Below are 72,089 nucleotides of genomic sequence, written 5' to 3'. Positions count from 1 at the left end.
TGCGCTACAACATCAGAAGTCGCAAAAAGGAAGTTGTCAAGGAGGAGTCTTCAACATCAGAGAGTTCGAGCTCTGACTTAACCGATGAAGAAGAAGAGACAAGGTGTAGCTCCGAGGAGTCCAGCTCAGAGGGTGAGGTGGAAGGAGTGGCCTTTGGTCTTTGTCTTGGTGCTGATCGGGATGAGTCAAGAGGAAACAAGGTGGTGGTACAAGAAGATCCTGTAGAGACACTTCATGTGGAGGATGTGGAGCACACTAAACGATGCCAACACAATGAAGAGCTTCTTGGTGATTCTCTATCAGGTAGTAAGAAGCTCCAGTACTTGGATATGTTAGATGATTTTCCATGTCTCTTTGTCCAGTCTCTCTTGTGGAGCACAAGATTGAGTTGAAGCCAGAAAGCAAGCCAGTTGTGCAACGCTTAAGGTGATTGGGGGTGATCCAAGCTGAGGCACTAAAGAAAGAGGTAACACAACTACTTGAGGTGGGATTCATCTTTCCTATTGATGATTCAAAATGGATATCTCCTGTAGTTGTCACACCAAAGAAAGGAAATAAGTGGCGGGTTTGTGCGGACTAAGGGATCATTTTCCTTTGCCATTCCAAGATGAAATACTAGAACCAAGTAGCAGGGCATGAGATGTATTCTATATGTGATGGGTATTTTGGGTACTTTCAAATTCGTATTCAGGAGGAAGATCAAAAGAAAACATCATTTGTCACACCTTGGGGAGTTTTTGCTTTTACAGAGTGATGCCTTTTGGGTTGACCAATGCACCAGGTACATTTCAAAGGTTCATGAGTCAAGTGCTTGAGCCTTACTTGGAAAAGCTCATAAGGGTATTTTTGGATGATTTTTGCATTTATTCTCGGTGCATGGATCACATTGCATGGATCACATGGAGAAGTTAAAGATGGCCTTAGCTAGGATTGATGAAGCAAAAGGGTGTCTAAATCCTAGCAAGTGTCATTTGGCTCAAACAAAAGTAGTCTTGTTGGGGCATATTGTGTCTAAAGAAGGCTTGCAAATGGATCCTGACAAGGTTCAAGCAATCATGGCATTGCCAAGTCCTGAGAGTTCACTAGTGTTCACAAAATTTTAGGAAAGAGCAAGTATTATCAATGCTTTTGAGATGATTTCATAGAGATAGTGCATCCCATGAAGTCGTTGACAAGAAAAGGAGTTTCTTTTCAATGGGGTGTGGAGCAACGTGAGTCTTTTCAACAACTTAAGGAGGCCATGAGTAAGGGCCCAATATTGAAGCCCCCTGATTGGTCTCAAGACTTTTCTGTAAATCCAAATGTATCTTTGCATTCAGTTGTGCTGTATTGCTACAAAAAGGAGAGGCAGGTAGAATGCAACCCATCTATTATGCCAGCTGACAGCTTACAGAGGTGGAAACAAGGTATGAAGAAATAGAGCAGCAAGCTCTCTCTTTAGTGTTTTTAGTTAGAAAGTTTCACTCCTATTTATTACCTCTACCATTTTTCTTCTGTACCTCTCAGTCTGTATTAGCATATCTAGTTCGCAAGCCTAATCCTGGGGGGAGATTTGCAAAATGGTTGTCAGAGCTTCAAGAGTTCTCTTTCTCTTTTGTCATTGAAAATACCACTAGGTCCACTATGGCAGATTTGATCACAGGACAGGAGGATCTAGGAGAAGAAAAGAAATGTAAGGAGAACATTAAAGATGAAAGGGACACACCACCAACAGCTCTTGTTTTGTATTTTGATGGGGCTTTTAGTCCTTTATGCCAACAAGGAGCCAAGGGGATAGTCTTGATGAATTCTGAAGGTCAAGAGGTGTGGGCAAGAGGACAAGAGCTTCGAGGCATCACAACTAACAATGCCATTAAGTATAATGCTTTGATTCTTAGTTTGGAGGATTGTCTTCAAAGTCAAGTTAAAGAATTGGAAGTAAGAGGAGATCTTAGCTTATTATAAAGCAAATGCAAGGGCATTACAAGACAAGAAGTCCTCATTTGAAGGAGCTTAATCAAAAGGCTATGGCACTATGTAGTCAGTTTAATTTTTGCAAGTTTGTTCATATAAATAGAAAAGAAAATCAAAGGGCAGATGAGTTAGCTACTCAAGCCATTGTAGTACAAGACCGGGGGGTGGTTTCTTTGATAGACACTGTGGATGGCTAGAACTACAAGATGTTCAGTAATATGTAGAAGAAGGCATGTTTCCTCGAGGGTTAACTCCACAACAGAAGCAGAGATTGGTAAGGAAGGCTTGTTCCTATACTATTGTTGATGACATTCTTTATAAATTGGGAAAAGATAAGGTGCTCCATCCCATGGAGACTAGGAGAATCCTAGAAATGTGTCATGAATGCTTTGGTCATTTTGCTTCAGCAAGCACAGCTAGGAGAATTCTTAATGCAAGTTACTTTTGGCCACGCCTCCATAAGGATGTATATAAATGGTGTCGAAGTTGTAAAGTATGCCAAAAGTTTGGAAGGCAACAGTTGATTCTTGGGCCCTTGAAGCCTATTCTAGCATATGGACCATTTGAAAGGTGGGGTTTGGAATTTGTGGGACCACTCCCTCGCTCATCTCAGGGCAAGCATTATTTACTGGTGGCCACAGATTATGTGACTCGGTGGGTAGAGGCTAAGGCCACACTCAACCCACAATCAATAGCAAGGCAAGCACAGTTGCAAAATTTCTCTTTGATCAAAATTTGTTCACGCTTTGGTTGTCCTTTGGAAATTCTCACTGATGGAGGAACCTCTTTTAGAAATGAACTAATTGAAGATGTGGTGCATATAAGCTAAAGATAAATCATAGCAATGTACTAATTGAAGATGTGGTGCATAAGCTATATTATCCCCAATGTAATGGCTTGGTTGAGAAAACAAATGGATTGTTGTGCAATTCAATGAGAAAGCTTGTAGACACCAAGAAAATGCATTAGGATAGGCACTTGGCAGAAGTTTTATGGGCTTACAGAATGACACACGCTAGCTACTGGGTTTACATCATTCCAACTAGTGTATGGAGTAGAAGCCATTTTGCTCATTGAATTAGAGATACATAGTCTTCGCACTACTGTTGCAAGAAAAGGAGGACAGGAGGATGCCTATGCTCAATGCTTGGTATAGCTAGAAGCCTTGGATGAATGCAGATTACAGGCCTTATAAAACTTGGAAGCTTCTCAAAAAAGGCGCAAGGCCTGTTTTGACACCAAATTACGCAAGAAGAAAGATATTGTAGAAGGAGATTTGGTCATGAGATTTGATAGCCATTTGGACAAGCAGCTAGACAAAAATTTTATCGACCGATGGGAGGGACCATATCGAGTCAAAAAGAAGTTCACGAATGGAACATATCAGCTTGAGGATGTTGATGGCATGGTGATAATCGGATGCAGCAATGAGTATCTCCTTAAATTCTTCTATGCTCAACCACCTTGAGGGCCAACTGACCCTCTCTGTCTCACCAAAGAGGATCTGCTGGGGGGGGGAAGATGTGACACCAAAAATTTATATTTTTAATTTGGCATTGGTATTGTTTTCTTCTATGTTTGATAAGAGTTTGAGTATCAAGTGATAGCCTAGCGGCTCTCACTTATTTCTATTTTCTAAGATATTGTATGTGATTGAGAGGATGAGTGGAATGGATCATTGTAAATACCATAGGCATGAATTATAAATACCTTGGTATTGGGTGAGAGTTATTTGTGTATGGGATATTATAAGGTTTTTAGAAAATACAAAGAGAGTCATATAAAGAGCTGGGATCATGTCCATGTGTTCCAATAATATAAGAGAGGCCACATGCCAACCGTGTGGAAGACATCTGGAGGAGTGTAGAGTCAAGAGGAATCCTTCTAGAATTCCCATGTGGAATAAGGAGGATGTGGACTTATGGAAAAGAGAGGGTCCCTATGGGCTCCATGTGGGGAGACTCTTGACTTTCTCAATATTTTAAGAGTCTTGAGCATCTTTTGATGGGACACATGGCAAGAGTAGCCAAAATGGACATGGATGGTGACATACGGGCTTATGTGATTGGCAGCAATTGTAAATGGGTAAAGGAGGGTGACAAAATCTCTATAAAAGGAGCCCTTCTCTCCCTTGTTCATCATCTCTTCCACCATTAGGCCTCATGTAGATGTAGCTCTAGTCTCCTTAAGCCTCTTCCATGAGCCTTCTCTCCCTCTTGTAGATATTCTCTTATGTAGACTCTTGAGTCCATCTCTCTCTAGTTCATTCTCTCTCTATGAGTAGTCTTGGAGCTTTCGCTTCCTCATGTACGCATGAAACCTCTTCTTATTTATTGTGTTTATAGTATTTTTAGTCGCATTGGAGTAGAGTCTCACTCTATTGAGAATGAAGATCACTTCGTATTCCCTCTCTTGAATCTCTCTTCCCTTTTCTTCCTTTCAAAGCCTTAAAAGTTCTTTCTATTCGGTTGCTCATTGCACACACATGGTCCATCCGTTTCCTGAGCCATCAAGGGAGTTACTTACCCTATTCTAGGAGAAATTTATGAGTGGTGGATCGTTAATGAAGGTGTAGTCTTGAGGGAGCATCCTGCTCACGCAAAATTAGTATGGGTGGAGGGCAGTTTTCATGACAGTTTGACCTCATGTTGGTGTTTTGCTCATAGCTTTTCGCTCGTTAATTCGATTTTGATGAAACTTATGTCAGCACAAAGCTCTCTTCAATGCATGTCTTTGTGTTATTGGACCTTGCATTAAATATTACAGGAAAAAGTTATGAGTCTCTGTGTTTGACAGTCAGTTTTCATGATAGTTTGACCCTTTGTTAGTGTTTTGCTCATAACTTTCTGCTCGTTAGTCCTATTTTGATGAAACTTATATTAGCACAAATCTCTCTTCACGGCACATATCTTTGTGTTATTAGACCTTGAATTAGATACTACAGCAAAAAGTTATGAGTCTTTGTGTTTGATAGTCTGTTTTCATGACAGTTTTTACCCCAGTCTAATAAACCGCCCATAACTTTCTTGCCGCTTCTTTGTTTATTATGAAATGTATATCAGTGCGAAGCCCATCTCAAGGTGCATCTCTATATATGTTGAATATTTGGTATCATGTATTTGCTGAGATTATGGCCTCTACTGATCCTTTCCTTCTCCCTATGCAAGTACAACATCACTTGGGATGTTACCATCTTCATTCTCATCTAAGGGAAGAAAGCATGGTGTGGTATCTTGGCATGAGATCTTCTTTTTAATGTCCCTTTCTCAATGATGAATATCTTTGTCACTCACTTTGAAAGTAGTAGGAAGTGAAGAGGTGCGTGAATTTTATTACACCCAACTTCATGTCACACCACCTATCATTGCATAGCCTTTTGCCGTAGCTTTGCCACCTGTCACTGGGCAGTGCACCCACTTAGATCATAAAAATTCAAGGTTGGCTTGGAGAGACCACCGCACTGGTTCTTGGCATAATAACAAGACACAATATATCATTTTGAACACTATCACAATGCAATCTCTAGCCTAACCACTTATCATCTTGTAGCCTTTTGGCGTAGCTTTGCTATCTATCATTGGGCAGTGCACCCATGTAGATTAAAAAAAATCAAAGTTGGCTTGGATAAACCACTGTGCTGGTTTTTGGTATAATAATGAGATGCAATCTATCATTTTGAATATTGCTACCACAACATAGTCTCTGGCCTGACCACCTGTCATTGCCCACAATTCAAGGTTGGCTTGGAGTGACCACCGTGCTAGTTCTTGGAGTTATGGCTCCGTTACCTGTTTTTATGTATTACAGTAGGAGATCTATGATGGCCACCACGCTGGCAAATAGAAGGAGATCTATGACAATCACCGTGCTAGTTTTTGGAGTTATATTTTTGTGTACCAAGAAAAATGTATTTCCTTGTGCAACCAGAAAGGAAAATGCAAGTGACAATATGGCCCTTGAGGGGGCCCTTTTAGGGGGAAGGGCCATATTGACATGTCATAATTGTCGAGTGGCATCCTAGATATTGTATAATGCATGTCGATATGGCCCTTGTCCCTAGAGGGGACCCCTCAAGGGCCATATCATCAATTGCATTTTCTAAACATTTAATTCTAGATGTATCTCCATGCAACCACAACAGTGGATTATTGGAGCTATTTTAGCACTACTTTGGTCCCAAACCACAGAATTTGTAGTCCTACTTTACTAGTATTTTAATCCTAGTTGTTGCATTAAATCCTAAATTAGGGCAAAAGTATTCTGAGCCACCGCGGTGACTAGAGGCTTAGTGGTGCCATCTAGATAATCAACTATAATTCATCAAGTGAAAATTGAGCAAAAGAGATTACATCTACATCCAATAACAGGTTATATAAAAATAAACTACAAGTTATACTGAGCAAAAATTGAATAGAGGATCTTACATTCATAAAAACTCAGCATTGCTGAGAGACTTAAAGGCCAAAAGATCATATCTAGTGACCATAACCGCTCAAATATAAAACTTAACAATATTGCATACTGAGAGCCTCAAATTAAACAAAAGAGATTACATAAATGTAAAAACTCAACAATTGATGAGAGCCTTAGAGACCAAAATATTACATCTAGTGAGCCAAAATATCGCTGAGAGCCTGAGGCCAAAAGATTACATCCAGCCATTATTGCTGAGTGGTTATGAACCTCATTGAGAGAGAAGAAATTTGTACAACTCAGTATTGCCACTAGCCCAACTTGTTGCATTCAAATTTTTTAGGGAGCCAATGGAGGAGATGATGGAGAGGCCGAAGACCATGTAAATTGCTAGGACTCAGATTACAGCCCCCCCAACAAGATGAGAGTACTTTGTTCTAAAAATCCTATAGCCTTCATTGACGTCTAGGGGGAACCCATACAACACAACGATATAGAGGCCCTTTGTGACCATGTCATCCAAGGCGATGACATGCAGATATGGGGGGAATCGATCATGGGAACGAAGGGTGTCCACTAGAGCTAGCATTTCTAGTCCAGGTGAGTGCAACACAATCACCTTATATGAGAAGGCAAATAATATTGGGATCACATTGCATCGAGGGGTGGTAGTAGTTACAATAATAGGAACGGTGAAGATGAGTGGGTTAGCAGGGGAGTGGATGATCAGGGGAGCAGATGAGTGATGAGAGTTGAAGGAGGGAGTGCGGAGCAAAGTAGAGTAGGGGTGGAAGAGAGCTGGAGGAGGGTGTGTGCAGCAAAGCATTTCTTTGTCTTTTACACTAGAACTACAAACTTAAGTCTCCATAATTCCATTTCCTTTAGTGTTTCATCTTCTATCCCTCTCGATCGTTTCTTTCTCCCTTGCACTCTTCTTGCAACTTCTATCCCCTCTCATAATGGATCCCCTTGGATACAATGAGCTCCAAAACGTGTATGCATAGTTTGAAATCTCCTCACATGATCTTTCCTCTCCCCTTGCGCAATCTGAGAGCTCCTGACACAATCTTTCCTCCCCCTCTGCAGCACAGTGCGAGAGCTTCTCCCTTGATCTTGAAATCATAACATCTGGGAGCTCACTCACTCTTCAAAATCCCAATTTGGATCATCTTAGCAACTTCATCAGGTTGCTACAGGAGGTGAAATTTAAGGAGGGACAAATAGTCTCTCAAGGTCAGAAGATTGCCATCACTGAAAGCATGTTTGAAAATGCACTATACATTCCTAGAGAAAATTTCCAAGCACACTTCTTTGAGAAGCAGTGGAAGAGATAGGATATTCTAGATGTATACCCCAATGCTCAGATTAGTAAATATGGTTGAGTCAAGCTTTCTAGCTTGCCAACAGACCTCCAATATGGGTTGGAGAAGATAATGCACTTATTTTCTAATACGAGAGGAACCGTGAAGTTCTAGAAGGTTCAAGCAGTAGTAGAGCAACTGAAAGGATGTGATGTCTCTTTCTCAAGTGTGATCTCCAAGAGCATGATAACCAACTTGAAGAATTGTGTGGATGGCAAATCCAAATTGTAATCTTAGTCTGCTGGAGTTACAAAACACATGATGACATCTACTATCAAACGGATTTTTGAGAAATATGACAAGAAGATGTCTCAGAAGTTGAATTTTCTACAAGAGAAAGCCACCGATGTAGCAAAGGCAATGCAACTTGAGAAAATTCTCAAGGAGGGTGCAGAAGCCAAAGTAGAGGAGGCAAAAGCAAGGGCCTTGTAGCATGAGAGCAAGTTGAGACCGCCATAAAAATGCTCGACATGAAAAGGCACAGAAGAGAAGAAGTAGAGAAGCTCATCAAGGAGCTCCAAGATAGGCTTGAAGAAGTTAGGAGTGATGGGAATATCGCGGACAAGAAGCTAGCAATGATGCAAAAGGAGCTTGAAGATCAGAGAGGCAAAAAGGAGGCTCTTTACAAATGGCTCTGCAACATGCAAAATGCATTGAACATTGAAAAAGACCAGATGATCAAGGAACAGAAAAGGGAGAATGTAGAAACCAGCGCGGTGATGCAGGAGCTTCAAGAGAGCTTCAAGGCAGGAAGGATGGGGCAGAGAGCAACCACGGTGGAGAAGGCAATGAGGTAGCTCTCCAAGCCAAGAAGGATGCATAGAGTAGCCACGGTGGAGCAAGTTGCAGCAGCCACAGTGGGGGTTGTTATTCAAAAAGTAAGCTACAAGACCTTGCAATAAGATTACAATAGGGTTGCACACAAGCTTGCAGTGGCTTTCGAAAGCTTTGAAAAGCAATCCGTTGTCATGAGAGATTTCCAAACTAGAGTGGAAGTCTTGAAAACGGCCTATGTTGATGTTTTTTAGCAATTTAGGAAGCTTTAAGAGATGCTGAGAGAATCAGATGAAGCTGTTGCACGTAATGAGCTAAGAGTGGAGGAGATGAAGGGGAACATCCACAACCTTAGTATGAGGGAGGAAGCAATCAAGAAGAAACTTCATCATGTGCAGAGAAAGATTGTTGTATTGATGACCACAATAGTTAAATCAGATGCCTATCCTATTATGCAGCAGGGTTCGAAATGCATGGTCTGCCATACCCCCATCATAGATGGCTGCATGATACGATGTCCTGTGTGCTACCACCCTGTGCATGTTTTTTTCTTTGGGATGTTTGTGCATGCAACATCTCTATGTAGAGAATGTCATTTGCCATTGCCCAGGTCATGGACAGATCAAATGTGCCTACCTGCTATAGCTATCTATGATGAAAAAGGAGATGCTACATCTCAATTTGCCATTTGGGAAAAAAATTCAAAAGTCAGGGAGCTTGAATTGAAGGCCAATCGATTGTGAGAAAAAGGAGGTTGAAACGAGGAACCATCCCCCTTTAGGAAAGGAGCAAGAAGGGCTAAGCCTGTAACCAGTAAGCTCAAAGCAAGGCCCAGAGAAAGCAACATGAAGGGAGGGGCTGGACCCCTGAAGGAAGGAACCAACCCCCTTCAAGAAAGGAGCAAGGAGGGCCGAGTCTGCAATCAGGGAGCTCAAAAATGCGACCTGCTCAAAGCAATGTGGAACCAACCCCTTGAAGGAAAGGAGTATTTTAGGCATAATCTGAAGGAAATGAGTCTTTGAGATGTAATCTATATGTAATCTATCAAATTATTAATTTTCTCCAAATTTTACTTAGGCACTGTGTCTATTTTAGGATAACACTTTGCAACAATGCAATTCGTTCTAGTATAATAGCACTGGTTGGTTGGTTGTAGCATGGAGGTTGGTTGTGCACTAGGATATTAACTGCTACTAGTGCGGTGGTCTGCTTCTATCATTACGAGAGGATATTAACTTAACTGCCACCAGTGTAATGGTTGGTTGCCGCTCGGTAGGTGGTTGCACACTAGGATTATAACTGCCACCAATGGGGTTTTGACATTTTGAGAGTTTTATTTTTGCGAGTTTTGCAGTCTAGTGAGTTTGTAATCCTCAAAATGTATGGCTAGTAGGCTAGCTATGCACAACAAATAATGTCAAACATATGATTAGTGTATGATGGAGGGGGTTAAAATTGCATCTCAAAAGGACTTGTATGAGTTTAAGTTTTTGCTCTACCTTGTCATAACTTTAAAAATGCCTCCAAAAAACACTGCATAGCTTGAAGCTCTTGATATGCATGACACACAATGCCAAAACATTCAAGCAATGGATATGCCTCCATTGTACTGTGTACAAAACTATAAAATACCCCACTTTATAAGAACATGTATGAGTTGCATATTGTTTTAATCGGGTATGTCCAATCAAGCAAAACACGACAATGTAACTTGAATGATGCAAAATGTGTAGCTTTGTGTGACTAGTTATATACTAAAACATATAACTAGTGGCTATGCTCCCATCATACAAAACTTTAAAATCCCCTTTAAGGTTTTTTCATAAGTGTCACACTATTTATGACATTACAACACAACTTGACTAATGCAAAACATAAATTGAAAGATTTAAAGGAATGATACTAGCTACAAAAGAAAAACATCATATTAGAAACATAAACTGACTCAAGTTTAAAGCACAAAATTTGTGAGCTAAGGAGGATTACCATGTAATGTGTAATGTGTGACTCCCTCCATGCTTCTACCATCAATGATATGAATTCTCCCAATGTTGTCCAGAATCTCTCATAAGAAAGAAACAAGAATTTGACATAAAATATCACAACATTTCTTGAATAGAGAATGTCTTACTTTGCGTCAATGCTCAACCATAGCCTCTTAAGAGCTCCAAGATTTGCTAGCTTCAAGATAATGGTAGTGGAAACATTTTGTAATCTCATTCTATGTGAGAGACTAAATGTGGCAGTTTTGCACCAAGAGTAATGATGCAAAGTAATGACAATAACTTTTTGTTTAGTTTTGCAAAGAGCAATATATCCACATAAGTAGTTTTAAATTCTTTACATATAATCAATTGCTTTTAGTCCATCATATAAAATTCCAACAAAACATGTGTGATGCAAAATATCACAACATATCTTGAGTGATGTTAGGTAATGATGAAAAGAGCCTTGCATCTAGTTTTCAAAAAAACAATATTGTCCACAAAAATATTTCAATTCTTCTCATCCACAGAATTAGTTTTGTTCTTCTCGGTAGCAATATCACAAAAGAGAAGCACCAAAACCCAAAATTTGGTCCAAAATAAAGTTGCAAGAAATTGAAGACATTAACAACAAAGGAAATTAAAGGCATCCAATGAAAAAACGTCTAGTGGTTCATTGATGGAGGTGTAAAAATGACTACTCTTCTGTAGTATATCATCAACATAAATTCAATGATCCCTTGTCCTCTTCAAATTTTGATTCCTAGCATTTTTCCCACCATGCTTGATCATGCGCCTAGCCATACCCTCAGCATAACAAGGCAATTCATTATTGCGATTGCCATTTTGTCTTAGCTCTCATATTCAAAGCCCAAATATTTTTTCAAATAAAAAATTCAATTTCACCCACCAAAAGTTAACATCTCAATTGGATCTCCAAACCCAAGAACTCCTTGAGGCATGCTCATACAAGATTCACTCCAACCTCCTCTTACTATACATTCAAACAAACCATTTATAAAAAGAAGGCTTTACATAAGCAAATTTCTATATTGAATGAAAACGGTAACTAGACTCTATGGTGCAATATCAAATTCATCACATTTTGGCTAGAATCCACATCCATAACATGTACACCAACCTTCTCTCCAGCATTTGAAAATCCACCTGCTCTAGTAAGCATGTCTAAAATAACTCCACCATCCTTGCAAAATGCATAACAAAGGAACTACAAAAACAATTTGTTCTTCTCCATACTTTGGCTCAATGGACTCTTTCCATCCATGCTCGGTAGTAAATGAGTCCAAACATTGCTTTTTTTTGAAAATAGCCTCTCTTTTACTTGCATAGCGCTTTCTTTGTATAGTTTTGGCACACTCATCTTGCAACACAAAATGAATAAATATAGCGACACAAACTATATAAATCTAGAGCCATCTATTGAAGAGGAATGCAAAAACAAAGTTATAGAGGATTACTCGACATAAAAAACATAAAGTGATTTACACACCCATCCAATTGAGTCTTTCAAAAAAACAACATAGTCCACATAAGCTTGCAGAAACTAAAAGTAACATGCTTGCCAAGGATTCACTTATATGTCTGCCATCATGTCTCTTCCAAAAAGGTTCCACTCCAAAAAAATGTATATGATCATGAACATGGAATCCATGTCTCCTAATTTGCACCTTCTATGGATAGTGGAGGAAATCAAAAGCACCCTTACTACATCATCTAGCACTGTCGTACTACGGCCAAGCATTGCCTCAAGCATTTCATTGGATCACCTCATCCTAGTTAGGCATACCATTGAATCCCCCTGCTAGGTATACAATGAAACCCTCCACTTCCATGTCAATGGGAATGTTCAAAATAATGATGTCTGCACTATAAAAGGTCTTAACTCCTTTCTTCATCCTTTCATCATGGCCCACATCCAACAACAACAAATCCTTAACAGCTTCAATTCTACTTGCCTTCTCTTTTCTATGCAATGCATCAAACATTGCCACAACATCAATCATAGGAGACCCAACTTTTCTTCTTTTGGATTGGAAATCACTCACGTCCATGTAAGAAAACAATACGTCTGTGCTCAACAGATAACAGGATCTTGTACGCAAGAGGGAAAATAGATAGTATGGAGAAGCAAAAATTTGATTACTGTAGAACTGATACAATAGATGGCGCTGCCTCCCAACCGTGCACTCATGTGAAGAAGCTTCGATGGCGTGCTGGAAACAGTAGAGGATGGAGACTGGATGCTAAGGAATTAGGGTTGCTATAGTCATTGATGAAATGGGCTTCACGGGCTTGCTCTTACATAGCCACCAGTCGTAGTCGGTTAGACCCAATTGGGTGACTGACCCAGTCCGCCCAAAACGGCTGACTGGGGGTCGGTCCTGAAATAGGCCATTGACCACACGATAGAACCGGTGTGCAAAATAGAGCCATCCGAGATCATGTGGGGCTCCAAATGGGCGGTTTGGAGCCCCAGATGATCCCGGATGGCTCTGGGCCACCGACCACACGATAGAACCGGTTCGGCCCAAAGCCATCTGGGATCATCTAGGGCTCCAAATGGGCCTCGCAACCCAAGAGTGGGCTGCCCCGGGAAATGCTCCGTCTACTTTCAGTGCGGTCGGTCATGGGATGCCTTCCCGCACTTGCATGTAGCCTAGTTGGTAGTGTGCCAACTCCGTTTAGCCATCAGGCCACACATGGCCCCCATCTGGTGTCTGAAACAGGACCTACCGGATAACCGAGCTATTCAAATGCCTTCTCCTCATATGGGGGGCTTACAAGTAGAGTTAGCTGGTTTCCGCGTAGTTACACGAGAGTGGAGAATTGATATCTAACACCACCCCTCAATGTCCACCTGCAAGTGAACTTACTCTTTCGGTCCAATGCCAAGTCGATGAAGATGCCTCTCCAGCAAGTCTCTTCCAAGAGCCTTCGTGAAGATGTCCGCAGCATTCTCTGTAGTTGGACAGTGTACCAATTGACCTCTCCATCCATGATGAGCTCACGTACAAAGTGATATTGAATCTCAATGTGTTTTGTGCGAGCGTGGAACACAGGGTTCTTTGCAATCGCCATGCAACTCTGATTGTCACATGATAACTGCGTAGGCTTGTTCTGCACTGCACCCATGTCTCCTAAAATCCTCCTCAACCACATTGCCTCGCAAGAAACAAGCATGTTGATTTGTACTCAGCCTCGGTAGAAGAAAGAGCAACTGTAGGTTGCTTCTTGCTGACCCATGACACAGCTCCAGATCCAAGTGAGAAACAATAACCTATCACTGATCTCCTGCTGTCCACGTCTCCTGCCCAATTCGAGTCACAGAATCCGACCAAGATGCTGCCCTTGGTATAGGTGATGCCATAATCAAGTGTGTCTTTGGTGTATTTCAGCACCCGCATTCTCCCGGGGCTTATTGAAAAACATGCTTAGTACACCAGTCGCAAAGCTGATGTCCGACCGCGTGTTGCATAAGTAAAATCAAACTGCCCACAAGACTTCTGTACTTCGCTTCGTCCACCAGTGGTGATGAATCCTCGTTTGAGAGCTTCACGTCAACCTCCATAGGGGTGGCAACTGTCTTGCACTCAGCCATGCCAAATGCCTTCGGTATCTCTCTAGCATACTTCAGCTGTGAAATGAAGATCTGTTTTGGCTCTTGCCAAACTTCAATCCCTAAACAGAAATGCATCAGTCCGAGGTCTGTCATTTCAAACTCTCTTCCTAGCAAATGCTTTGTCTGCGAGATCTTCTCTTCATGGTTCCCTGTTATGACAAGGTCGTCCACATAAAGGACCATGATCATACACCTGCCTCCTTTTGTGAAGATATATAAATTTGCATCAGATGGGCTTCTCCTGAACCCGTTTTGCAGAAAGTAGGCATCAATTCGCTGGTACCACGCTCGTGGGACTTGTTTCAGCCCGTAAAGTGCCTTCTTCAGTTTACAGACTTTACCTTCTGAACTGGGGATCACAAAACCGGGTGGTTGTTCCACGTATACCTCCTCCTTGAGATCTCCATTCAAAAAGGCGGATTTTACATCCATCTGAAACACGGGCCAACTTCCTCGGGCAACTAAAGCCAAAACACTACGAAATGTGGTTGGTCGAGCTGTGGGAGCAAAAGTATTCTAATAATCAAAACCATATACTTGTGCGAATCCTTTTGCCACGAGCCGAGCCTTGTACTTATCCAACGTGCCGTCGGACTTGTACTTGGTCTTGTACACCCACTTGGTACAGATTACCTTGCATTTTGATGGTCAATCCACAAGGTCCCAAGTGTTGTTCTTCATTATGGAGCCATACTGCGACTGCATAGCCTCCATCCATCTATCATTACCCTGTGCCTCTTCAAGACACTTGGGTTCATCAGCACGGATCACCTCTGTCATCAAAGCGTAGTTGACCAAGTGTTTTTGCGCCCTTCTTTGCTCCTCTAATCTCTTGGACTGGCGGTGTTCGGATGGTTTCTCTTCAATGAATGGAGGTTCTCTGCTATCCAAAAGCTGCTTTACCCACTTCGGGAATGGTTGTTGCCGTTGTGGTTCTGCAGGGTGGTTCTGCAGAGGCTGTTCTTCCTCTTCTTTATCTTGAATCCTCCCAAGCACCGTTGGGGGAGTTCGGTCTGTTGTTGGTGGCTGTACTGGATGGATATCCTGGTCCTCGTTGTCTGGGAAGGAAGCATCCTCCAATTGATGCGGCTGTTCTGAGAAGACCACATCGCGACTTACTATTACCTTCTTGGTAACAGGGTTATAGAGACGGTAACCTTCGCCTCTTCATTGTAGCCCAAGAAAATACACTTCCGGCTCTTCGATTCCCATTTGGTCCTGTTAGCATCAGGGACATGCACAAAACAGTCACATCCAAAAACTCTAAAATGTGCAGCTGAAGGTTTCTTACCAGAAAAGGCCTGCAGTGGAGTCATCCCGTTCATAGCCTTCATGTAGCTACGATTCAGAATGTAAACTGCCGTGTTACATGCTTCAGCCCAAAAAGTCTTTGGCAAATCTTTCCCTTTCATCATACTCCTGCCCATTTCACAGATGACGCGCATCTTGCATTCTGCTACTCCATTTTGCTGTGATGTATAAGGCAGGGGTTTCTGCCTCTTGATCCCGTGACTTTTGCAGTAACTTTCAAATTCAGTTGATGTGAACTCTCCACCTATGTCTGATCTCAACTTCTTCACCTTCCTCCCCGTTTCTTTCTCGACCATTACATGCCATTCTTTGAACTTACTAAAAGCCTCGTCTTTAGTCTTCAGAAAGTATATCCATATCCTTCTATTGTAGTCGTCGATTAGCATCATGAAGTAGTAGGAACCACCCAAAACTTCCGTCTCCATCTTTCTACAGAGGTCCGTGTGAATGAGCTCTAGAGGAGCCTTTGCCCTGCTGGCCTCTTTAGGAAAGGGCTGCCGATGTTGCTTGCCCATCATGCAAGCTTCACATACATCGGGCAAATCTATAATTTCTGGTAGGTCTACAATCATTCCACTTTTATGCATCTTCTTTAAAGAACTAAGGTTTAGGTGACCAAACCTCTCATGCCACAGCTTAGTGTTCTTCACATCTGCTCGAGCACTGAAAGCCGAGAGTTCGTAAATGTTATTGCGCCGTGTATCTTTATCAATGACCTTTCCTTGAAGATCTTAGATCTGTGCACCATTCTTATCGAATTGAACTTTGAGGTCCCGATCCGTGATCATAGAAACAGACAACAAGTTCCTCTTGATATCTGGCACATAAAGAACATCGGACAACTGTTTTACAACTCCATCTAACTTGAGAGTAATCGTATCTTTTTCTTTTGCTGGACATTTTGCATCATTGCCGACTGCTACCAGGATGTCATTCCCTACCAGATGTAGAGAGGTATACCAATCCTTCCGATTGGTCATGTGGCGCGATGCACCACTGTCAATTATCCAAGGTTCATCCGCAGGTACATGAACTGCCTCCGTGCAAATCTCCTCAATTGCTACGAACAGCTCTACTGGTAGTACCTGTGCGTTGTTGCTGGACTCTTTCTTTACTCCGTTCTTCTCATCTGCAATCTTCTTCCGGCACTCATTCTGCTTGTGTCCTGCCTTGTTGCAATAGAAGCACTTGATCTTCTTCTTTCTCTTTTTATCATCAAAAGAAGATGGGTTACCAGAGTCCTTACCCTTACCTTTCTTTGATCCAGCATAGAAAGATGAATCTTCTCCAGTCCTCGTCTTTTAACGCATCTCCTCCTCCAAAAGCATCACGCTGAAATCCTCAAAGGTGAGGGACGAATTTTTGTTCTGCATATTCAGCGCCGTAACAAGCCTTAGGTGGGAGAATCCGTATGCACCTTCGTGCTAGATTCTCGCTGGTGATGGTGATGCCAATCGCAGTCATCTGATCGTGCAGATTCTTCACCCTGGTGATGAACTTCTCTGTCGCTTTAGACTCAGACAGTTTCTTGTTCGCGAGTTGAGTCTCCAGATTCTGAATCTGCGTCTGATTCGTGGTCTCGTACTAATTTTTCAAGACCGTCCATGCCTCCTTCGCTATGGTGACATGTTGAATTAACGCCGTGACGGAATCACTTACACTGCAGACAATAGAACACAACGCATCTGCATTTCTTCTTGTCCACGCGAGAATCTCATCCGCAGTTGGTACTATCTGTTGTCCTGCATTGGCTAGATCCGATCTCACAATCGGCTTCACGTCCACCCCAGTAGCAGTATCCCAAAGCTTATATACGCTTAGGATGGTCTTCATCTTCAACTTCCAAAGTGGATAGTTAGTGCCATCCAACTTTCCGCTTTCGTCGAACGGTGGGATTTGCAGTCTTGCGAGCTGGGCCATCTCTCACAATCTGTTCGCAAACAGAAACACACTACCAAATCTTCTTGCTAAAGTCCAGGCTCTGATACCATGTAAGAAAACAATACAACGTCTGTGCTCAACAAATAACAGGATCTCGTACGCAAGAGAGAAAACAGATAGTATGGAGAATCAAAATTTTGATTATTGTAGAACTGATACAATAGATGGCGCTGCCTCCCAACCGTGCGCTCTTGTGAAGAAGCTTCGATGGCGTGCTGGAGACAGTAGAGGACGAAGGCTAGATGCTAAGGAATCAGGGTTGTTATAGCCAGTGATGAAATGGGCTTCACGGACTTGCTCTTATATAGCCACCAGTCGTAGTTGGTTAGACCCAATTGGGTGACCGACCCAATCCGCCTAAAACGGTCGACTGGGGGTTGGTCCCGAAATAGACCACCGACCATACGATAGAACCGGTGCGTAAAATAGAGCAACTAACCTACGTTTTCCGTTCAGCCCAGAGCCATCTGGGATCATCTGGGGCTCCAAATGGACCTCGCAACCCGAGAGTGGGCTGCCCCGAGAAACGCTCCGTTTATCCTCAGTGCAGTCAGTCATGGGATGCCTTCCCGCACTTGCATGTAGCCTAGTTGACAGTGTGCCAACTTCGTCCAGCCATCAAGCCACACATGGCTCCCATATGGTGTCCAAACCAGGACCTACCGGATAACCGAGGTACTCAAATGCCTTCTCCTCATATGGGAGGCTTACAAGTAGAGTAAACTCGTTCCCGCGTATTTACATGAGAGTGGAGCATTGATATCTAACAGTCCACACCTTCCACAGATGTGGTCCGCTTATTCTTTTTTTTAGCCGAAGCAGTTAAATGGACCTTAACATCCCTGGAACTTATGGAGAATAGAGTTGCTGCCATCTTCTATGCTTCAGTATCATCCTCTTAAGTCATTCATGACGCTCATATTGAGCCATTTCATTATTTGCAAACTTGCCCCATGAAAATTCCAGCCACCATCGATAAAATTTCTCCTCCCACTCCCATATAAATATATCCCTTTTTTCAATATTCATTACCACCAAATACATGCTCACCTCATTCATGGTCTTTGTTTGGTTCTGCATGTCTAATGCACTAGGCAAGTATTGCACCAATTGAAATTGTCTCCTTATTATCCAAACTCGATTACTACAATAAATTTGCACCTTGTCAACATAGGAATTGCTTTTTTTTTTTTGGGGGATCAAAAGGTAAGTTTTAGATTAAAAAGAGGGGGGAGGAACTGGACCCTTACAAAAAGGTGGCCAACAAAAGGGGTGGTAACCCTAGGCCTACACTATGTCAGCAATTATACACTCCTACTAAAGGAGATAGCCTATTTCCTTGAGATTATGACTAACCAGTGGGTGGGAAACTTCGACCGTCGTGGCTGTGTCTAGAATGAAGGTTTTGGCAACGTTCCATAATATGAGCTCTTTGCCACCCGGGCCACGATTATCCCAAAAGACTACTTGATTCCTGGCTGTTCAGATGGCGTAGCATGCCGCTCCTCTAAAAAAAGGCCAGCATTCTTTGAATGTTGACGAGTGACCATAAGAGTCATCTAATATTGCAAGTTTCCAGTTAGCGACAAATTGAGACATTAGTCCCGCTTTCCTAACAGTAGCTGACCCAATCCTTAGCCACAGCTGTCTCAAAATGGGACAGTGCCAAAACAAGTGACGTATGTGTTCCTCCGCTCTTCCACATAATGCGCATAGAGGGTTCACCTAGAATTTCCTTGCTAATCTAGCTTTGACAGGCAGCCACTTGTTCATCAATTTCCAGAGCGTAAAGCTGAATTTTCCCGGCATTCCATTGCCCCAAATCTCTTTGAGTCTTCCTTGCCACCAGCTCGAAGCTCATCGAAGCCCCCATTTCTTATTAAGATCCACTATTTCTACTTTCCCCGCCATCAGTTTCCTGTAAACAACCTTAGCTGACAATTTTCTGAGCTGAGTATTCCCTATATACCAGTGGTGAAGTCTCCTTCCTTCCGCCTCTATGCAGTTGGTAGGCCAATTTTCTCCAGCTAGACTTAGGATTGCCCTGCAGAATGCAATTTCCTGCGTAGTCAGAGAGAACGTACAACAGAACTCCCCTAGTGACCACCACTTTCCTCTCTTGGGGTCCCATATTTGTTTCCAGCAAATCAAGCCTTTCCTACAAATGCTTCGGGGAATGGTTAAATTTAAATAAGCGAATGATTGGTCTCCTTCCTTCGGCCTCTATGCAGTTGGTAGGCCAATTTTCTCCAGCTAGACTTAGGATTGCCCTGCAGAATGCAATTTCCTGCGCAGTCAGAGAGAACGTACAACAGAACTCCCCTAGTGACCACCACTTTCCTCTCTTGGGGTCCCATATTTGTTTCCAGCAAATCAAGCCTTTCCTACAAATGCTTCGGGGAATGGTTAGATTTAAATAAGCGAATGATTGGTTATTAATTTGGAGTGTTCTACTCCACCATATGCATTCATTCAAGCTGGCATCTCCTTTGAGACCTCCAACCCCTTCCCAAGAGAAACTTTTTAACACCACTTTCCAAGCATCCACCAGGCCGGCAACAAGGTCCGAGCCACTAACCCTTAATGGAAAATCAGAGAAAATGCTCTCATACCATTTGAGGTTTTTCCATGTCCTAGTTTTGTAGCTGCGAGCCTTTTCCACAAACAACCGAGTTAGCTCTATCCAGGGGGCTGAATCTTGGACCAGTTTTGGCAACCACTTGCTAACTAATGAAGCATTTTTGACCGCCAAATCCAGGACTCCAAGACGTCCTTCCTGCTTGGGAGCTTTTAGCACACCCCATGGGATGTACATAGTGCATCCTCCTTTTACCACGATCTTCTGCCCATAAGAATGCCTGGAATATTTTCACAAGGCATCTGGCATTCCAGCCTAATGGGATATTACACCAAGTCCTCAGTTTTGCATTGATTTTTCCTTTAAACCAATCAAACCGGCTTCTTGTCAAAACTTTTACCCCTGAGGGGGCCCCTAAGTACCGAACAATTTGACTCTGAGGTATCCACTACATGGGCATCTCATTCAACCACTCAGGCATGGGCAATCATGAGGACCTTAAGCTAAATGATTTTTGCTAGCTGCAAACCAAACCCGATGCGAGGCAGAACACTGAGGAAATCCAAGCTGACCTGATTTTCTTTGCAAAATACCATTAGATCATCTGCAAACATCTGGGAACTGAATTGAGCCCTGGAGGGGAGGCTAACTCCACAAAGGATTTTGTCCCTAATTGCAGCTTTGATCACATGGAGAAGAGGCACCGAGGCTATAGAAAATAGCAGGGGTGCTATCGGACACCCTTGTCTAATCAACCTGGTTAAATCAAAGCAGCCTACGATTCCACCATTCAGACAGAGGGCTGTTGAGGCATTTGTAAATAGCATCACCATCTTGCAGAAGCCATCTCCAAATCCCACTCTGTACATGATAGCTAGAATAAAGTCCAAGCAAATGTGGTCATAGGCCTTGTCCAGATCTAAACCAAACAATAAACAGTCCTACTGTGAAGCCACTGCGTAATCGAGAGTTGAGCTAACATTCAAGATATTTACATAGATGTCTCTGCCCTTTACGAAACCAATTTGTTCTTTGTCAACAATGAACATGCAAATCTCTCTAATGCGCAGGGCCATTGCCTTTGCAATAATCTTATACAACACTTTTAGCATTGTAATGGGGCACCAGTCCCCAACATGCAGCCTAGATTGCCTTTTGGGAAACAATTTAATGAGCCCTATATTCACATCCACAGATAGAGCCTCTTTCAGGGCTGAGGCATTAGCCATTTCTGTTAAGTCTTTCCCCATCACATCCCAAAAGCATTCGTAGAATTCAGAAGTCAGACCATCAGAGCCCGGTGCCTTATCCTTTTTCATTAGGAGAGAGCAGTCCTGAGTTCATCCTGAGTGAATCTCCTATTCAGTCGTCGGACTCTTTAAGCCTCGTCTATTCTAGGCTCCAACCCCGATAGACAGTTAACCAGTTCAGTGGTCCAGGTGTCATCCTGTAGAATTTGGGGATCCACTAGGTTCCTTAAGTGCTGTACACAAAAACATCTGCTATGTGCCAGAACCTAGTCTCTACAACCCCTTCCCGGTTCATTACACGGTCAATTGTCTCCCTTTGGTGCTTTCTTTTGACCATCTGAAAGAAAAGCTTTGTGGGGCTATCCCCTTTCTTGAGCCAATTGAGACTGCACTGCTTTCTTGCCAGTTCAATTGACTCAAGTTCCCTTCTCTGAATTTCTTCCTCGATCTCCGTAAGCAGTGTACTGGCCGTGAGATCCTCTGGCATGATTCTGAGGCCGGTTTTGATGTTTAGACGGTCCTTCATCTTCCATCTCTTAGACCGAGCATCTCTGTCCCATCGCTTGGCCAACATCACAATGGCTCCAATGGATTTATCCCATCTTAGGCGTGGATCCCCATACATGCTGCTAATACGCTACCACTCAGCCCTTATCTCAGCGCAAAAATTTCTAGAAGCCAAGAACCTATTTTGGAGCTTAAAAGGGCGGTCTAGGGATCTTTCAACCTTGCTCAGAGTCCCAAACCACCAATGGAGAGGAGCATGGTCAGAGAGGCAAGTGCTGAGAATGTATTCGCCTTTCATTGGAGCATCCCTCACCCGATACATACATTCTGCAAGCTCTAAACTCTTCCCCTTTTCTTCTGTTACTCCAGGAGAACCCCCCAATCTCTTCCAGATTGATCTGCAAACAGTCAACTAATTTGTGGACTAGGCAAAGCTTGTCCCAGGCATCCTACTCATCTTGCGACATCTCTCTACTCGGATGCGATCTATCTGCAATATCTGTAGTGAAATTCCAATCCCCGCCAAGTAGCCAACAATCACCTTCTAACGTAGAAGCTAAACTGCTCCATCACGTTGCTCTTTCCCGGGATGCATTAGGGGCATAGACACACAGAGCCTTAAACTGGAACCCTTCAATATTCACTGCACGAGGTAAAAACCTGTCCTCGTTATGGCAAAGAGCTCCTGCACACCAAACTCATCTTTGACTAAGATAGCGGTGCACCCTTCCCTCAAAAAGGGCAGTTAACCCGCGTTTACCTTATCATAATTAAAGAGTTTTTATATGTGTTAATTATGGTCAAAGAGTTCTTTTAATGGTCAGAGAATTGACTACGGTCAAAGATACTTGACTCTGATCAAGTAAACCTGACTTCGGTCGGGGAGACTTGGTTTATTACCAAGAGAGTCAACTGCGGTTAACCAGAGAACCACAGAGCTGACTACGGTCAGAGAGTGTTGACTTCGGTCAACGAGACTTAGCATGCGCTAAGAGGGTTAACTACGGTTAACCAAGATGTGCCAACTTCGGTTGGAGAGACTTGACTATAATTAAGGCGCCTCAACCCAAGGTCAAAGCCCCTTAATTATGATCAAGGGCATTGGCTTCAATCAACCAGAGAATAAATATTTTTATATTTGTTATGTGTGCACATGTGTTCAGTGGGGACGCCCACCGTGACTAGAATTAGTCCACAATGTGTTATTTGCACGCAAAGCGCTAACAATGGGTGCCATGGTGGTGCACTTTAATTAATTGTTGCAGCAGGTACTAGGAAGAGTGATTTTCCTAAGCGCTATGGAGCCTAACAAGAGTCTAGGAGGCGGTTCGCGTGACCAAGTGCTTCGAAGACTCTAGAGTTGCCCTTAGTGGCATGTAATTAGGAAAGTAATGTAGAAATTGACAAGTGGCTTGTTGCCAAGAAAGAGAGCCTAAGAGCTCATGTAATTTCATTCACATTTTGGATTTTGTATGATAGCTTCCACGCTGAACTCCTGTACTTGATTTCTCTCTAATGAATAAAAAACCTTCGGGGGGGGTTCAGCCCGACGATTATTGTCCTGGGCCCTAGTGTATCTGTTGAGAGAGGGAGAGAAATGAGAGTGTTTCTGCTGTCTTTTACAGGGGAGGATTTCATTGGTATCAGAGCCAGATTCAGCCCTTTCTTAAGAGGCTGACGATCCAAGTGCTGGAAATGCCTCTCGAGATGATAGGTCGATGTTCCCTCTAATGCTTGGAAGATCTACACAAAGTGCACGGTGTGTTTTGGTGCGATGGTGAATTAGTAGTGCTACAAGGACACGTTATAATCCTTAGCGTAAGTGTCTGGTGAATTAGCACAGGTCCAAATCATCCGACAGGATCTGTGAATTGGGACATTTTCCATTTGATTTTCTGAACATTCTCAATGCGTGTGCTCAACGCCAGCGTTCATAGGCTAAGCAACCGCTGAATTGCAATGGAAGAGGTCCCGTGACGGAAGGACTTCCACGGGAATTCCCTCTCAGATTTCGTGTGCCCGTGACGTCTTTTGTGTGTCTTAGTATACATGGCAACTTAGGTAGGTGAAATTGACGAAAGCACTAAGGTGCTGAGTGATGGCGGATGGTCGAGATGGTTAGGCGCACGTAGAGAACGTTCCGTGATGGATTATCTAGAAGGTGCAATGCACGACGCTGACCAGCAGCTAGAATGTTTGGAACCTTAGGCTTGATGACGTGGTAGACCTGACATGTGGCGTTGACATGGCAGGCAAGGCAGGCCTGAGAGATGTTGATGTGGCAGGATATGTGACAGGTGATATGGTGCCCACATGTGTGTGATTGACACGTGGCAGCCAGTTGGTAGACCTATGGTTGGTGTGGCCTTGGTCAAGTTAACTGTAGTTAGTTGACCTTGGTTAGAGATCTGGTCAGAGGACAGTCTAACTAGACTGTCTAATTAACTAGACTAGACTGGTTCAATTAACTAGTTTGGTTCAGCCAATGGCCAAGTTATAGATTAATTAGTTTGTCAATGTAACTAGACCAAAATAGGACTGATTTGGTTAGTGTAACCAGTAGTTACCCATTTGGTTACTGTCTCACCAAAAAAAAGAAAAAAGAAAAAAGAGTTGCAGAGACTGTTTTTGCTAGCAGTTTTTACCTATCTGAGAGAGTATTTACTGTCAGAAAAAGCAGAAATTAGAGAAAAATCATAGATTTGCACAAGCAAAGGGATGCATGCCTTTGTGCTCAGGAAAAGGGATCAGATGCATACTCAGTGCTTTTTGCAGTAGCCAGAAAGGGGGCAATATAGTTGTTGATGCCTTGGCAACTTTATGGGTATACGCCTTGAGTTGACAGCCCGGTACTGGCATAAATTGTGAATGCAAGACACCTCTTGTTGAGGTAATTTTTCTCTTTGAAAAGAAAAGGTTGCGTGCATCAGTTACATACCCGATGTGTGTGAGAAACTTGCAGATCTCAGATGAGTTGTAAGAAAATGGCCCAATCACCTATCCAGCAGGATTCACAAGATAGGGATGCACATCCAAGATAGAGAAGTGTGCAGCAAAATCAACAAGAATTTGAGCAGATGGTACGCACTGGTATGCAAGAGATGGAAAATCTCAGAAGGGATCCAAGAGCTCAGCATTTGTTTCAACCAAAAAATAGGCCTAATGCAGCTTACGATGTGCCAATGCCAGAGGCACACTCTCGTGTACAGCTAGAGAGTGTACAGCTAGAGAGAGAGAGAGATCTCATAGGGGACGGTCATAGTAGGAAGAGATCAAGGCATCATCACCGATCTCCCAGTCCTTCACCGTCTACCTCGAGCTCGACTTCTGTATCTTCTTCTTTATCAGATAAAACATCTAGGAAAAGAAGGAAACACAAGAAGTCTAGGAAGAGTAAGTCCTCCAGAGAGACCAAGGAATTCAAAGAGGGACGTAAATCTATCAAGTTTATGACCTACCACAATATGGTCATACAGACAAAGCATTGCAGTTCATCAAGCAGTTTGATGCTGCATTCGGTACAGAAAAGTTTTCAGAATCCTCCAAGTTAAGAATGGCCAGTTTGCACTTGACAGCGACAGCTAGTGCATGGTGGAGTGCACAGACCACACATGGGTCATCCCCAAGGACATGGAAGGACTTCAAAAAACCTTTCTACCAACAGTTTATGCCTAAACAGTTTAGAGATCATGTTCTTCAAGATTGGGACAGTTTGCATATGGATGTAGGAGATACAGTGGATGTGTACAACCAAAAGTTTTGTGATGCTTATTTCCAGGTTGCACCTTTCAAAAAGATCTCCAAAGGAACCCAAATAAGAAAGTACAGAGCAGGTCTCAGTCCAAGAATTTAGGCAATAGTGAATGCTTTGGGGGCAAAGAACATTCAAGACCTTATGCATTCAGCTTCAGTAGCTAGTCTTGTGCCATTACAAGATCCATCTACAGTACTATCCTTGCATGCAGGATGTGCTGAAAGGAAGAAAATTGATTTTTCAAAATAAAAAAAGAAAGACTATCCCAAGGTTGAAAAGAAAGGGTTTCAACCTTAGAAGCCGAGGGGTACTCAGTTTTCAAAGTCATATAAAGGCAAATCCCCATTCACTCCTGAACAAATAGCTGAATTGCACAGAGATGGGAAATGCTTTAAATGTGGGAAAGAGGGGCATATAGCTACCCAGTGCCCTAAGAAGCCTTCGAGTTACAAGGAGCAGAAAAAGCCACAAGTACCACCGAGGCCAATGGTGGGAGCAGTCCGAGATGTTTTGGGGAGTACCTCAGATCCAAAGGAAAAAGAGCTTTTGTTATCATGGGGAAAGATAAGAGATCAGCAAGCATTAATCCTATTTGATCCAGGGTCTACAAACAATTTTATACATGAAGATTTAGCCTTGAAATTAGGGATAAAAACTAAAGAGCTAGGCAAAGCTCTTGATGCTGATCAAATGTTCCAAGGGAATCCAGTGCAAGTTACTCCTATGATTGGAAAGCTTCGTGTCCATATGTAGAGCTATGTAGATCGGGAGGACTTCTTAATTTCTCCTCTCAAGCAGCATGATGTTGTACTTGGTACACCGTGGTTCCATCGAAAGGAAGTAACTATAGAATACCCTAAGAGGGTGCTGAGTTTTAACCATAGGGGGAAAAACCAGCGTTTAGTTGCCACCAAGAATAAAGGGGAGACTATCCCCATTGTATCTGATGTTACATGTGGTAAAGCAATAAAGTCTGCAATTTCCACGTACATGGTTTTTGTGAAAAAAAAAGAGAATGATATGCATGCTGAAATAAATGATGCAGACAAAGATAAATTTCAGTTTCTTGCAAACTTTAAAGATTGCTTTTCCGATGCTTTGCCAGAGGAGTTGCCCCTAGAGAGACTAGAAGATCATCAGATAGAGTTAATGCCTAGTAGTGAGCCACCAAATAGACCACCTTATAGAGTCAATGCTTAGAGAGAGTAGATTATGGCTCAGGTGTAGGACTTATGGTCCAAAGGGTTGATTCAGCCTAGCTCGTCTCCTTTTTGCTCACCAGTACTTCTAGTACAGAAGAAAGATGATTCTTTTTGAATGTGCATTGATTATCGTGCATTGAATAAGATGACCATCCAAAATAGATTTTCAATACCACGCATAGATGATGTGCTTGACTAGCTTAGAGGAGCAACAGTTTTCAGTAGGATAGACTTGAAGAGTGGCTATCATCAAGTCAGGATACAACCACAAGATGTGCATAAGATAGCTTTTCGCACTACATTTGGGTTGTATGAATACTTAGTGATGCCTTTTGGGTTGACAAATGCTCCGGCCACATTCAATAGAATAATGGATTGCATCTGCTGAAAGTACATTTCACGAGTACTTTCTTTGAATATATCCTAGTCTTTTCAAAGACAGAAGAAGAGCACAGGGAACATCTTGCTTTGGTATTTCAAGAACTTTGAAATCATCATTTTTTTGCCAATAGCAAGAAAAGTGAATTCTTTTTGGAAGAGATCCATTATCTAGGGCGTATAATATCCAAGAATGGGATACAGATGGATGTTGCAAAGATCTGCTGAGCCATCCAAGAATGGCCTGAGTTGAAAACTGTGCATGAAGTCTGTAGTTTTTTGGGACTTTGCTCCTATTATAGGAGATTCATCAGGCATTTTGCTGATATAGCAGCTCCACTACATGACCTTACTAAGAAAAATGCAGCCTTCACATGGGGAATATCACAAAAGAAAGCATTCAATATACTCAAGGAGAAGTTGACTACAGAGCCTATACTTGTAGTCCCGGATCTTTATCAACCTTTTGATGTTGATTGCGATGCCTGTGGAGAGTGTGTTGGGGCTGCATTACATCAGAATAGACATGTAGTAGCATACAAGAGCCGAAGATTGCGTGATGCTGAAAGATATTTGGGAATTTATGAAAAAGAATTGTTGGCTGTAGTTCATACTGTAAACACATGGAAGCATTATCTTTTGGGTGCAGATTTTACTATTAAAACAGATCACCAAAGTTTGAGATATTTTCTAACTCAAATAAAACTTTCAGAGAAGCATATGAAATGGGCAAATATGCTGTCAATGTATCATTTTCAAATTGTCGATACCCCAGGAATTCGAAACAGAGTGGCAGATGCCTTGTCCCGAAGACCCTAGGTCAACAATGTAACTATTGCTTATCATCAGGACCTGGAAGATATGAGGGAGCAATATACTAATGATGCAAATTTTAGTGAGATTTTACAGCAAATGCAAGAGGGACAGTCCACCAATCACTATTCCCTGAAAGATGGGTATCTAATGAAAGATGACTACCTATGCATCACCTAGGAGATGAGGAAAAAGATTTTGGAGGAATGCCATGCACCTCCCTATGCTGGACATAGAGGAATTCTAGCAACAACTCTAGCACTAGAGAGGTATTTCTTTTGGCCAGGGATGCGAAAAGATATACATCAGTTTATTGCTGAATGCCTTACGTGTCAGAAAGTGAATTATGATAGACGAAAAGCACCTGGCCTACTTATGCCTCTTCTCGTGGCTCAAGCACTGTGGGAAAGTATTACAATGGACTTCATTTTCTATTTGCCAAGATCAAAGTCAGGGAATGATGGGATTTGGACTATTATTGATAGATTCAGTAAGCAAGCTCATTTCATTCCGGTTCGCAAAACCATAAAGGTAGATCATATGGCTAAGCTTTTCATGGCACAGATCTTTAAGCATCATGGTATGCCTAAGTCCATTGTCAGTGATCGCGAACCTAGAATGACTAGTCTATTATGGAGAGCTTTATTTGATAATATGGGGACGAATTTGAATTTTTCTTCTTCTTTCCATGCCTAGACAAATGGTCAAAGTGAAGTAGCAAATTCTATAGCATTGAATATGCTGAAATGCTATGTGGGTGACCAAGGTCTTGACTGGGAAAAGTACCTACCATTGGTAGAGTTTGTGTACAATAATAAAGTACGTAGCTCTACATGGAAAGCCCCCTTTGAGGTCATGTATGGAAAGGTGATTCTGCCACCTATCCTAAGGACCAAGGACGAAATATTTGCAGCAGATCAGTTTGTGAGAGACCTCCAGACAGCTTATAGCCAAGTCCGGACAGCAATCGAAAGGTCTCAAGCAAAACATAAAAGAGCTGCAGATAAGCATAGGAGACAGTTAGATCTCAACAAGGAATGGGATTGGGTGCTTTTAAAGTTCGAGAAGGCTAGGCTCCATAACTTCAAAGGAAAATAGATAGTGTATGCAAAGTTATCTTCTAGATATTATGGCCCTTTTAGGGTTACAAAAAGAATAAATGAGGTTGCATACGGGTTAGCATTGCCAGAGCATTGGAGGATTCACAATGCATTCCATGTGAGTGTACTAAAGAAATGTGCTAGTCAATATCTCATTAAGAGAATGTTGCTCCCTAGCTCAATTGCGCAATGACATTCTGTTTGAGACAGAAGGTTCTATTTCAAACGACTTTTTATTTATCTACAACAACAAAAAGGTACACCATCTGATTTATCCTAGTCTCATTAAGCATTGCTATTAGTTTACTTTACCGCTCTGATTCATATTGCTTTTTTGCAGTTGCTCAAAAGAAGAGAGAGCTCAATAAAATGCAAAGACATTGAAAATTTGAAAATTGAGATAACACAGACTCCATAAACAAAGGTTTTGTATTCAATTAAGTAAGATTTTGTACAGAACTGTTTAGTTAAACATGTAGAACATATTTCTGACAGCCATTTTCTATTTATGTACAGCTTGATCCAAAGGCTGCTCTACATGGTCCAAGATCTCCCTATCATCATTTTTTGGAGAATCTTTTTTCTGCTGCTCCATCTTGTCTTGTACAGTATGTTGGTGTTGCTCCATTGTCTCCTCCACTGCCCCAGGAGCATCTGTTTGCTGCTGCTCCATCTTCTCCTCAATAACATCAGCAGCAAGTCCTTGCTCTTGTGGCTTCTCCTCCTCAGCACTAGGTGATTGCTCTTGTGGCTTCTCCTCCTCAGCATTAGGTGCTTCATCTATGGCATCAAGGTGTATGACACCTTCTTGTACTTTAGAGCTCTCACCCAACTCCACAGTAGCTGGTACAATAAGTTTGGGGGAGGCATAGCTCAAAAACCTCCAAATTGTATGAGCTCTAAAATAATATACATAGTTTGAGCTGAAGCTATCTTCTTTCATCTGCAATGGCAAATGATAATTTAGAACACTTTGTATCATTATGAATTATCTTCAAGCTAAATGAAAATTATTTTTTCTTACAAGGTCTGGCTGTTCTTTCTCAAAATAGCTTGAAAGCAGATATTTTGCACTGATCAGCACTCTCCATCCGCAACTACTTGAATCATCTTGTTGTGGTGTCTATACAGTTGGAAAGATATGTTAGAAACTGTTAGCATCTGAACAAAACAAAATTATTCAATAAGTTCAAAGACATAGCATGAAATAGACATTAGTAGAGGGAACGACTTTTTACCTCTAGATTTATTGGCTCTATTGAATCCAAAAGAGAGACATTGGGAGGACAATGATCCAATGCATCTAAAAGCCTTCTAATACAACTGCAATATGTATAATTTAGTTAGTATGATATCAAAATAATGAAGTTTTAAGTTCAAAAAGCACACACAACACTTACAATTTCAGCTCTCTACGTGTGTTTTTAAAAGAGTTGAATAGAAAGCATTGCTTCTGCTGGATGTCAATAGAAACAAAACTCCAGTGGTCACTGCATAAGGAAAAAAGCATTAGGAAATCAAAGGCTACAAGAGTTCTCAATCTTAAAGAAGAATCTTAAAAGAAGTAGTCACCCACATACCTGTTATGGTATGGAAGTAGCAAAACATCAATTACTTCAAAATTACAGTGTCTGAACCAGCTGGAAATACCAATGGGAGTTTCCTTTGCATCTCTTAATTTATAAGAAATGGCAGGATCAATAATATGGACTGTATGCTATACAGAGGGGTGAAGCTAGCTTCTCATCATGCTGCATAGGACCAAAAAATAATTAGGGTAGGGTATAAAGGAGGTACAAGGAGGATTGTTTTGCAAAAAATGTAAAATAATAGACACTTACTAGAGCATTGCAAGAATGATAGTATCTGAGCAATACTCATTCTTATGAGCCAATGCTGCCAAGCATGGTTTTGTCAAGTCAAAATCATTCACTGAAAATTCATCCTCAATATGGACAACTATATTAGGGCCCAGCTCCTGCAACCTTCTATGTATCTGCAGATCCCTCTTTCCAATCTCCACATCTATAACAGATTTTGTTTCTTTTATTTGCTACTTCAGTGACTCCTCATAAGAAGCCTTCCCTCTGGTGTTCTTTGAGTGGGTTACTTCAACAACCTTAACCTCATCTACCTTCAACTTCCTTGTAGGTGGAATTAACAATATGTCTCTCATCTTTATGTCCTGCCATTCCACAGGATGAACAAGCTTGTCATACCTCCATCTCACTCTGGACAAAGTGTTGAAGTCTTTGGCCATCAAAGTCACCCTGTGAGCATGGGCTGCTACCAACATTGCATCTTCAAAATATTTTTCCAAGTAATCCTCTGCCATTTCCTGTAAGGAAAGAATGGCAGTTCTGCTCCACCTGAACCCAAGGTGCCAACTATCACATATTTCTCTCACCAGTCTTTGAAAAGGTGGCTTGGGGATTGCAAAGCCTATAGCTTTCTGTTGCTTCCTGATGTCCCTTAGCACACCTGCACCATGAATCAATCTCTTGACCTTTTGCTTGAGCAGGCTCATTGGCTTACCCTTCCTGCCATGTGCAGCTCTTCCCTTTGGAGGCACACTAAATTACTTGGTACCTGCCCCAGCTGCTATTGCTGCAAGCCCTGGCCCTTTGCTAGCTTTCCTTGCAGTTGACTTGGTTCTTGCCATCACTCTGAAAAACTACATACAAAGGATTGGAAAGAGATTATAGACATGGAGAACATGTTTTGACCAAAAAAAGGCAATCACAGGGGTGGATGAAGCAACATAGAAAAATTTGTAATAAAACGCGATACGAGGAGTTTGAAATTCCTAACAAGTCCAAATCGCGTTTTCCTGCAAATTCCTGAAATGACATGCTGGTGCATTCCTACAATGATTTCTCTGTCTTTACAACTAAATACAGTATGAATGGATTTATGCAAGAAGAGTACAGCCATGGATAGCTATGGAAGTCACAAAACCAGAATGATAGGGGTGGATGAAGCAACATTTCAATATTTGCAACAAAACGCGATTTCCGCTGTTTGAAATTCCAAAGGCCTTCTCCTCGCATTTTCTTGCAAATTCATGAGGTAGCATGCTGGAATATGCCTTCAGTTATTTGAAGGTGTTTGCATAACCATGCAGGATGGATTGAGTCTATGGAAGGCAAGAAGTGTGCATAGACTGAAGGAAGAACCCATAAGTACAGTTTTACCCTCACATGCAAATATCACACCTGAAGATCTGCATTCCTACAGTGATTTCTCTGTCTTGACAACTAAATAAAATATGGACTGAGTCTATACATTTCCATGCAGGATGGATTGTTTCTATGGTAGGCAAGAAGATTGCAGAGACTAAGGGAAGAACCCATTGTTACTGACCTGAAATCTATCTATGGATGTGCTGTGCTGCTGATGAGTACCCTGTGCTGGGAATGAACCTGTGCTGCTGGTCAGAATGCTGATGTTGCAGAGTATGGAGGCAGGGAGGCAAGAGAGTAGAGACTGGAGGGCAAGAGGTCTGAAACAGGATACCACAAATAAGTGCAAATACAAATAAGGCATCTTCTAAATCCCACACGTGTGGAATGTAGTCGTTTTTCACACATGTGGATGGGACCCAGATCTCTTGGAGTTTGAAATTTGGCACGTGTGAAAGGTACACTTTATGCCTTGAAACTTGTGCCATTCATGATTTCATAATCAATTCCACAACCACTCTTCCCTCCCCTGCCTCCCAATCTTTCATCCCTGCCACGACCCTCGCATCTTCCATTTCCTTCCCTCTGATCCTTTCCTACCCAGCACACTCCATCCAGACTGCAACCTGCCTGAAGACTACTACCACTGCTAGATCTCCAGGTTACCTAGAGTGCAGAGTTCAAGCTAGTGAAAGAGCAAGAGATTCACCAGTGTAATTCCAACAGCATGGAAAAGGAAAAAAAAAGTCAGAATTCTAGATTTTTTTCAATGTTTTTTGACATATATTTCTTTTTTGATGTCCAAATGTCTTCACTCAGCTCCACCCTTCTTGTTACATTTTCAATTGATACTATCCAAGAATGTGGTAAATCACCCAGGAATTTGATTGGAGATGGATATGAATAGAACCTAGAAATTTGCAACAAAATGCGAGGAGAGTGGTTTATACATCTCTAAATAGCCCATATTGCATTTTGCTGCAAATTCCTGTTGTTGACACATTCCTCATGAAAAGCTTCACTCACCTCCAGCATTTCTCTTGCATATGAGATCATCTTGTCCAGGAATCAATGAGATGAACCTAGTGTTTGATTTGACATGCATATGAACAGAACTGGAGAATTTGCAACAAAATGCGAGGAGAGTGCTTTATATTTTCCAAATGGTCCCCCATCGCGTTTTGCTGCAAATTCCTGTGTCTGATTTGGTTCTCACTTCTACCTCATTGTTTTGCTATCTTTAGCCCTGTGGAATTCTTCCTTGATGATGAGAAATGTTTTTGCTTTGGAACAGTTGACTCCCAGGCCCCACCTTTCAAGAGGAACCTGGACTTTTCTGCTTCTATTATTAGACCACAGCAATCACCAGGTGAGTCATGAGAGCTCATGAAGGAAGTATCTGGTGATATTCTATGCATTCACTGATTGCATATGTCAGCATATAGAATTCAAAGTATACAAGTTTTTGAACAGGCAAAAAGAAGAGACTGGAGCAGAGTGCTGATTCTTCCATCACAAAACAAAAGGAACCAGAAGAGGACAAGTCTCCAGATTTGCTCCTATTTGAGTTTCTTCACAAATGCAAGGCTCAGAGTAACTTCCATATATACCACAGTATTTTCAACATGGAGTTCACAATGAGCTCTGTACTGGAGCATCACAAAGATTTTCTTTCAGACTATTGGGATACCTTCAAAGAACTGACAGAGGCAGGAAGAATTGTGGAAGGAGAAAAGGTTTTTGTGCATATAAATCATATTGTCTCCATTGACAGGCTGAGGTACCATGTGAATAGAAGATTTGACAGCCTGCCTGATCAATATAAATTCAACTATAAATTGCACACCAGAAAGTGCAAAGTGCTTGAGGAAACCATCCCACAAGGCAATTTGGGCCTATCAGCGCATCCAACAAGGACCACAATGCATCCAAATGGCCTATAAATCATCCACTGCAACCCAATGCATACCACGAATGAGCGCACACTGCTCAAACTGCAACCAGAGTGATCTGCATAAGGTATGCTCAAGAAATCATAGTCCCACGGTAATGAGCGGTACTGAAAATAGAACCTGAGATGCCTCAAAACATGGGTGCCATTGCATAATTGGACTCAACAAGAAAATCTGCAAATATCTCTCTTCTGCCAGAACTCCAAAATCCCAACCGATGAGTGAGAAATGGGAGTCAATACTTTTCCACTGCCATGTGGCATAAATCTAAGGTTTCAAAACCTTAGAATGAAAAATGCATAACATAGAGACGAAATCGAATACACAGAGATCTATAATTGTGAAAATCCTCCACCGAATCATGCAAGAATTGATAGGTAGGGGTTTTTGGGCGTCCGAAACGCAATGGGACAGATGGTTTTGGAAACCGTGGTCTCAATCACTGGGTCCAACACACGGACTGAAAAACGTTTTTGGAAATAGAGCTATCTGTAAAGTCCATCGGAGTGCGAATGATGAGCAACATAGAAGTTTTAGGACCTCCTGAGTCCACCGGAACTGACAGATCTGCAAATGGTTGCTCCAAACTTGAGTTCCAACACCCGGGCAAAAAACGTAGGAACTAATATAGTGAGTCAGAAATCCAATGAAATGATCCCGGATTCAAGAATGAAGGTGTTTCCAAGCTCCTGAAATAATGTGGACACCAAAAGCAAGCAATAGTTGCCTCTACAAATCAATATGGAGTCTCTGTCATCGAACGGAACAGGGAAAAGCTCAAAAAACGACTTTTTCTTTGAAAGCTCTTAACAGGCTCTCAAAACCACTTCACAAAGCCAAAGTGACTTTTCCAAAGGTTTCTCCAAGGTCTCTACACACTCGGATGTAAGTAAGTCACCCACAAAGCTTCCCACAGAGCTTCTCCTTCCTCCCACAGAGCTGCTGAGCTTCAAAGCATTCACGCACGCTCAGCTAGATCACCTGGGCTCTGATACCAGTTGAGAGTGCTCTCAACGGAAGCAAGAATAGAAGAAGGAGAGAGAGAGACAGAGAGCCACACAAGTTTGGTGGGTGCAGAACCACCCTAATCTTCTTTTTCATTCATTTATATATGTGTTTGAGTATTGTACATAACCGAGGTTAAGGCACAGTGACCTTTAACCCCCACAGATACTACCTAATAGAACATCACTCGAGGCAAGAATCCAACCGGCCAATGGGAGTCATCATTCGGTCCCAAGTGATAGACATCATACATGCAAACACATATAAGCAAGCATAAATAAGCATCACACATGTTCCTCTCTCTCTTGCCCTCTCTCTCTTTTCCTCTCTCAATTGGGGTGAGGTGAATACAACTGGCTGAATCAAGCCATCACCTGGCCTTAATCATGATACTGCTAGAATGTCACTCGAGGCAAGATGAATCCAACCGGCCAAAGCGAGTCATCATCCAGCCCCAAGTGATACACATCATGAAAGCACACACATAGAAGTGAGACAAATGCAAGCAAGCATAAATATATCACATATTTCTCTCGCCATTTTCTCTCACCTGAGGCGAGGTAAATCTAGCCAGATGAAGCGAGCCATCACCCGGCCCTAACTGAAAACAATAGTAAGGCTAGAAGCTCACCAGAAGCCTGAAGGAGAAGGCCGCAAGTAGTGGAAAAGAACAGGAATGTGGGAAACAACGGAAATTAGAGGGAGAATTTTAGTCAAACGTGAAAAAAAATGATGTGAAGCTGCCCTTTTATAGAACCCAACTCAACACACCAACCGATATGTCTCCACACCAATCAGTGTTTTTTCACCAATGCATGCATGCCACATGTCTTGTCGATGCACATCGATCGGTGTATGGTTTCACCGATCAGTGTATTTGATATTGGTCAGTGTAGGGGTTCACGAATCGGTGTTTTCTCACTAAGCAATGTTTTTCTACACTGTGCCATATATTCAGGAAAATACCCAACGGTGTTGTGATACATCAAGCGGTATTTAGCCGATCAACTGGTGTATGTTGTCCGGTTATTGAAAATGCATTTTTTGTGTTTGAACGTCTACAGATGTTTTTAATTCAAAAAATATGTTCTTTTCTTTAAAAAAACATACCTAAAAAATCCCAAATGTTAGGGTACAGAAGCTCAACATCAAAAGTTGTACAACAGACATTAATAAAAATTGATATCAGATTAGAGAGGGATTTGAGTGTACCAATGAGAGTGCTAGAAGGTGTGGTCAATGGTATGTTGAGGTGGAGGGTGGGTAGGCCTATAGAGGGCCCCTATTGGTTACTCCCCTTACACTAGGGACCAGCCAAACCATCCCCCCCCATCTTAACCCATGTTTGAACCTCCTAGGTGCACCTCCCCCACATGAGCCCAAATTTGCCTTCAATGAGATGGTAGGCCCCTTGTGGTAGATTTTTCTTCTCCCCTTCCTCTTTCTAGGGTCTCTACCCCTCACTATTTTGGTCCAACCTGCCAATTCCCTCCATTTTTGAATTGCCTTCCTTGCATTTGCCTTCTTTCCCCTCTTTCTCTACTCACTCTTGCTCTGGCTTGCTTATTGTAGCTCCTCTCTCTCTCTCTCTCTCTCTCTCTCTCTCTCTCTCTCTCTCTCTCTCTCTCTTCCATTTGCTGTGTACCTCCCCCCTGCCCCCCCTCTCTCTCTCCCCTTCTCCCCCCTCTCTCTCTTGTGCCTTTGTTGGTGCTGCTCTATCCTTCTCCATCTCCCTCTTTTGTGCCTCCATTGGAGCTGCTTTGTCCCTCTCCTTCTTCCTCTCCTGTGTCTCTATTGCTACTGCTCTGTCCCTCTCCTTCTCCCTCTTTTGTGCCTTTGCTAGAGTTGCATTGCCCTGTGTAGGAGTCCCATTCTTGTTGTTGCAACCTCTTCAAGCATGGTGAGGAACAAGGCTACAAGACCATGCAATGTTGTGACCTCTTGTGTCTTGCATGACACTAGAAATGCATTGTGGATCCCTTGCACCTATAGCTTAAATGACTGGATAGTGATGAAAGGATCGACCAAAGGTCCACATAAGCTTACCAAGAGCAAGAGGTGATATCTTGCATGAGTGGAAGGGGCACATCTTGAAGTTCAAGTTTGGGAAGAAATGATGGCTCACAAAAGTGCAACATGTCTACATGGGAAAAGATATGTGGCTTCCTCCATCATTCAATTAATCAAGGATACCATCACACTGTGAGCCTTTCTATCTATGTACCTTTTTCACCTGTAAGTGTAACGAGTCCATTTGGAAATTTTGTGTTTGGTTTCTAAGAGCTCTTATTTATGGTGGTAAATGTTTTCCCTTCGAACTTCAAGGAGTGGGAACCAGTTGAATCATTCATAGGCAAGTTCACTACTGTGATTCATGAGGATTTAGGTAAGCAAATGCATGTAGGGGAGAAGTTGGCCTCCTTGCGAATGAAAAATGTGTATTGGTATAATGCAACATACGTCACTCCAAGGACATCATCAATCTATGGCCGTTTGCAAACCATTGCACCACCACAACTTCAAGACATGGATTGTAGCAATGTGGACTCGAGGACATTGCAATCGTACAATGACAAGATTGCAAAGGATGTGGGTATGGCCATGAAGTTTAACATTTGGATCCAAATGGGCAAGGTTATCTTGGTTTGTGCCTCTGCACATTTTTGCTTCTTTGTTTCAGAATATACATATGCATAGAACAAAAACTATGTGGTCCTACAAGTGTGTAGATGAAAATGCTCTTGAAGATTTACTTGGGATGAATTGGGGAACTAGATTAGGCAACCAAAAGGGTGATATGTTTCAATGTCATGCATGTAAAGACAATGTGGTTATTAGATACCATTTGTCATGCCAAATGTTGTATTTAGATTCTCAATACAGGCGCTAAAAGAAAACAAATGGCCACTGGCTTCCCCTATAGACTCTAATGATGAATACAATATGGGGGTAAGTTTGTCTATTGATGTTGAAGAGGGATATGTCAAGAATGTGAATGTCACATCGCAATGGACTCGAAGGGATGTGCAAGAACACCTATTGGTCATGGAGGATGGCATGTCAGAGTCCTTCTACTTTTCCTTAAATGGTGGTAAGATCAACTGCCATGTGGAGAATTGCATGCAACGGTGCCAATTTCATTCCTCCTACAACTTTCAAGATTGTTAACAATGTGTTTGACTAGTGTAGAATTTAATTTTTTGTCAAATCATAGTTCTTGACTCAAAATTGATGGACAATTAAATTGAACTATTATTTCTTTTGATGTTTTCTCCTTTCAGTTCATGGTAAAATTTTTCAAAAAATTTGGGGATTAGTTTTAATTCATAGGGTTTTGATATATATAAAGGGGTAAGAGACATTTTTACGTCATATTCTCACTTTCATGTTTAGAGAGCCATAGAAACTCCCACCCTCAAAAGTTACTCACTCCATTGGTCGCTATTTGCCATCGATTCAGCTAGAGCTACGTTCCATGATTTCATCTCGTAAACTACATTTGCAGGTTGTGAAGAAGAGCTATTTTTAGTGTTTGATAGGACTTTAGATGTCCTAGGCACATATATGCAAGCCAAGGATGACTTCTCAGATCTCATCCTCTACATGTAAGAGAATTTCACAAATTTTGCTTATACACTTGACCACTAATCAAAGAGATGGTTTCCATAGATTACATCAAGTCTTTGTTCCTAGAGGTACCCAAGTTTGTAAAGCGCTTGGCCCACTTTTGTGATAATCTTACAGAGGAAGGGTTTAGGATGGTAGAAGCAAAAGAAATCCTAGAAGCGGGGATCATGGGAAATATAGGCACTAAAATCCTTTCATGGGAGATGACATTCTTCTTTCTTCTCTAAGAAGGAAATTTAGAGGAAGAAGCCTCATCATAAAATACTTACTTGGAGAATCTTGTGCCAATCATGAGATTTCAAGCTGTATAATTGCTCTACACCTCTTTTCTTACTCTTTGTGAAGGCCCCCTTCAAACACCTCATGCATCTAGTGGGAGTGCAAATTGTAGTGATAGCTTGCTTCATCGCCACCATCTCTAGCTTTTATAACCTCCATGGTGCACATGGTACTCAGGGGGTCACTATGTATAAACCCTCTATATCACGTGCATTCAAGGCCTATTTCTAAAATCCCTTATCTCTAAATTTTTCATAAATAAAATGTACCGCTTTTCTATACAAATCTGTAATTTTTTCCCAAAACTATTTTAAATAGTCCCTTACGTATATTTATTTATGTAAATTTTAGAAAGAAAAAATATCCTTCTGTTGAACTCACGTGATAGGGTTACATACGATGAGTGACCCCCTTGAGACGTGGTAAAAGGACACGCCCATTTGGCCTCTCTTGTGGCCAAGCTTCTTGCATCCTCCCTATGGTGCGTAGATCCTCCCTTATGCATACGGAATCTCGTGTCTCATTCAAAATGTTCCCAAATGGTAGATGCCACATTCTTGAAGATATGCACCCCCTCTAGTAGAACTATTGATATCCTTGTCCCTAGACTAGACTCTAACATGTACATGGAAGAGAGTCTTGACCATGCAAGAGAGGAGATGGAAGTAGCTCAAGCATTGAGCCTACTTCAAGAGCCCCCAGTAGAGCAAGAATCTGCATCGGAGACCGCTAACCCAGAAGCAGACTTATGGTCCTTGTCCCCCCTCATCATTGATGGAGAAGAGTATGTGTTCCTCCATGACATAGAGGTTCTTTTTGGACTACGATAGGATGAGGAACTTGGAGTCCTATCTTGGTTCGATGTTGACACAAGTGTCAAAGATCCCAAGGTTTTAGGTTTCAAAGACTAGACAATGGAAGAGTTTCTCTTGATGACGCTGGTTTCAATGAGGGATGTAGACATGTCCATATATGATGCACAACACTCTCATGCAGATGCTTCCACCTCCAAGATAGGTAAGGAGAAAGATTCCACCTCCCAAATGGAACGTCACACAGCACCTGGTTCCATCAACATTGCAAATGAGGAAGGGATAGAAGCCGATGACACTGTAGTGGTAAGTTCGAACTTTTTTTTTTTGATGTTCTTTCGGTATAATTTGTTTTGTCAGTCTTCTGATGGTTCTTGAATTTTTGCAAGAGCGATTTGAGCTTAATGAATTCTCACCTCAATGGGGTAATGTTCATAGCACATTTAGGCGAGATCATTCTTTGGCCTATTACCTCGGCAAAGTCACAGAGCACCTCGTGGTCTTCCATAACAAATTTTCTCCTCGAGGGCCTTCGGAGCCGCTAAAGTGCAAGGCATTGTTGCGCGCTATCGGATACTCCAACATTACTCAAAATGTCCACAAAGTGATTTTGGTACACTACCTGGCTACTATCAATGCTTTTGGATCGAACATTCATGATAGGGCATTGACAGCAACAGCTATGTCTTTGGCAGCAAGAGAGGAGGATGTTAGTGCTATTGCAGCTAGGTTTATATCTGGGAGTCCACTAGGGATGCACCTATTCTCAATGTACTTGAAGTAGCCAACAAAGATAGCCTATGAGGCCTCTTGTAAATATAAACATATATTTCAATGGATACATGACTTTAATGACTACATGTCTTTATTATTTGTTTTAAGTCATTGTTGCGCATCATGAATTCATAATATTTATTCCATTGTATTTTTTTAAAGTCATTGATGATATATTTTTTCCATCCTTTTAATTGTGTTAATTTAATGCATTTTTAGCCAATTTAGTATGATTTTCACCGATTCTGGTATCCAAAGTTCATTTCTATCAAATCCTAGAGGAATTTCACCACAGCGCAGAAAGGAAAAGTGTCTGGGAGGTTGCGAGGAGCCTAGAATGCCCTGAACCCACCACGGTGTGAATTTGGGCATTCTGGCAAGTCTAGAATGCCCAAATCTGTGCCATGGTGGGTTTAGGGCATTCTAGGCTCCTTGCATTGTTCCATACACTTTTCCCTTCTATGCCATGGTGAAATTTCTCCAAGATTTGATAGAATTCAAAAGTTACATTAAAATGAACAGTAGCTTCAGTCATAAACATGGAGAATTCACAACAATGCAATAGTGTAGAGAATGTGGATATATTTTATTTAAAAAGATCGGCCTTTGGGTCTGAGATACAAGATTGTGCCTTCAAGGGTAGGGCGTAGTCTAAGTCCTAAGGGTGGGCTCGAAGAGAATCTAGGGCTTCAAGCTTGGGTCCATCCGTAGCCGCTTTGCCAGAGCCATGTCGTTGTCCATGACTGTGATGCACTTTGCATGGATGGAACACAAGTTGGCATCCTCGAATAGAGAGGGTCACTTGCTCCGTAGCCTCCTGGAGTAGGGCCCATAGCTCCTCTGTTGAATCGCACATCATCCTTGTACCCCTGTGCTATCTACGTACCACACATTGGAAGGGAGCATGTGGGATCAGGTTGTTGGTGGTCTTCTGCATCTGTATGATCTCCCTTAGGGCCCGCGCTCTTGGCTTTGCTCTGTATGGCTTCCTGACTCTTGCTAGAGGCTAAAAGGTACCCGAACATGGTTCCACGGCCTCCTGCATGCCTTGAATTTCTTGCGCTACTAATCCAATGTCCAAAATTATAAACTAAATACATAAGGGTAGAAAATAAGAGCCAACCTAAGTGCTAAAAAGACTCGTATGGTATGACTCATTGGCAGCCTTCCTCTCGACCGAGGTAAAAATGCAATCATATCCTTGTTAAGAGGGAATCCTATCCTTTGGCGAGACCTATCCAACTAGATGAGTGGACAATTTGTGCCCCCAGGAGCTGCTATCCCTAAGGTCGATCAATCACCAGAGGAGGGACAAAACTTACGGAAGGTACCCATTAATAAGTTAGGCCAATACTTCAAGGGTGATTACACGAATGCGGCTATCCCCATAACCTATCAACACCAAAAGGTTAGCACTATCCTAGATGGGGGGGCGGGAGTGAGTGTCTATACCAAGGAATGCTGGGTGAAGTGGGGAAAACTTGTGCTCGAGCAAACCCATCTGGTGGTGAAGTTAGCCAATGGCGAAACTGCAAAACCCTTGGGAGTCCTCACCTATATTAAAATCAAATTATTCGGTTTTATGTACCCCATTAGGTTCGTAGTCATGGACTTCACCTAGTAGCTGAGATATGAAGCCATCCTAGGAAGGCCCTTATTGGCAAACATCTGGGCATGTGCACAACTGGCACACTAATAACATCTATCTGCAGCACGATGGGAACAAATCATGCGGGTGTACTTGTGCACCTACCAGGCCCACCCATTGTTAGGACAACTCTCTGCCATGGAATCTGACACAACCATCTAGGTAGCATCCTTGAAGTTGTTCCAACGCTGTGAGAGGGAAGAGGATGAAAAGGAGTCCAACAAATTTTGGTATGCACCGCTCTTAGAGCCAGAATTCTATTAGAACTAGATGCCCATCCTGACCAATATTAATGTTCTAGAGAGAATATGGTTCCAAATTAGGACACCCAAACTCAAGGGTTGACCCCAGTGGTTCCCCTTAGGATGTTTAACATGCTCAAACCCTATGAGGTGAGCAAGGGGATAATAATGGTCAAATCAGACCTCCATTGGCTAGCCTACATTGGTGCCACTATCGCCCACCATCATGAGTTCTCTTCTAATTGGGGGGCTGAGAGTGCTCTCAACGGAAGCAAGAATGGAAGAAGGAGAGAGAGAGACAGAGAGCCACACAAGTTTTGGTGGGTACAGAACCACCCTAATCTTCTTTTTCATTCATTTATATATGTGTTTGAGTATTGTACATAACTGGGGTTAAGGCACAGTGACCTTTAACCCCACAACCTCCCACTTAAAGGACAATGTGCCTTTAAGGGAGAACAACCAGTGAGCATACTATCCAATGCCCATCAATACACGACAATACTCAAACCGCTGACTAGGTAGACTCTTCGTCAGCATATCTGCAGGGTTATCATGTGTATGAATCTTGACAAGCTCTATGCGCTTGTCCTCAAGTACCTCCCTGATGAAATGGTACCTGACCTCAATGTGTTTGGTCTTTGCATGAAAGACCGGATTCCGTGCTAGCTGAATAGCACTCATGGAATCACTATGCAATGTCGGTACACCTGTATGAATCCCCAAATCTCCCACTAGCCGATCAAGCCATATAGCCTCCTTGCAACCCTCTGTGGCTGCAACATACTCAGCCTCTGTGGTAGACAAAGCAACGCACTTCTGTGCACGAGACATCCACGACACTGCACCACCTGCAAAGGTGAACACATAACCAGAAGTGGATCTCCTACTATCCACATGCCCTGCATAGTCTGAATCTGTGTACCCAAGTACACGCATGTCTCCTTTACCAAAGCAGATGCACATCTCCTTGGTACCCTTCATGTACCTCATGATGCACATAACTGCCTCCCAATGCCTCTTTCCTGGATTAGCCATATACCGGCTAACAACTCCCACTGCAAATGCAATGTCTGGTCTAGTAGCTATCATAGCATACATAAGACTCCCAACTGCTGATGCTTTCCTCATCTGATTTGGGACTATCTGTATGACTCAGTTTCACATATGGAGGCAATGGAGTAGTCACTGCCTTCCCCCCCTCCATATTGAAATGCTGTAATACTTTTGTAACATACTCTTTTTGTGAAAGCCAAAGGAGTTTCCTACTCCAATCACGCGTGATGCGCATACCAAGAATATGACCTGCAAGTCCCAAATCCTTCATATCAAAGGCCTCATGCAACTTGGCCTTTAATGCATCTAGCTCATAAGTATTCTTGCTAGCCAATAGCATATCATCCACATATAGTGCCAAGATTATCAGGCTATTATCCTTAGCCCTTTTAGTGTAGAGGCAGTGATCAATTTCACTCCTTCTAAAACCCTGGGACCGAATGAAAGCATCAAACTTCTGATACCATTCTCTAGGTGCTTGCTTAAGACCATAGAGACTCTTTTTCAGCTTGCAAACTAAATGCTCTTTGCCCTTTTCTTCAAAGCCTTCTGGCTGCACCATGTCAATGTCCTCATGCAAATCCCCATGCAAGAAAGCTGTCTTGACATCCATTTGCATAAGCTCCATATCCTCTACTGCCACTAGTCCAAGCATGCATCTAAGTGTGGTCATCTTCACAACCGGAGAGAATATCTCATCAAAGTCCACACCCTTCTCTTGCTTGAACCCTTTAGCAACCAAACGGGCCTTGTACCTAGGCACATCATCACCTGTGACCTTCATTTTGTAGACCCATTTACATGGCAATGCTTTCTTTCCATGTGGCAAAGTAACCAAGTCCCAAGTCTTATTCTTCATAAGTGAACTCATCTCTGATTGCATAGCATACTCCCACTTGCGTTGATCCTCACGCATCATAGCCTCTTTGTAGCAAGAAGGCTCCCCGCAATCAGTAAGCATCACATAGTCTACCCCTGGAACAAACCTATCAGGTGGTCTAGACACTCTAGATGATCTTCTCAATGGCATTTCAGCTTGCTGTCCCACTTGCATATCAGCCACATTTGGCTCATCATTTCCACCAATAGATGATCCATCATCAACCCTTGATTGTATACCTGTGGGAGTACTTGGTTGTACCATTTCTTGCACATTTGGTGCATGGACAGCTTGCTGTCTATCAACATATGCAGGTGGATTCACATCCTGGAAAGTGATTCTCCTCATTTCCACATCCCTCATGGGTGCCTTATGCATCTTCTTCTCATTGAAGACCACATCATGGCTGTGTATGATCTTCTTTGCTTCTGGATCCTAGAGACGATAGCCCATCTCTCCACTTTCACCATAACCCAGAAAGATGCATTTCCTAGACTTAGGATCTAGCTTCTTTCAAAGCTCTTTTGGCACATGTGCATATGCCTCACACCCAAATATACGCAAATGAGAGTAAGAGGGCTTCTTTCCACTCCATGCCTCTTCAGGAATACCACCATCCAAACTCTTACTAGGTGATCTATTGATCACATGCACTGCAATCTTCATTGCCTCAGCCCAAAAACCACCAGAAAGACTTGCATTGGAAAGCATGCATTGCAACCTTTCTTGAATGGTACGGTTCATCTTTTCTGCAACTGGATTTTGCTCTGGAGTACGAGGGGATGTGAGCTCCCTCTTAATCCCACGTGTATCACAGAAATGCTGAAAGTCATGAGAGAGATACTCTCCACCATTGTCAGTCCGTAGGCATTTAAGCGTTCTACCTGATTGATTCTCAACCAAGGCCAGCCATTTTTGAAATACCTGGAACACATCACTCTTCCGAGCTATAGCATAAGCCCACACTTTCCTAGTTGCATCATCAATGAATGTCACATAGTATTCAGCCCCGCCTAATGACCATGTAGGCATGGGACCACATACGTCTGAATGCACCAAATCAAGCATTTCAAACTCTTTCTTTCCTTTTCTTTTATGGGCTGATTTAGCCTGCTTCCCATAGAGACAGTGCTCACAAAATTCAAAATCAGAGAAACTCAAATGCGGTACATAACCCAAACGGCATAAGAGTTTCATTCCATTCTGGCTCATGTGCCCCAACTTGCAATGCCATAGAGAAGTGCTTGGCTGCTCGGTTATTGCAACAACATGATCAAATACCCCTGATACATGTAAGGGATACAAAGTCCCACACTTGGCACCCCTGGCCAAAAGCATAGAGCCCTTTTGAATTTTCCAACTCTGAAAGACAAAAGTGGTGTGAAAACCAGCATCATCTAGCTGACCCACTGAAATAAGACTCTTGGTCAGCTTAGGCACATGTCTCACATGTTTCAAAACAAATGCAGACCCATTTGCAAAAGAAAACTTTATGTCACCTGCTCCCACTATGTCACATGCATAGTCATTTCCAAGATGCACACAACTTGTCTTTCCACTGTCATAAGTGGAGAACCATTCCCTATGGGGAGTAACATGGAATGAAGCACCAGAATCCAAAATCCAATCCTGGGAATATGCATCATCTGAAGTGGTAAGCAACTTTGCAGATAAACTAGACATGAAGAGAACATCATTGTCACTATCACGTGTGAATGCATTGATCTCCTCGATCTTCACTTTTCCTTTGTCCTCCCTTGGACTCTCTTCCTTTTGATTTGCACCCCGATTTGCATTCTTTTTCTTATCCTTTTGCTCTCTTTTTAGCTTGTAGCAATCCTTTTTCATATGGCCCTTCTTGCCACAGTGGTAACACTCAATGTTCCGTGCCCTGGATTTGCTACGTGACTTTCCTCTTTCTTGGGACTTCCCCCTGAACTGTGATCTGCCCCTTTGCACATTTAAGGCTGCATCCTGCTTGTTGCCATCCATAGACTTCCGTCTAATCTCCTCAGCCAACAAGCTACCCACAACATCATCAAATTTCAGTACTCCACCAGGTGCAGAGTTACTGACAGCTGTACGGAAGGTATCCCATGAGGATGGCAATGAACATAAGAGAAATATTGCCTTAGACTCCGCATCAAAATTCATCTTCTGCGCCTGAAGCTGGCTGAAAATAATATTGAATTCATTCAAGTGAGAAGCAATGGAGACCCCTTCCTTCATCTGCAGCTCAAACAACCTCTTCATGAGGTAAACTTTATTAGAGGCAGTTTCCTTCTCATAAGTGGCACACAGTTTCTTCCACAAATCTTCCGTAGTCTGCTCATTTACTACTGTGAAATAAACTGACTCTGCAAGATGAAGTCTAATAGTAGACTTTGCTAATGCATCCAACTCATTCCAATCATCCTCAGACATATCCGCAGGCTTAGCTTCAATACCTGCCAAGGGTTTAATCTGCTTCTTTTGAATAAGCACATCCCTTATCTGCTCTTTCCACAAAGAAAAGTTTGTCCCATCAAACTTTTAAATGCTGAAAAACTCCTTTTCAGACATGGAAGAGGATGCCATGATGCAAATGAAACAAAATCCCAAATGCTAGTGCATACAAGAGAGAATCACACCAAATACCAGGTGCACCCAAATCTGTATGCCACAATAGAGTGAAATATCACCAAAACTCAAAACTCAAAGCATCTGACTCATGTGCATATACTATGCATCCATATGAGCAAATCTGGCCCAAAAGAAAATGCCAATAAGTGCCAAATGACTCAAGCATAAACACTCTCCACTGGCATATGCATCAATAATGTCTCATCCAAGAGAGCATAGCACTATCAGTGCATCACCTGCAATGTTTCAAAGCTGTCCCTCAGCTTAAAATAGCATCCATGTGCAAAGCGTCCATAAAAAATAGCATCCCACAAGGTAATTTGGGCCTATCAGCGCATCCAATAAGGACCGCAATGCATCCAAATGGCCTATAAATCATCCACTGCAACCTAATGCACACCACGAATGAGCGCACACTGCTCAAACTGCAACCAGAGTGATCTGCATAAGGTATGCTCAAGAAATCATAGTCCCACGGTAATGAGCGCTACTGAAAATAGAACCTGAGATGCCTCAAAACATGGGCGCCATTGCATAATCGGACTCAGCAAGAAAATCTGCAAATATCTCTCTTCTGCGAGAACTCCAAAATCCCAACCGATGAGTGAGAAATGGGAGTCAGCACTTATCCACTGCCATGTGGCATAAATCTAAGGTTTCAAAACCTTAGTATGAAAAATGCATAACAGAGAGACGAAATCGAATACACAGAGATTTATAACTCTGAAAATCCTCCACCGAATCGCGCAAGAACTGACAGGTAGGGGTTTTTGGGCGTCCGGAATGCAATGGGACAGACGGTTTTGGAAACCGTGGTCTCAATCACTGGGTTCAACACACGGATTGAAAAACGTTTTTGGAAACAGAGCTATCTGTAAACTCCACCGGAGTGCGAATGATGAGCAACATAGAAGTTTTAGGACCTCCTGAGTCCACCGGAACTGACAGATCTGCAAATGGTTACTCCAAACTTGAGTTCCAACACCCGGGCAAAAAACGCAGGAATTGACACAGTGACTCAGAAATCCAATGAAATGATCCCAGATTCAAGAATGAAGGTGTTTCCAGGCTCCTGAAGTAATGTGGACACCAAAAGCAAGCAATAGTTGCCTCTACAAGTCAATACGGACTCTCTGTCATCGAACGGAACAGGGAAAAGCTCAAAAAACGACTTTTTCTTTGAAAGCTCTTAACAGGCTCTCAAAACCACTTCGCAAAGCCAAAGTGACTTTTCCAAAGGTTCCTCCAAGGTCTCTGTACACTCGGATGCAAGTAAAGTCACCCACAAAGCTTCCCACAGAGCTTCTCCTTCCTCCCACAGAGCTGCTGAGCTTCCAAGCATTCACGCACGCTCAGCTAGATCACCCGGGCTCTGATACCAGTTGAGAGTGCTCTCAACGGAAGCAAGAATGGAAGAAGGAGAGAGAGAGACAGAGAGCCACACAAGTTTTGGTGGGTGCAGAACCACCCTAATCTTCTTTTTCATTCATTTATATATGTGTTTGAGTATTGTACATAACTAGGGTTAAGGCACAGTGACCTTTAACCCCATAGGGGCCAGGGTAAGCAAGGTAACCTCCCCAGTTGGCTCTATACGTGCCATGAAAGAGCCCCCTTTAGGTCCAAAACTCCCATTATACAAAAGCTCGGCTAAAGCCAAGAGGACTACTCCCCCTGAAGGAATAGAAGAAGAAAATGGGGAGAAGGAGGATCTACGACACATACCAGCCCATTACAAGGCCTACACGATCGAGGATCACCAGATCTTATACCAATAGGTCAAGAGATCTTGGGAGGATGGGTGCTCCCAAGGATATGATGGCCCCACCCCGATCAAGGAGGTAAACCTGGCAATGGAAGGTCAGGACCCCCAACTAGTATTCATAGCCAATGGTCTCTCCCCCAAGGAGAAGAACACTCTAATAGCTCTCCTACGAGAATACAATGAATGTATGGCTTGAAAATACACAAATATGAAAGGCGTTCCCGCTAAAGTTGTGCACCAGACGATACCCATGCTTGACGATGCCAGGCTAGCCAATACATCAACATCCCTACCCTATGAATCCCAAATGCACGCTCATAGCGAGGGAGGAAATCCAAAATCTCATAGATGTGGGATTCATCTATGAGATCGCACATACTGACTGGGTGTCACCCATCGTGATAGTCCTAAAGAAGAATGGAAAAATTCAAGTACGCATAGACTTGAAAAAGGTTAATGTTGCCACTAGGTGCAACCACTACCCCGTGCCATTCACGGAGCATGTCAACTAGAATATTAACTCACCGGCCCTTTGAGAAATTGGGCATAGATTTTATTGAATCTGTAACCCTAGTGGCAAAGGGGATAGAGGCTAGATACATTATCTTGGCCATAGATTACTTCACCAAATGGGTGGAAGGGAGAGCCATTGTGAAGGTAATGATGGACAAGTTGATGTAATGGGATCTAGAGCCCTAAGGTCTAAGGTTGTGAGTATGTGAACACATGGTGTGCTTGGATAGGTGTCAATAGGTGTGATTAAGTGAATCTAGGTGTGTGGTGTGTGATTGATAGAATCATGGAACTGATTGAGAGATTTGTGGATCTAGATGCTCTATTGAGCTCACATGTGATTTCACTACTACTAGATGTAATTGGAGCCTATATATTGGGCTTGTCTCTCTTGAATAAAATCTCTCTTTTGCTTCATTTGCTCAATCCTTCTTGCAACTCCAACATGTGGTATCAGAGCCTTGGTTCACTCTCCTTGAGACCTCCTTGAGTGCCATGTCATCATCTTCTTCCTCACACTCTCTTCTCCATTTTTTCCTCTTTTGAGCAGAATTTCCAAGCGTTTGTTCTCCCAATGTATGAGACCATTCTCCAAACCCTTTTAGCCATAGATTCCCCTCATATAGGCGCATTTCTACTCCAGAGGTTTTCTAGAAATTGTCCTTGTACATCCCATGTTGATACTTGCTTCATCTTGCACCATTTTTGTCAATTCATCTTGCTAGAGCCACCATTTCAAAAACGGTCTGAGATGCACTTAGGCGACCTTATGGACTACCTACTGGTGAATTTGGAGGGCAAATGGTCAAGGGAATGAGGAGAGACTAAGGAAAAACTAGTCTAGTTTTTAAGAAGACATGTTTTTGGAGTTGGAGAAGATGCTGCATTGGAGAAGATGCAGCATCATTTGGTGGTGTGAAGCTTCATTTGGTCTGAGACTAGCATTGATTCTTCTACTTCCAAGTACCTTCTATTGCACAGTGAATTCCCTCTACTTCATGCTTTGCTGGGTGAGGTAGCGATCCTCCAAGGTTCCTCTATTTTTTGCAAGCATTTCTATACTATTTTTGAAGTTTGATGCTACACTAAATGCTAAGGTGATGCTTGAGGAGTTAAAGTACAGATCAGAGATTCAAAGATTCCTTTTTAAGTTTAGTTGAATGCATTTTTCACCTTTTATGTTGAGGATTTAGGTTATGATACTTTGAAGTGGATTTTAAATCATACTATCTTGTTGACTAGTTGACTAGTTGACTAGTGTGGATTGACCACATGACAAGAGCTTACATGAAGGAAGAATATATCATGACTTGCATGATGATTTCCAATGGATATGATTGGAATGAAGGTTTCAATTACAATGATTATGATTCTTATTTTGAAGATGCCTTAGTTATGGTTTCAGTATCTTTCATGATGTATGAAATGTACTTGCATTTGGTTGACTATACCTTGCCATACAATCATGACCACCTCTTGTACCAGAGTAGACACTGCCCTTCCATGAAAAATGGTAAGACCATCTTCAGTCCATATGATTCACAAAATGTTTTTAAGGCTTGGACACTCAAAGAAGGTGAAGGACTATAAGGATCTTGTACTGCAGAATATGGACAAGATACATTAAAGAATGTGAAGAAGGACAAAGAGCAAAGGAGCTACAAGATTGGCTATACCAAGAACCTCTCCGATTACAATGAACCTCACACTATGGTAGCTTGGAAGAGGAGGAAAAGGACAAGACATGCCATCAAAGGGGGGTATTTCCCCACATCTTCAATTTAGAATTTTTGTGTGTGTGGTCAATAATGGTTCTCTACCTTGGGATGTCCCCCTCAAATGATTGTTAGTCTTATGTGTTACCTTGTTGGATCTAAGGGTATTCCCATGGACAGTCATTATCTATCTCCTAATTGTAAACCAACAAACCAAAGTTAGAGTGAGATCATGTTGGGATGAGGATGCCCAAATGAGCTTACTACTGATGCAACTAGAGTGAGTACCAGGTTGTTCAGCATGTGTGTTGCCACTAGAGGTGGGCAAGCCATGAATTTTCTCATGGACTACTGCTAGGGTTGAGGTCATCAATTTGTGCAGGGAAATGAAGGACAAATTGATGTAATGGGATCTAGAGTCCTAGGGTGTAAGGTTGTGAGTGTGTGAGCACATGGTGTGCCTAGATAGGTGTCAGTAGGTGTGATTGAGTGAATCTAGGTGTGTGGTGTGTGATTGAGAGAATCATGTAACTGATTGGGAGATTTGTGGATCTAGATGCTCTATTGAGCTCACATGTGATGTCACTACTGGATGTAAATGGAGCCTATATATTGGGCATGTCTCTGTTGAATAAACTCTCTCTTTTGCTCAATCCTTCTTGCAACTCCAACATGTAGATGTGAGATCCACTGCTAAATTCCTATACGAGCAAGTGATCACATGGTTTGGATGTCCATTAATTAGAACTAGTTAGCGATGGAGGAACGCATTTCCTCAATGAAACTATAGCGATCCTAACTAGTGAAGTCATGATTATACAGAGGAAATCAATGCCATACTATCCTAAGGCGAATGGCTTGGCCGAGAGCTCAAAAAAAACTTGTTGTAAGATCATAACTTGCATGGTGGAAGCTAGTCGTACCGAGCCCACCTCTTTATATGACTCACTCTTCTATTTTCTAAAAAACCCCATAATATCCCATACACAAATAACTAAGAGCCGCTAGGCTATCACTTGATACTCAAACTCTTATCAATCATAGAAGAAAACAATACCAATGCCAAATAAAAAGTATCAAATTTTGGCATCTCAATGGCTTAGCATATACAACACTCTCTCAAATCTCTTTCACATATAATCTTTACTTGCTCAGCAAATGAGAAAAGAAACACATCAAGGTTGACACTGGTATCCTTTATGAAATCAAACGTTTAAAGACAGAAGCAAGATGGGAATGCTTCCTAAGAGACTTTCTAGCATACAAAAACACCCACACAATCATTGAATCTCTAAACGTAGTCTCACTAATTGCCCACTTGCAAGATGTAATGCGAGATAGAAGTCTCATGGTTGCATATATTTTATGGCTACACGAAACAAGACATAAGCCAACATTCTGCATTGGCCGCTTTCAAACGGATATCCTACTATGATGGCTATGGCTAGCTATCGCTATTACACAAACCAATGCAAAGCTTGGTTGCATATAGCACCTATGCACAGAATGGCATTGAGATGATAGATGCAACCTTTCAAAATGAAACACACAATGAACTACGTGTGCTGACAACATATAGATCACCAAGAACAAACATCCACCAATTCATAGAAACTCTGAGAAGCACTTTATTGATGATAGCCAACAACAAACCAACCATTGTGCTTGGGGATATCAACATTGATTGGCAAAAAAAAAACTAGGAAACAAACATGCTTGGCACCACACTTCAAGAAGCATCATTCACTCAAGTAATCAACGAGCCAACAATAATATACCAATCCACCCTTGACCATATTTGGACCAATATCACAGAGAAATCAATGCTTTTAGGAATAAGGCATTGCTACTGGTCTGACCATTCAAGCGCTTATATCCTTCTACCAAAATGAATGCCTTTTGGCAGGTCCAGTGATATTTTCACCTTGTTATTACAATAAAGATAATACTTATTCAGAATTGTATGTCTTTATATCTTTCGTATTTGATATTCATAAGTTCCATGAGTTACAAGCCAAAACTTCCACAGTAGATATTCTTGAAGGTGTGTGTGTTCGTCTCTCGTACCTACACAAATTGATCAAGGTACTCATATATAGTTGTGTACTTGACTTTTGGGTAAAGAGCAAAAGCCTCCACATCCCCAGGGCCTAGATCGAAGTTGTATAGGTCTCCCTTTATAACCATGTCATGGAGAACAGCTATATAAATATCGCCTGGAAATGGGGTTCCTAAAGTGATCAAGCATTTAAGAGTGAATATGCAAGCAAGCAAAATCATGGATAAGCAATCAGGCATTCAACAAACTAGTGAACGTGTATGCCTGCTACGAATGGGGTTTTTCCACGCAATATATTCTGTTGGTTGCAGAAACTATTTCTCCTTTCTCTATTGGTGCATTTCTGCAATAAAATTATGTGAAATAAAAATGTGTTACCTTCAATCTACTTTACCATATCTTCCTCCGGTACAAATTCTTTCTCAAGGGTCTTGCCAATCTTCTTTTCCCACAGCTCAACCAACTCGTTCGGTGTAACAATGTTTGCAAGTGGCCTTATGTGTTGTGCCTTGTTGATAGTGTTTGGATCATCCACCGCCTTCAAAGTATAGGTACAAATGTCTTCCTCTCGCACAGAGATAACTGGACAAAGAATGGACAAAATTAGGAAAATGAAGCGAAAAGATATGCATCCTGGGAGGCATATCTTTTCTGTGTTTTGTGGCATTTCAATTTCAATCTCGGAGGCATACAGGTATCATTAGTTAGCATAATGGTGGCCACTATAGGTACAAATGTCTTCCTCTCGCACAGAGATAACTGGACAAAGAATGGACAAAATTAACAAAATCAAGCGAAAAGATATGTATCCTAGGAGGCATATCTTTTATGTGTTTTGTGGCGTTTCAATTTCAATCTCGGAGGCATACAAGTATCATTAGTTAGCGTAACGGTGGCCACTAGACACAAAATCTCGAGTTTACACATTCATGGGATTCTCTTTGATTTCTTCTCCCACAAAAGTGATACAAGTTGACTCCTGTCTCCCAAAGACTGATACAAGTTGACTCCCTTCGCTAGCACAAGCATCTACAACAATGTTTACCCTCTTGTTGTGTTTTGAGTTGTTCTCCCCCCAAAGAGGGACACAAGACTAGGCTTCCCCCCAAGAGTGATACAAGCTGACTCCCTTCTCTAGCAAGGGGCTAGAGTAATGTGTCCCATCTTGTTGTGTTTTGAGCCGTTCTTCCCGCCTAGAGAAGCTTTTTTGTCAAAATTTTCTATTGAAAGCCAATACGTTAACATTTGTGCACATGCGACTCTAACTACATAACAAGAGCGACAGCAAGAGCAAGTATCTTATATGTATCTCCGTCCCAGTCGACTGATCGCGTAACAGAAGGCTGTTGCCGCGGTCGTAACAGAAGCATAAGGATCTAACAATATTACAAATTTCATTTGTCGCCGTTAACAGGGAGGAGCAATCGTTGTTCAAACGATTGGCGGAATCTCAACATCCCAAGGTAAGGGAAAGGTCCAATTACTGCTTCTGGAATGCGGCAAGGATCTTGTGCTGTAAACGTGCATCTTTGACTATTCCTGATCTAGCTTTAGCCTCTGCAGTTTATGATTGTTGCATGCTCCGACTCCAGAGTGGATCCGTGTGCAATTCTGGGATTGCAATTGGAGGAGGCATTTGTCTTACGCAATGTGGCCAACATGGTCCCGCCTTACTCTCCACAAGTACCGGCCTTTCCTCTTTTCACAAGAGCTCCATTGCTGTACACATGATGTGTCTCATTAAAAAATATGATAAAGCAGATTCCAAACTAATTAGAAACGTTGAATATGCAAAGAGAACATGTAGGGCGGCGGAGAAGCCAATTAGCTTCGCCCACTCAGTATTCCTTTACGATTTAATTTCACACAAGTTTTTCTTGGCACATGTAGGGCGCATGCTCCTCTACAGGTGCCGCCATCGAGTATGCTGTCCTACACTTGAAGGTGCAGCATCTGTTAGTCGGATGATTTTTTTTTGAGTTCTAGACACTGCATCTCCAATCAACAGCTATAAAGTAATTGCGAATTCTGGACAGGTGGAACATCTGATGGTGATCGGCCATAGCCGATGCGGTGGAGTCAAAGCTTTGATGGGCGCTGAGGAAGATGGGTCGAAGAAATTTAGGTGTGTTGGATTTCCATAGATTTCTACTTTGTTGGTGGATCTGCGAAATAGTAAGCTTGAAATTTGGCGTGTCTCCCGCTGGTGAAAAAGAAAAACCGAGCTTGAATCAAGTTTTAGTGGAGTTGAAAACGGAGTTCTTGGAATGGGTCCAGCATATGTCTTTCGTCGAATGGAAAAGCTAATGTCGGCCTGAATATGCATCTGCAGCGAGTTTATCGAAGACTAGGTTGCGCTAGGAAAGCACGCCTCCAGAAAAGTCAAGAAGGAAACCTCGGAAGTTTCCTTTGAGGAGCAATGTACGACGTGCGAGAAGGTTAGAAGGCCAAAATGACATGAGTCAGGCGACATGTTTTCGGGTAAGGGTGAAAAAAGGCGTGGGGCGAAACACAAATTGTTGGGAAAGGGATATCCCGATCTGCACGATTTTGGATGCGTTGCAACCATCAAGCGTCAAGGGATCGATCGGTTGATCATGGCGGCTGCTGTGTGCGTGTGAAATGCAGGAGTGCGTCAACAATTCGCTGTGTAACTGCATGACGTTCCCGTTCGTGAGGGAGGCGGTGAGCAAAGGGAAGCTGGCGTTGCATGGGGCGCACTACGACTTTGTGAAAGGATCGTTCGAGCACTGGACGTTGCGTTGCGAGGTCGGGGAAGCCACCAAGCTGGAGTGAATCGTAGATATCGATGACCGGCCGTCGGCGCCATAGCCAGCCGAGGATCATCACCTGCATGAGCTGGGATCCATCGATCTGCGAACCACGCATTTAGATCCATTGATCTGTGAACCACAGACAATGCAACAACAAATCTCCGACACACAATTCGAAATCCAACGTTCATCAGCACATGATCAGGTGCAACGTGATCCATGTATAAGCGCGCAACAGCAAAATCGTCTTCCTCTAGTTCTTCGAGATTTCTGTCGTGATTAGTTGAATCTGGTTCTACTGTTAATTGGATCTTTGTTCTTCATAAAATTAATCTTGTTAATTGGATTGTGTTCCTGTCCGTGACGAAAGGATCTTTACTTTTATATAAAGCCTTTAGGCACGGAGCATAATAAAAATGATTGAGCCCCGTGTCCCTCTATTTTTATAGCTCGATTGCCTACGCTTAGGTTTGCTTTTTGTTACGCGCCCAGACAGATACTACAAATAAAACCCAACACTAGTTGCCCATGGAAGCATTATTTCGGCTAATGGCTTGCTTTCCTGCTAACTTAATTTAGTAAATGGGATGTTCAAAATTTTAATGCATGTTCAGGTGGGTAATGTAGCTCTAAAGTAGACACATCACAACCTATCTCTCCAAATTTTTAAGTGCCTCAGCAATGGAAGAGCAATGGGCAATCTTTGGGCAGTTCTAGCATTCTGTCAAGACCCTCAGTATTTGTTCTTCATTAAACCATTGAGTGTTTGGTCACCTATACTTTTCATCTACCTATCCTAAGGGCCGTTAACAAGAAATGCGTCATTTGTTTAAAAAATAAATTTACGATCTCAAAGTGGGTGACTACATAAAGGCCCTTAAAATTTTATTTCTTCATAAAACTATTGAGTGTTTGCTCATCAATACTTTCCATCTACCTATTCTAAGATAAGAGATATGCATGATTTATTAAAAAAATAAATTTACTATCTCAAAGTACTTGGGTACATAAAAGTCCTTAAAAGTTGGTTTATTCATAAAACTATTAAGTGTTTGTTTATCTATCCTTTCAATCTACCGATTCATTGCAATAAATAATTCCCTTCATACAACTTAACCTAAGGAGAAAGTTAATTAAAAAGGCATTTATTTTTCAATAGAGAAATTTTCACATAGAAAGGTAATTCAAAAGCTAATTGTTTTTCATAAAACTCTCAAGTATCTTTATTAAACTATTCAGTAACAATAGAGGGATTCGCCATCTCCTTTCCAAATATTGGTCACTTTTCTGCTAAAGGTCATACCACACATTAGATTTGCAAGCTTGCACAGTAGTAGAAACTTTGACATAACTTTCAAGCACTGCCCACAAGTCAAAAATGTGTCATCAGATGTCGATGCTACACTAGCCCTCCTCTAGCATTGTTATTCTATGAATGGAGTAGCAGATTTCAAGATCGTAGATAGATGTTGAACGAGTAGGAGTGATGAATGTTGGAGGTGACCCTGGCATGTCCTATAGGTGAAACACCACCACACGAGCAACTACTTAAAAAATGGAGATGTTCTTACCCATTATGCTCGGGGGGATTTGAACACACAACCTCACAATGTTGAGCTTAGAGCCTTACCAACCAAGGCACAACTTTGGGGGATGAGTATTCCTCACTCATTACAAAAAATTTGGCTCAAAAAGGGCCTTATAAGGGAACCCTTGGGCTGGTGACATGGAAGAATAAGGTGAATAAAACCCAATAGAATATTGGCTGGTGGAGGGCAATAGAATATTGGAAGTGGCCTGACTTCTCTATTTCTTTATTCAATGGCCCAAACAATGAGGTGGAGCACACTACCTAAACTCTCCCATCACGTTTTTTAACTGTAACCAGACTGAGAAACCTAGTTTCTCAACCAGCTTCCCCCTCATTTTTGAGCACCATTTCGAAGTTTTCTTTGCTCCAACCCTCTTTTCAAATTTCCTACTGGCTCTTGAGCGAGAAGGTTCTTTCTCTATTCTCCCTCTCATGGGATGGACTTTCACGCCAAAAGCTCATCATTTCTCTTCTCTAACTGTATTTCCCTCCCATTTCACTCTATTCTTTCAAAACATTCAACATTTTTTAATGAGATTCAACCTACCTTCTTCTTTCTCTATTTTGGACGCTTCTCCTTCAAATCTTGCCACTTCTTGTCTCATCTAAGTCTCATCTGGGATTCTCCCATGATCTGAAATCATTTCATTTAGGAAGACAAGGCAATCAATGTTCTGAGTGAGCCATGAATGATGCAAGGCGTTAGCTCGGGGGGGTCACTATGCATAAACCCTCTATATCACGTGTGTTCAAGGCCTATATTTAAAATCCCTTATCTGTAAATTTTTCATTAATAAAATGTACCCCTTTTCTATACAAATCTGTAAATTTTTTTCAAAACTATTTAAAATAGTCCCTTATGTATATTTATTTCTATAAATTTTAGAAATAAAAAATATCCTTCTGTTGAACTCACATGATAGGGTTACATATGATGAGTGACCCCCCCAACTTGGGTGTTAGGAGTTAGAAGGAGCTACTGGACGAGATTCTTTGAGAAAGGATCAAAGAAGATTGACTTTCAGGCATGGTAGTTGCTGATGCATGAGAATCAATCTTTCTTTTGCCCATCTCTCAATACTAGTTACTTTCCCTACTGCAATCTCTAAGGGTGCATTATTTCGAACCATTTGTGATAGTTTGTGTATGGAGATTCAGGTGAGATAATCTTTGGAACAATGCAACAAAGTGATTATGATGAGATTCGTTTGTTAATGATGTAACTTTGAAGAGACAGTTAGTTCATAGTTCATTTTGTGTAGTTGTGTTGTTTTGTTTTATTTCATGGTTTGAAAACATTGAAATTTTTGTTTGTTTTGTAAGAAATTCCATGAGAAATGAGTCTTTTTCACTCTTACTATCAATGGTTTTCTACAGAATATTGCTTGAAATAGATTTTGAGATGTTTGGGAGCATATAATTTGTTTTGAAGCGAGAACCATCAACTTCATCAATCATGGAACACATTTGGGACCATTGGGAGGGATGAGTTTGATCACATTTTCCTTTCAAAGAACCTTGCTCCAAGAATCAGGTACTGTTCATTCATGTAGTTTTAGAATGTTTTTAGTTTTCAACTCAAATTAGGGTCTATCAAAGAACTTGCATGGAGATTCAGTTAAGAAAACCTTTAGAACAATGCAAGACAATGAATATAACAAGATTTTATGATGCAACTTTGAAGAAGCAGTTAATTTGTAGTTTGTTTTAGTAATTTTTTTGTTTTCTTTTAATACATGATTTAAAGAGGAAGAAAGAATTTTTTGTTTTAAAAGATACACTCTTACTATTGATGTTTTTTACAAAAGATGGTTTGAAATAGATTTGGAGTTATTTGGAAGCATATAATTAGTATTGGAGAAAAATCCATCAATTTCAGCATACTGGATTACAAGAGGGACCATTGCGGAGGACAAGTTTTATCACGTTTTTCTTCAAAGATCCCTATGAGGTATTGTTCATTCACATAGTTTAACAGTGTTTGATGATAAGTAAATGTTTTTTTGAATTTGTAGATTTCAATCGTTAGATTTTGCATGCAATTGGGGTTTTCATTTTTTCTTGGTTTGATACTTTTCTAAAATATGTCATGTTTGTATATTATTTGTTGATGTCAATGTTATATTATATTAGGTGGAAAGTGCATGAAATCATGCAAGCCACTCGAAATTCAAAAAATATGGATATTCATTTTCAAATAGATGGAGAGAATGCACCATTTTTAAAGAGGAATGAATCCTCCTTAGCAAGTGAAAGTGATTAGTAGCTCTTCGAAATCAAAGAAAAGCACGTATGGATTTGTGGTTAGAAGGGAAAATATGTCCAGTAGATCCACAAACTTGTCAGACTCCTCAATTCCATGGATTGACCAGCTTAATAAAGCTACTATGTAAGGGTGAGAATGGTTTGTTAGGATATCAATTGTCAAAGGTTGATTGGTCATGGAGCAAGTAGCCTTCACAGTCAATATTAATCTTTGCTTCATGAAAGAGACAAAGGCATAGGCCCTTTTCTGATGGAAATACCGACCTTTTTTACACTAATTTTTTTTTTTTACAGGCGCAAAGGTTGATATTTATGTCGCTATTAGTGTCGAAAAAGAACGGTCACTATATAAGCGTCGCTATATAGCGACACTAATAAACATTGCTATATAGCAACACTAGTAAACGTCGCTATATAGTGACATTGGTAAACATCGTTATATAGTGACGATTAATAGAAGCTTAAAAAAAACATTAGTGGGGCTAAACAGGGCCATAGCAAGCCCTATTTCGCCCCACTAATGTTTTTTTAAAAGTAATTACAAAAGAATATTGTTTGTTATAAAATTTCCTTTGTGAAAAGGATGATACAAAATTGCTCAAACGAGCCAAGCGACAAAAGCATATACATGTCGAAGATATACAACATTGTTTGTTACAAAATTACTCTTTCAAAAGAGAGGAGAAAAGAAGAAAAGAGGGAAAAAAAGAGAAAAAGAGAGAAAGCATACACTTATGAAAAAAATAGAAAAGAAAATGAAAGAGAGCAAATAAGAGAGGGAAAAAGAAGAGAAAGGAAGAGAAAGGAAGAGGGGAAAAGAGAAGGAAAAAAGACAGGGGAAAAGCATATGAGCATATGAGCATATGAGCATGAATAAGCATAAGTATATGAGCATAATCATAGGCAAATGCATATGCTTATGAAAAGAATAGAAGAGAGGATGAAAGAGAGGAAGAGAGGGAAAAAGAAGAGAAGGAAGAGAAAGGAAGATGAGAAAAGACAAGGAAAAAAGAGGGGGGAAAAGTATATGAGCATATGAGCATAAGCATAGGAAAATGCATATGCTTATGAAAAGAAGAGAAAAGAGGATGAAAGAGAGGAAATAAGAGAGGGGGAAAGAAGAGAAGGAAGAGGAAGGAAGCAAGGGAAAAAGAATGAAAAAAGAGAGGGGAAAAGAGCATAAGCATAAGAGAAGGAAAAAGAAGAGGGGAAAATAAGAAAAGGGAGGAGAAAAGAAGAAAAGAGAGGGAAAAAGAGAAAAAGAGAGAAAGCATATTCCTATGCTTATGCATGAGCATATGAACATATGCTCATGCATAAGCGTAAGCTTATGAGAGAGATACATAGATAAATGAATATGCTTATGAAAAGAAGAGAAAAGAGGATGAAAGAGAGGAAATAAGAGAGGGGGAAAGCAGAGAAAGAAGAGAAAGAAAGAGGGGAAAAGAAGAAAAGAGAGAAAAAAAGAAAAAATTTAAAGAGAGAAATCATATGCTTATGCTTATGCATGAGCATATGAGCATATGCTCATGCATAAGCATAGGCAAATGCATATGCTTATGAAAAGAGGAGAAAAGATGATGAAAGAGAGGAAATAAGAGAGGGGAAAAGAAGAGAAGGAAGAGGGAAAAAGAGAAGGAAAAAAGAGAGGGGAAAAGCATATGAGCATATGAGCATAAGCATAGGCAAATGCATATGCTTATGAAAAGAAGAGAAAAGAGGATGAAAGAGAGGAAATAAGAGAGGAGAAAAGAAGAGAAGGAAGAGGAAGGAAGAGGGGAAAAGAGAATGACAAAAGAGAAGGGAAAAAGAAGAAAACAGAGGAAGAAGAGGAAATAAGAGGGGGAGGGAAAGAGGGGGGAAAGAGGGAGGAAAAGAGGAAAAGAGGGGAATAAGAGGGAATAAGAGAAGAGAGGGAAAGAAAGGGTTCCTACACCCATCACTACAGCTAGCGCTTAAAGCGCTAGCTGCAGGCCAATGCAAATAACAGAAACAAAAAAAGAATAAAAGAGGAAGCACTTTCTTACCTGGAAAAGTCTCACTTCATGTTTCGTGGACTGGCCCTACAAAAGAGAGGAAACATACCATTTTTCAGATAACTAGTTAGAGGGAGGAGAAGTTTGGAGAAGCAACTTTCCAAAGGGATTGGATTGAGGGGACAAGCATAAGCCTACAAATAAGGAGAAAGCATGAAAGGAAAGGAAAGAGAAGGAAGAGAAATACCAAAAAGAGAAGAGGTAAGTCTTCTTTCTTTCACCAAATCTCGTTTTTTATCCTTAATCTCTGAAAATCAAGCATGAAAATTAGCACATAGGCTTAGCAATGCAAGGAGAGGTTTCAACACTCACAAAATGAAATCTCACAAAAAATGAACCTACATTGCTTAAAGAGACACACCTTCTTGAAAAACTTCCTTTCACACAAGTAGAGAGGGAGAAGGGTGGAGAGGGAGCACAAGTGTTAATGGGAGAGGGGGGCTTGGTAGGGGTGAGGAGTATGGGGAATAGAGGAGGAAAGCAAGGTCATTGAATATAATGTGGGAGGAGAGATTATTGCTTTTCTCGCAATAGAGTTGTGAAAGATGGCATCGCATGGGGTTTCGAGATTTAGTTCCCCAGCGTTGCTATATAGCGACACTGGTCAGTCGTTATATAGTGACACTAAAATTATCACTATATAGTGACACTCATACCCTAAAAGTGTCACTATATAGCGACACTCATACTACCCTAAAAGTGTCGCTATATAGCGACACTTATACCCTAGGTGTCGCTATATAGTGACACTTATACCCTAGGTGTCGCTATATACTTATACCCTAAAAACATCACTATATAGCGACGAAACATTGCAAAGCATCGCTATATAGCGACGGGTCATGGCACTTGATCTAAGAAGAGAATCTTAAAGGATTTCCTTGCATTTTTATGTTGTGATTTTCGACGTGTGCAGATAAAAGGGACGAGTGGAAGCTTGCTAGATGATGCATCAATGCTCAAGAACGGAGATTGGCTTATGGAGAGGTGGTATTGTCATTGCACTCATTGCAAGTGAGAAGTACCACATCAATGCTGTATTGTCATGTGCCACTTGAGAATGTATGGGGAGGAGCCTAAACTAGTAACCCACCGTTGGTGGTACACATGGTAATAAATCATCGAAAAGACAATTCTATTTGAGTTCGTGATGAATATTGCATGCATACACGACACAAAATCTTGAGACAAGATCTTATATTTATATGAAACCTTGAGACATGATGAGGAGGGTGGCGAGGGTGGTGTGCGTATATCTTCACACTTTGAGAAGGAGTATAGTCTCCCAGATGTGCCAGATGATGATGAGGGCATGGTGGACATGATGGATTCTATTTTTAGGGGCAATGCATGTGATGTCCGAGTCTGAGGCCGTGTACATGGTACCTTTGATAAAGGAGTTACAGATCTTATGGACAAGAGTGTGGGTCTTTGATATTTCTAGAGCTCCTAGACATACCAATGACATTTTTGTGTGGAACGAGAGTCTTGTATGATTGTGGAGTCATGGCTAACTTCACATAAAATAGGGCAAAGCGTCACTATATAGCGATAGTTTAGGGCATTGATCTAAGAAGAGAGGAAAGGAGCTCATGGGTGGCTATTTTTTGGATCTTAATGGATTTCCTTGCATTTTGTGTTGTGATTTTGGAGGTGTGCAGATGGAAGGGAATGGAAGCTTGTCAGATGATGTGCCAATGCTCGGGAGCACAGAGTGGCTTACGGAGAGGTTGTATTGTCATTGCACTCATTGCAAGCAAGAAGTACGACATCAATGCCGTATTGTCATGTGCCACTTGAGGATGTATGGGGAGGAGCCCAAACTAGTACTCACTATTGGTGGTGCATGTGATGATGGATCATCAAAAAGTCAATGCTATTTGAGCTCATGATTAATATTGCATGCGTACACGACACAAAATCTTGAGACAAGATCTCATATTTACAAGAAACCTTGAGATAGGATGAGGAGGGTGGCAAGGGTGGTGTGCATATACCTTCACACTTTGAGAAGGATTATAGTCTTTTGGATGTGCCAGACAATGATGAGGGTATGGTGGACATGCACGTGATGTCGGAGTTTGAGGCTGTGTACATGGTACCTTTGATAGAGGAGTTACAGATCTTATAGATAGGAGTGCAGGTCTTTGATATTTCCAGAGCTCCTAGACATACCAATGACATTTTTATGTGGAACACATCGATTGAAAGAGAGTCACGTATGATTATGGAGTCATGGCTAACTTCACACAAGATAGCCGAGCAAGTGCTTCAGATACCAATCTTCTCTCCTTGTAGTTGGATTATTGTGGGACCATACACAAAATCTATGAAATTGATTTCAGACGATTTAGTATTTTCATTCTTGATGTAAAATGGTTTAGATCTATTTACGATGGTCTTTGTTCTTCTTGAGCATTGTGAGAAAGTGCATATTAATGATTTAATTAATTGAATCTTTCGTTTTTTAATATTAATATTAATTGGTACATGTACGTAAGTATAGTTTCATATAATTGATAAAATTTGGCACCAATCTTTAATATAGGTGGTTTTTCATCCAGATCATTCTGATCCAAGATGGTAGTACATGATCCAAGTTGCACCATGAAGACAGAGATGTGGATATGGAGATGCCACTACCAATGCCGGATCCAATTGATCCAGATGGATCTAGTGAAGAAGATGAAGATCACAATATGGGCCAAGAGGAAGATGTGCATAATGACATCATACGGGAGGAAGATGGAGATCACGATATTGAGGAAGAAGATGACGATCATCGAGAATCACCTGACTTTATTGAAGAAGATGATCAAGTCTATGGTGAACGTACGATGCCAGAGTACGATGATGATATAGGAGATCAACTCGGTATAGAGTTGGAGATAGACTTGTTTGGCGTACTAGACTTGACTCAAGATGTGTAGCTATTGATGTAAATGCTCTTTATTGATTTTTTTCATCTCAAACATGGACATGAAGATATGAGCTTCAAATTTGATGTACATGCTCTTGTACTTTTATTATTTCAAAGGATCAAACATGTATGCAAAGGAATTTTTTTTGTCATTGGGTAAAACTATCTTTAAAGGTCGGTAAGGGAAAAAACACTCTCTGTAAAACGTTGCTATATAATGACCTTATATAAGTCTGGCAAGTGTCGCTATATAGCGACACTTTTTAAGCCCACTTTGCATACCAATGATTAGTGCCCTGTGTGTGCTAAACATCGATGCTTAACCATTGGAATAAGACCCATGTGTAGTAGTATAACTTTGAAAACAAAGGCTGAAGAGTCTTGGAATTGATAGTTCAGTGTGCAATTAGAACAGGAGATTTGGTGGTTGGCTGGCTTTGAGGTATGATGGAAATTTGAATTTTAATGCAATAATGCAAAAATACTTAGAATATTTTGAAATAACATGTGAGTTTTTTTTGTAGGTGCCAAAAGAGTCACATTCAATTTTGAAGTGGTTTTTTGACCAAACCGATATCCCAAGTGTGATCAAAAGGTCATAACAATGGTGAGCTACTTGAAGTTGAGGGCTATGGATCCTACCATGTAGAATGGCATCTAGCTGCTAGCCTCAAGATTATTAAATGTATGTTTAATGTGGCACATGGAGCAAATACAAGCCATCCTTGTCCACTGTGCATGCAAACAAGAGTACCTGCAAAGGGTGGTAAAAAGAATAAAAAGAAATGGGCCTTTGAACTTGTAGAGATAGATCAAACAAAGGCACTAGATAGGGATGCTCTAGGGAAAGATCCATCATGGAGCCCAATTCTTCAAATTCCTGTTGAGCGAGTACACATTTGTGCGCTTCATGCTATTGTGAGAATAATTGAAAAGTTGGTGCATCTGTACATCATTGATGCATATAACTTGAAGCCCCAACAAGAGAGTGAGAGGATGATTGCAAGAATTGAAAAGGTTCTTTCATATATGGGACTACACTCTAGGCAAGTAAAGATTACAAAAGATGAGAAAAGATCTAGAAAAATAGGCAATGTTCCTTGTAAGCCAAGCTTTGGTGGTGTCAAGGCTTTAAAAAGTTCCTTTCTACAAAGAAGAAGAATGACAAGCTCAAATGTGCTAATGAGTTTGATGTATGGAGAAAGTTACACAATGCCTGTTGTGAATGAGGGGGGAAGGGACAAAAAAGACTGGAAAAGGTGCGAGTGTGGTTAGCTCTTGATAGCTTGGTACCTTTACTACAAAAGAAAAGATTCGAAGAAGATGATGCACATTGTTTCATCAATGCTGTGAATGACTTTAGCTGGAATATCTAGAGATAGCTTGGGGAAAGAATCATTTCATACAGTACATGGTAATCTCTAACTTGGACATTGAGATGTGCATATTGAATGGTCCTATATTTACTTATTTATTTTTCTATTTGGCAGCACATTTTATATGCTCATGCACCATACATGGCATGGAATTATGGAAGCATCAGAATGTGGTCAGGGCATGGAAAGATCGCATTGGCAAGCACGTTTGCATATAATATAGCGACCCAACACAGGGGTGGTAGAACTAAGTCAAGCCCAATGGTTCAATTGGTTCAATGGTGGTATAGGTGTATCGAAATAAAAGCAGTTGCAACACTAGCATTCAAAGAGGCCTTAGTGTCCCATGCAGTGCAAGATGTTAACATGGAACATCAAAGAAGAATAAACAACTCATCAAATGCAAGACAGAATCATCCAAGGTGGCATGCAACCCGTCATAGACAAGGGCACATATGGGTGGAGATAGATAAAAATGATGTTGTAGACTCTTACAATGTGGATGACCATGCATAAGTTTTAGAATTTCTTTGTAATTTTAGTTATGTGATTTGTAGTAAAGCCAACGTATAATGGCATGAGTTGTAATATAAATGAGAAATTTTGAGTTATTGGATGTTAATTATAAGTATTTAGCTCAAGGTCACACTAATTTTACTTTTTTTAGGTTTTTTATTAAAACAAGTATTTTAAAAAATTAGGGTTTTGGGCCAAAGAATGTGCCCTCATTTTCATTTCATTGTTTAAGGAGCTCTCCACTCCCACACCACCTCCCACTTGCCCCTCACATTTCCAACCTATCTCTCGCACCCTCACCTTTCTCTCGCACACTCTCTCCATCCCCTATGGCCAGGCCCAAGATCAAGGCACCATAGAGATTGGCAAAGCCACCTCCAGACTCAGAGACAGAGAGTGATAGCCTCCCCCCCTCCCCCCGATGATCCCCGTTGAAGGAAGAAACTACCAATCCGAAATCCAGACAAGGGGCAAAAGGGACAGAGGAAGGCACAAGAGGAGGGATAGAGGAAGGCACAAGAAGATCCTTTGGTAGAGATGGATGACTCAGAGTGAGGAAGAGGAACAATGAAGGATAGAGTGGAGGACCAAGGAAAGAACAGACAATGAGGGTCCATGCTAATGAGGGAGAGGTGCCCAAGCTCCAAGTGCAGGTCCAAGAGGCCCTCAACATCCAGGAAGAGACCCTCCACATCAAGGGCAAAGAGTCCCTCCTCCAGTGAGGTGGTACAGATTCAAGCCGGGGACAGTGGCAGTTTGGGAGATTAGAAAGTTTCAAAAGTCCATCGATCTGCTCATCTTGATGGCGAGCTTCATAAGGGTGGTACGCAAGGTCATGCAAGACCTCAACCTTAGCCCAACGTCCCAGTTTTACAAGTGCAGAGTTGTGGAGGCTCCTTGGCATATTTCTAGAGATGTCTTGCTTGCCATAAGTAGCATACAGATGAGGCCTACCTAGTAGACCTCATGGATGACACTCAGTTGGCTGCCATCCATAGGAAAAGGGTCTTGGTGACTGCCGCAAACATGCAATTTATTATATGTCTTAGGAAGTCCAAGGGCACTTAGGGATTTTGTATGCTCTGCCTTGTACTCTACCTATGGGCATCTATCTTGTACTCTACCTACGGGCATCTACCTTGTACTCTGCCTACGGGAATTAATATAGTAAAATGTCTTTTTTAGAATTGTCTTTATATGTGCAATCTCAAATTTATTTTTAGTGTGTTTGCAATCTATTCATTTACTTAGATGCAATCTCAATTTACTTACAAAAGACTTTCTGATGACGTATACAATAGCAAAATGAAATAATAAACACCAAATCTTAATAGAACATGCAAAAGGAAATAATACTCAATTTTACTTAACATAGAAAAGGAAACAATGTTCTGTAGCGGGAAGAGAAAATAATTTGAAAATGGTATTCTTTATTGACATAGAGTAGTATCACATAGAGAAGTAACTTTCCAAAGGGATTGGATTGAGGGGACAAGCATAAGCCTACAAATAAGGAGAAAGCACAAAAGGAAGGGAAAGAAGAGGAAGAGAAATACCAAAAAGAGAAGAGGTAAGTCTTCTTTCTTTCATCAAATCTGGTTTTTTGTCCTTAATCTCTGATAATCAAGCATGAAAATTAGCACATACGGTTAGCAATGCAAGGAGAAATTGTTTCAGCACTCACAAAATGAAATCTCACAAAAAATGAACCTACATTGCTTAAAGAGACACACCTTCTTGAAAAACTTCCTTTCACACAAGTAGAGAGGGAGAAGGGTGGAGAGGGAGCACAAGTGTCAATGGGAGAGCGGCTTGGTAGGGGTGAGGAGTGTGGGGAATAGAGGAGGAAAGCAAGGTCACTAAATATAATGTGGGAGGAGAGATTTTTGCTTTTCTCACAATAGACTTGTGAAAGATGGCCTCACGTGGGCTTTTTAGGTTTTAGTTCCCCAGCATCGCTATATAGCGACACTGGTCAGTCGTTATATAGCGACACTAAAAGTGTCACTGTATAGCGACACTCATACCCTAAAAGTGTCGCTATATAGCGACAATTATACCCTAGATGTCGCTATATAGCGACACTTATACCCTAGGTGTCGCTATATACTGATACCCTAAAAGCATCGCTATATAGCAACAAAATAGAGCAAAGTGACAGTTCAGGGCACTTGATCTAAGAAGAGAGGGAAGGAGCTCATGGGTGACTATTTGTGAATCTTAATTGATTTCCTTGCATTTTGTTTTGTGATTTTCGACATGTGCAGATAAAAGGGACAAGTGGAAGCTTGTTAGATGATGCACCAATGCTCGAGAGGGCAGAGTGGCTTATGGAGAGGTTGTATTGTCATTGTACTCATTGCAAGTGAGAAGTACAACATCAACGTCGTATTGTCATGTGCCACTTGAGAATGTATGGGGAGGAGCCCAAACCAGTAACCCACCATTGGTGGTGCACGTGGTGATGAATCATTGGAAAGTCAATTCTATTTGAGTTCGTGATGAATATTGCATGCGTACATGACACAAAATCTTGAGACAAGATCTTATATTTGGCGAGGGTGGTGTGCATATACCTTCACACTTTGAGAAGGAGTATAGTCTCCTGGATGTGCCAGATCATGATGAGGGTATGGTGGACATGATGGATTCTATTTTTAGGGGCAATGCATGTGATGTCCAAGTCTGACGCAGTGATAAAGGAGTTATGAATCTTATGGACAAGAGTGTGGGTTTTTTATATTTCCAGAGCTCCTAGACATACCAATGACATTTTTGTGTGGAACACATTGATTGAAAGAGAGTCACGTATGATTGTGGAGTCATGGCTAACTTCACACAAAACAAGGCAAAGCGTCGCTATATAGCAACAGTTTAGGGCACTTGATCTATAAAGAAAGGGAAGGAGCTCATGGGTGGCTATTTTTTGGATCTTAATGGATTTCCTTGCATTTTGTGTTGTGATTTTGGAGGTGTGCAGATGGAAGGGAGTGGAAGCTTGTTAGATGATTTGTCAATGCTCGGGAGCCTAGAGTGGCTTATGGAGAGGTTGTATTGTCATTGCACTCATTGCGAGTGAGAAGTATGACATCAACGCCGTAATGTCATGCGCCACTTGAGGATGTATGGGGAGGAGCCCAAACCACTATGCACCGTTGGTGGTACATGTGATGATGGATCATTGAAAAGTCAATGCTATTTGAGTTGGTGATTAATAATGCATGTGTACACGACACGAAATCTTGAGACAAGATCTTATATTTACAAGAAATCTTGAGACAGGATGAGGAGGGTGGCGAGGGTGGTGTGCATATACCTTCACACTTTTAGAAGGAGTATAGTCTCCCAGATGTGCCAGATGATGACGAGGGTATGGTGGACATGATGGATTCTAGGGGCAATGCACGTGATGTCCTAGCCTGAGGCCATGTACATGATACCTTTGATAGAGAAGTTATAGATCTTATGGACAAGAGTACAAGTCTTTGATATTTCCAGAGCTGCTAGACATACCAATGACATTTTTGTGTGGAACACATCGACTGAAAGAGAGTCACGTATGATTGTGGAGTCATGGCTAACTTTACACAAGATAGCCGAGCAAGTGCTTCGGATACCAATCTTCTCTCCTCATAGTTGGATTATTGTGGGACCATACATAAAATCTATGAAATTGATTTCAGACAATTTAGTATTTTCATTCTTGATGTGAAATGGTTTAGATCTATTTACGACGGTCTTTGTTCTTCCTGAGCATTGTGAGCAAGTGCATATTAATGATTTAATTAATTGAATCTTTCATTTTTAAATATTAATTGGTACATTTATTTAAGCATAGTTTCATATAATTAATAAAATTTGGCACCAATTTTCAATATAGGTGGTTTTTCATCCGGATCATTTTCATCCAAGATGGTAGTACGTGATCCAAGTTGCACCATGAACTAAGCAAAATTTTAAAGATAGAGATGTGGATATGGAGATGCCACTCCCAATGCCGGATCCAATTGATCCAGATGAATCTAGCAAAGAAGATGAAGATCACAATATGAGCCAAGAGGAAGATGTGCACAATGACATCATACCGGAGGAAGATGGAGATCACGATATTAAGGAAGAAGATGATGATCATCAAGAATCACCTGACTTTATTGAAGAAGATGATCAAGTCTATGGTGAACGTACGATGCCAGAGTACGATGATGATATAGGAGATCAACTTGGTATAGAGTTGAAGATAGACTTGTTTGGCGTACTAGACTTCGCTCACGATGTGAAGCCGTTGATGTAAATGCTCTTCATTGATTTTTTTCATCTCAAACATGGACATGAATATATGAGTTTCAAATTTGATGTACATGCTCTTGTACTTTTATTATTTCAAAGGATCAAATATGTATGCAAAAGAATTTTTTTTGTCATTGGGTAAAACTATCTTTAAAGCTCGGTAAGGGAAAAACACTCTGTGTAAAATGTTGCTATATAACTACCTTATACAAGTCTTGCAAGTGTCGCTATATAGCGACACTTTTTAAGCCCCCTTTGCATACCGTTGATTAGCACCCCGTGTGCACTAAACGTTGGTGCTTACCCGTCAGGATAAGGCCGGTGTGTAGTAGTGTAACTTTGAAAACAAAGGCTGGAGAGTGGAATTGACAGTTCAGTGTGCAATCAAAATAGGAGATTTGGTGGTTGGTTGGCTTTGAGGTATGATGGAAATTGGAATTTTAATGCAATAAGGCAAAAACACTTAGAATATTTTGAAATAACATGTGAGTTTTTTTTGCAGGTGCTAAAAGAGTCACATTCAATTTTGAAGCAGTTTTTTAACCAAACTGATATCCCAAGTGTGATCAAAAGGTCATAACAATGGTGAGCTACTTGAAGTTGAGGGATATGGATCCTACCGTGTAGAATGGCATCTAGCTGCTAACCTCAAAACTATTAAATGTATGTTTAATGTGGCATATGGAGAAAATACAAGCCATCCTTGTCCACTGTGCATGCAAACAAGAGTACCTACAAAGGGTGGTAAAAAGAATAAAAAGCAATGGTCCTTTGAACTTGCAGAGATAGATCAAACAAAGGTACTAGAGAGAGATGCTCCAAGGAAAGATCCATCATGGAGCCCAATTCTTCAAATTCCTCTTGAGCCAGTACACATTTGTGCGCTTCATGCTATTGTGAAAATAATTGAAAAGTTGGTGCATCTGTACATCATTGATGCATATAACTTGAAGCCCCAACAAGAGAGTGAGAGGATGATTGCAAGAATTGAAAAGCTTCTTTCAGATATGGGACTACACTCTGGGCAAGTAAAGATTACAAAAGATGAGAAAAGATCTGGAAAAAAAGGCAATGTTTCTTGTAAGCCAAGCTTTGGTGGTGTCAAGGATTTAAAATTCATTTCTACAAAGAAGAAGAATAACAAGCTCAAACGTGCTAATGAGTTTGATGTATGGAGAAAGTTACACAATGCATGTTATAAACAAGGGGGGAAGGGATAAAAAAGACTGAAAA

General features: G+C 41.4%; 1 pseudogene; it reads left to right on the top strand.

Moving 5' to 3' along the window:
- The first annotated feature begins 54,657 nt into the window (after positions 1-54,657).
- Positions 54,658-56,030, top strand: LOC147899121 (beta carbonic anhydrase 4-like; annotated as a pseudogene).
- Positions 56,031-72,089: the final 16,059 nt, after the last annotated feature.

This window comes from Dipteris shenzhenensis, chromosome 8, assembly GCF_047967505.1.
Source record: "Dipteris shenzhenensis isolate YYH24624 ecotype China chromosome 8, Dip_SZ_1.0, whole genome shotgun sequence".
In the NCBI taxonomy this organism is placed as follows: Eukaryota; Viridiplantae; Streptophyta; class Polypodiopsida; order Gleicheniales; family Dipteridaceae; genus Dipteris; species Dipteris shenzhenensis.
The sequence above is the reverse complement of the archived record's forward strand: the minus strand, read 5'-3'. Positions and strand labels throughout refer to the sequence as shown.